This window comes from Chiloscyllium plagiosum, unplaced genomic scaffold (assembly GCF_037043375.1).
Source record: "Chiloscyllium plagiosum isolate Xiang-an unplaced genomic scaffold, Cpla_swu_hap1 HiC_scaffold_27, whole genome shotgun sequence".
Classification (NCBI taxonomy): domain Eukaryota; kingdom Metazoa; phylum Chordata; class Chondrichthyes; order Orectolobiformes; family Hemiscylliidae; genus Chiloscyllium; species Chiloscyllium plagiosum.
In genome coordinates this window covers 48589141-48646545 of record NW_028270165.1, presented here as the reverse complement: position 1 = coordinate 48646545, position 57405 = coordinate 48589141, and the positions used below count along the sequence as shown (strand labels likewise).

Sequence of the window (57405 nt, the reverse complement as noted above, 5' to 3'; positions counted from 1 at the left end):
GGCATTTGGAACTCAAAATCTGTCAAGGAACACGAGCATTCCCATTGGGCATTCTATGTATGTTTGCCGGTGTCAGCAACGCAGTGCGCATGTCTGCCGTGTCAGCAAAACACTGGGCATGCTCATCGCTGTCCGCAAAAAAGGCGCGAGACCTTCTTTTGACGAACCAATAGAGAACCCTGGAGGACCGGAAGGAGATTGGCCCTCCTGCCAATCAGAGCCACCCCATTGTCTGAATGCGGAGGTTTCGGCATGAGCTTCTGAAGCTGCTGCTCCTCTCCCTCTCTGAATGAAGATTGTGCTTCACCCAGACTGCAAATTCCTTCCTCTGTCTAAGATCTGTGAGTACGGCTGTCTATTTTCTCGCCCCCTGTTCCATGTGTTTTTAATTCTGGAGTTCAATTGTTGACTTGCAGAAACTGAGAGGAAAGGGAGTGAATTCTGGAGGGGACAGACTCTGGAAACGTTGGTCCAGGTCTGTGACGCAATGAGCAAAATAGACAGACAGGTGGCTGGAAGAAGAACATAGCAAGCCAGATAGCATCAGGAGAAGGAGAAGTGGACGTTTCGGTTTCTTCATGACGGGGGTGGGGCTGGGGGTAGAGGTGCAGATAAAGGGTGTGCTGGGGGCAGGGTGGTGAAGTGGGGATAGGTGAAGACAGGTAGATGGTACGTCCTGGTTGGTCAATGGGAGGAATGAATCTGGGAGGGAGGGAGGAATGGAATCAAGGGATGGGAAGGGAAGGGCAGGGCGATTTTGTTTTGAAATTGGAGCACTCAATGTTGAGTTCTCCGGACTGTAGGCTGTCCAGGTGGAAGATGAGATGTTGTTCCTCAATTTGCGGTTTGGTTTGTTGTGGCAATGGAAAGTCTATGATGGTCATGTCAGAAAGGGAGTGGAAAGGGGAATTAAAATGGATGATGACTGGGAGGTCTGGTTGGCCTCTGTGGACTCAGCTGCGATGTTCAGCGAACCATTCCCTAAGTTTACGCTCTGTCTCCCTGATGTAGAGAAGACCACAATTTGCAAACAGGTGGCAAATGCAGTACCACAATGTGAAGTTATAGCTTTTGATGTGACGAAAAAGCAGAATGGAGGTGTATTGTTTAAATGGTGATATAATGGGATGTGCAGATGCTGGAGATCAGAATCAAAAGTGTGTTACTGGAATAGCACAGCAGGTTAGACAGCATCCAAGAAGTAGGAGAGTCGATGTTTCGGGCACGAGCCCTTCATCAGGACTGATGTGTGGATGTACAAAGAGGCCTTAGCGTCCTTTGGAACCAGTCAATACCAGTTGTCAGATGGGTGCAGCAAGCAATCAGCAAGGCAAGTGGTATCTTAGCAAGAGAAATTGAGTTCAGAAGTGGGGATGTCTTCTTGCAGTTATGGGGACATTGAATATATTCAAGGCTGACTTCATCTAATGTCTAAAGAAGTGGATGTTTATGGGAAAAGGCAAGAAAATGGTTTTAAGACCGGTACAGAACAGTTACAGAGTCATACAGCACAGAAACAGACCCTACAGTCGGACTAGTCCATGCTGACTATATTCACACAAACTAGTCCCACCTGCCAGTGTTTGGCCCATATCCCTCCAAATCTTTCCAATATATGTACTTACCCAAATGTCTTTTAAATGTTGTTACTGTACCTGTATCCACCACTTCCTCTGGATCTTCATTCCACACACAAACCATTCTGTGTAAACAAAAAAAAGTGCCCCTCATGCCTTTTTAAAATCTTTCTCCTCTCACCTTCAAATTTGCCGTGTAATCTTGAAACCCCACCCTCGGGAAAGGATACCCAGCAGTCATCTCATCTATGCCAATCATGATTTTATAAACCTCTGTAAGATCACCTCTCAAACTATGCTCCAATGAAAACTTCCCAGCCTATTCACCTAGATGTTAGTAGATTCATGTCGAGTTAGCATCTGTTGAATGCTGGTGCAGGCTTCAAAGGCCCAATGGCTGACTCTTGCTCCCAATTCTCACAGTCTGTGTCCAGGACGGCAAGAGACCATAAGACGGCACGGTGGCACAGTGGTTAGCACTGCTGCCTCACAGCGCCAGAGACCCGGGTTCAATTCCCGCCTCAGGCGACTGACTGTGTGGAGTTTGCACGTTCTCCCTCTGTCTGCGTGGGTTTCCTCCGGGTGCTCCGGTTTCCTCCCACCATCCAAAGATGTGCAGGTCAGGTGAATTGGCCATGCTAAATTGCCCGTAGTGTTAGGTAAAGGGTAAATGTAGGGGTATGGGTGGGTTGCGCTTCGGCGGGGCGGTGTGGACTTGTTGGGCCGAAGGGCCTGTTTCCACACTGTAAGTAATCTAATCTAAAAAAAAAGACATAGGAGCACATTTAGGTCATTCAGCCCATCGGGTCTGCTCTGCCATTCAATCATGGCTGATAGGTTTCTCAGCTCCATTCTCCTACTTTGTCTCCGTAATCCTCGATCTCCTTGATACTGTAGAACCTATCTATCTCAGTCTTCAATATCCTCAATGACCTGTCCACCACAGCCTTCTGTGGCAGTGAATTCCATAGATTCACGACTGTCTGGCTGAAGAAGTTTCTTCTTATCTCCATTCTTAAAGGTCTTCCCTTTACTCTGAGGCTGTGCCCACTGGTTGGAGAGACTAGAACCAATGGAAACATCTTCCCAACGTCCACTCTGTCCAAGCTAGTCAGGATTTTGAATGTTTCAATTGGAACCCCCCTGAGTGTAGCCCTGTTAATCAGCATGAACCACACCCTTCAGGGATGAGGTTCAACAAAGTGAGAATGGACGGAGTGTGTGTGGGATAGAGATTTTCAGCTTCAAAGGAATAAGAGAGGAAAGAGAGTTCACTATAAATTAGATTTGATCAGATGGGCTGATGGGCCAAGGAGTGGAAGATGGTGTTTAATTTAATGAAGTGTGTGGTTTGCATTTTGGTCAAGTAATCCAGGCAGGACTGACACAGTTAAGGGGAGTGTTGCAGAACAAAGAGACCTCGAGTGCGGGTTCATAGTTCCTTGAAAGTGGAGTCTCAGGTAGACAGGACAATGAAGAAGGAATTTGGTATGTTTTCCTTTATTGGCTAGAGCATTGAGTATAGGAGTTGGGAGGTCATGTTGTGACTGTACAGGACATTGGTTAGGCCACATTTGGAAGACTGCGTTCATTTCTGCTTTCCCTGTTATAGGAAAGATATTGTGAAACTTTGAATAGGATCGGAAAAGATTTACAAGGCTGTTGCCAGAATTGGAGGGTTTGAGATACAAGAAGAAGCTGAATAAGCTGGGGATATTTTCCCTGGAGCATCGGAGGCTGAGGGGTGACCTTATAGACGTTCATAAGGGGCAAGGATAGGGTGAATACCCAAGGTCTTTTGCCCAGGGTAGGGGAGTCCAAAACTAGAAGGCAGAAGTTTGAGGTGAGAGGGGAATTTTAAAAGGCATCTAGATGGGTACATGAATATGAAGGGTTTAGAGGGATATGGACCACATGCAGGCAAATTGGACAAGATTAATTTAGGATATCTGTTTGGCACAGACTAGTTGAATCGAAGGGTCTGTTTCCGTGCTATATGACTTTAATCGTCGGCGGTGAAAGCAAAAGGGTCGTTGTGAAGACTGGACTTTCAAAGCAGCTTTCAAGGATGTTTTGCTCTTACTGGGAACAGAAGAATTTGACTGAAGTGTGTCGGTGTTAATGCCTTGATGTCTCATTTTGTTCCCACCTTTCTGGGGATGTTAACCATTTCATGTCTGGTTGTTCATCAAGAAGCTGAATTGCAGGTTCACCCTGAATTGACAAACTTTTGTTTTGCTTTCCAAAATCAGACTTGCTCACTGTCAGCAGGAGCCCAATGTTGTGAAAGATATTAACTTTCAGGTGGAGTTACCCAAAATTCAGAGAGGTGTCAGTCTTGATGTTTTCGCTTTTCTGCCCCTGTAAGATCCTGAATCAGCAGCTTCAGGAGGATTAGTTAGAGCAGAGGGAGAGAGAGAGAGAGAGTGGGATGGTGTTTTCCTTTTTGTGGAACAACAAAAGAAAAGAATATTCTGCAGAAAGTAGAATTGCTTGTTCTGAATTTCAACCCTGCAATGGTAATAATGACTTTTGTAATCTCTTTTTGCAGAGTATTTGAAGATCTGAAGACAGAAGTTTCAAAATCAACAGAGAAGGCCGCCTGCCCAAAACATTGACTCTCCTGCTCCTCGGATGCTGCCTGACTTGCTGTGCTTTTCCAGTGCCGCACTTTTCAACACTGACTCTCCAGCGTCTGCAGTCCTCACTTTGACGTCAATGTCTGACAGTCACTCAATCCATCGGGACCGCAACAATTTTCAACTATAATTCTGTGAGAAGGAGCAAAGCTTTTTGGTTCCTGTTTCGGTACATTTTCAGCGTCAGTGGGACTGGATGAGAAATCCTGTTGGTGCAGTGCACTGAATGTGGATCATGTAACATCGATACGGTCTGGAAAGAGGAATTCACGGCAGAGAGGGACTGTACACGCATTTGTGTGCAGCGCAAGCTTCAGCCATGGAGAAACCAGAGGAATCCTGCCCTTTGGAGAAACCATGGAAGTGTGGCAACCATGGAAAAGGCTTTCATGTCCCATCTGTCCTGGAGTCTCATTGGCGCAGCCACACTGGGGAGAGGCCGTTCTCCTGCCCTGTCAGCGGGATTGTCTTCAGCGATTCCTCCACCCTGCTGAAGCACTGGCGGGCCCTGACAGGACAGCTGAAAGGCCTCTCCCTCGTGTGGACCCGCCAGTGCTTCAGCAGGGTGGAGGAATTGCTGAAGACTTTCCCGCAGTTGGGGCAGCAGAAAGGCATCTCCCCCAAGTGCAGGAAGGCCTTCAGCAATTCCTCTTCCCTGCTGAAGCACCGGCGGGTCCACACTGGGAAGAGGCCCTTCAGCTGCCTGAGTGCTGGAAGGCCTTCAACAATTCCTCCAACTTGCTGACCCACTGATGGGTCCACACGAGGGAGGGGCCATTCTCCTGCACTGAGTGCTGGAAGGCCTTCAGCGATTCCTCCGCCCTGCTGAAGCACCAGCGGTTGCACACAGGGAGAGGCCTTTCAGTTGCCACGAATGCGGGAAGGCCTTCAGCAATTCTTCCAACCTGCTGAGGCATTGGCAGGTCCACATTGGGGAGAGTCCATTCTCCTGCCTCGAGTGCTGGAAGGCCTTCAGCAATTCCTCTGCCCTGCTGAAGCACCAGCAGGTCCACACGGGGAAGAGGCCATTCAAATGCCCTGAGTGTGGGAACGCCTTCAGCAATTCCTCTGCCCTGTTGAAGCACCAGTGGGTCCACACTGGGGAGAGGCCGTTCTCGTGCCCCAAGTGTGGGAACGCGTTCAGCAATTCTTCCACCCTGCTGAAGCACCAGCAGATTCACAATGGGGAGAGGCAATCACCCACTCTGTGCAGGAAGGGCATCACCCGCACCTCCCACCGACAGAGCCACCAGCGAGTTCATGTGCCATCGCAAGGGTAGTGAAGGAACAATGGCCGAGTGCCATTGTTGACTGGACCAATAGTAAAAGAAGTGAGGTGGCATGGGGGGGAGCGGAGGGGAGTGTGCGAGCTTTGACCTCGAGCTGTTTAAAAAGTAGCTACTTTTTCTACACCTTTTTTGCTGGGGAGATCTGAAGCTGTAACAAAGGTGGGTCACAATAAAGGTTACTGAACTTATGGCCAGGCTCAGACTCTCAATGAAAGCTTTGTGCTCCAAGAGGTTTTTGTTTTAAAGCTGCTCATTTCTTTCCAATGTCGTGTATCAGGTGGAGCAGTGAATGAGTAGCTGGTATCATTAGAAATTGTAAATTTTTCAGGAGTGCAGAGTGCATCGTTTCATCGGCATTGTAAAGTTTACTGGCAGCACCAAGGTGTGGGCTGCGTTCACTAGAAATGATATGGAGGAGCCAGTGTTGGACTGGGAAGGACAAAGTTAAAAATCACACAACACCAGGTTATAATCCAACAGGTTTATGTGGAAGCACTAACTTTTGGAGCAGTGCTCCTTCATCAGGTAGCTGTGAAGCAGGATCAAAAGGCACAGATTTTGTAGCCAAAGTTCAGTGTCATGCACCTGATAGGATATATTGAACAAACCTGGATTGCTGTTAAGTCATTCACCTTTTAGAATGGGTTGCAGGTTTCAGTTCATTAATATGTAAATCCCAGAACATCCTTTCTGTCACGTTCTCAAGATGACTTAAGATTTCATTAAAAAAAGTGATAGCTCAGAAAATGCGTGAACGGTGTAGGGTTTGAGTCTGTCAGTATCCCAATCTTGAATTAGACTGGTTCTATTTCCAAAGTAGGAACTTTATAAAATATTACATGAATTGGCTGCCTGCAGACTGTGCACATTTTGAGCAAAATTGAAAGTATCTGCAAATGTAATTCTGCCAATACAAATTCACCCCATAGAGTTATATGTGTGTGTGTGCGTGCATGAGAGAGTGTGATTGTGTGCATGAGAGTTTGTGCGTGAGAGTGTGTGTAAGAGTGTTTGCATGCTTGGTAAATTGTGAGTGTGATGGAACATAAGCCTGTGAGAGTGTTGGGGGGTTGTATGTGTGTATGTGTATGAGAGAGGTGTGAATAAAAGCGAGGGATTGCATTTTGCTAAAACAAGGAAGTGCAAGACTTGTACAGTTAATGGTAGGACCTTGGGTTGTATTGCAAAACAGTGAGAAGTTCAGCTACATAGTTCTTTGAAAGTTGCATCACTGGTAGACATGGCGGTTAAGAAGTCATTTAGCACCATTCCCTTCACTGTTTCACCATTGAGGATAGGAGATGGGACATGTTGAGGTTGTGCAGGATGTTGGTGAGGACACTTTCCAGGTACGGAGAGCATTTCTGGTGGCTCTGTAACAGGAAGAATTCTATTAAGAGGGTTCGGTAAAGATCTACCAGGATGTTCCCAGGACTGGAGGGTTTGAGCTATAAGGAGAGGCTGGGACTTTTTTCACTGGAGCACAGGAGGATGAGGGGTGACCTTATTGAGATTTATAAAATCATGAGGAGTGGAGGTAAGGTGAACAGCAAAGAGGGAGCTCAAAACTAGGGGCATTTTTTTCAAGATGAGAGGAGAGAGATTTAAAAGGAACCTGAGGGGCAATGTTTTGACAGAGGGTGGTTTGCATGTGGAATGAACTTGCTGAGGAAGTGGTAGATGTAGGGGCAGTTACAACGTTTAAATGATATTTGGATGGGTACATGAATAGAAAGGTTGAAGAGGGATGAAAGCAAATTACTGCAGATGCTGGAATCTGAAATCAAAAGAGAAAATGCTGGAAAATCTCAGCAGGTCTGGCAGCATCTGTAAGGAGAGAAAAGAACTGATGTTTCGAGTCTAACTGACCCTTTGTCAAAGGTTTAAGAGGGATATGGGTCAATTGCAGGCAAGTGGGACTAGTTTAGTTTGGGAATCCTGGTCGGCATGGATGAGTTGGATGAAGGGTCTGTTTTTGTGCTATATGTCTCTGAACCAAAGAAGTGATCTTATTGAAACCAATAGAATTCTGAAAGGGGCTTGACAGGATAGATGCAGATAAAATGCTCCATTGTGGAAGGAGTCATAGAATCCCGACAATGTGGAAGCAGGCCATTCAGCCCATCTATTCCACACTGGCCCTCCGAAGAGCATCCCACCCATACCCATCCCGTTACTCCATATTTCCCATGGCCAGTCCACCCTAACTGGCACATCCCTGGACACTATGGGCAATATAGTACAACCAATCCACCCTAACCTACACCCTTATCTATAAATTACCTTCTCGAGAATGTAATTTAAATGCAGAACTTTTCTAAGAAAAATGTCAGTCTGACAACATTGGGACTCAGACAGAATTCACACCTATTGTCTCTTAAAGGGATATTTCTGCTTATAAATAGGGCAACGTCTCCTCGAAATGTAGATTCATTTAGATATGACTGCGTCACTTTACATATTAAGATATTCCTTTTAATGTGCACGCATCCGTTTGAAATATAATCTTGTCCATTTAAATCTCTTTATTTGCAGAAATAGCCCGTTAAAATGTCCATGCCTTTTAAAATGCAGATTTCCCCCTTTAGATATGACTCCGTTCCGTTAGATGTGGGAATATCTGTTTAAATTGAGCCGTGAGCTTTCCCAATGTAGACAGGGCTCCTGGAAACGTGGCAGTGTCCCCCCTGCAGCTGCAGAGCGAGACAGGAGAGTTTGTTTTTGTGAATGAGCAGTTGTAGCGCGAGGTGGCTGTTGCTTGGTGACGGTGAGGCTCCCCCGGCCCCGCCCATCCCCCCCGTGCAGACGTCACGCGGGGGCGAAGGCGGTTGGGAGGAGAAGTCGCTCGAGCGGGGAAGCGGCGGGCGGGCGGCCGTTAGGAAAATGGCGCCGTGCGGCCCGGGGCAGACACCCGTCACTGGGCACCGCCGCCTTCCTGGCGCAGCTGCTGAGTCACGGCCACACCGGCCGACTGTACAGCAGGCAGGAGCCGGTGAGCATTCTGGAGGCGGATGGGGTTAAGGGCCTGCTTGGGAACTCGTCGGCCGCCTGGGTGGTGGAGTTCTACTGGTCGTGGGGCGGCCCCTGTGTCAACTATGGGGCCACCTGGAAGGTACTGGGCCCGGGAGGTGAAAGGTGAGGCAGGTTGGGGGGGGACGGAGGGGAAGGAATGTGGGGCCTGTCCTGTCATAGTGACATTTTACACTCACTTTCCATCTGCTTTTACTGGCGCTTGTGCTGTTTCCCCCTCACTGTTTGTTTAATCCTTGTGCTGTTTACCCCTCACTGTTACTTGTGCAATTCCTTAGACTAGTGTGTAAATACTAGTGAAGGAGATTATGCACCAGCATATGTTCCTCAGTCATTGAAGGGCAGGACCTGTGGAGAATGGTTAGTAAAGCATGTGGTGTGCTAAGCCTGGTTAACATGGGTATAGTTTGTTATTTGTCAAATTATACTTTGTATTATTTAGAGTCGTCAGAGTTGTACAGCACGGAAACAGACACCTTTGGTCCAACCCCTCCATGCCGACCAGATATCCTAAATTAATCTCGTCCCATTAGCCAGCACTTGGCTCATATCCCTCTCAACCCTTCCCATTTATATACCCATCCAGATGCCTCTTAAGTGCTGTAATTGTACCAGCCACCACCACTTCCTCTGGCAGCTCATTCCATACACACACCACCCCACCCTCTGCATGGAAAAGTTGCCCCTTATGTATACCTTTTATATATTTCCGCGCTCACCCTAAACCTATGCCCTCTCGTTCTGAACTTCACCCCGACACTGGGGAAAAGTCAAAAACGTTGAGCAGCCAGACAAGATGGAAAAGCAATAAAATGTTGTGCCGTATGGGGAAAACAATTATGGCTCTACCCTTTTTTTTTCTCCTATTGGCATTTGACACTTAAAATCTGTCAATAATACCAGCAGCGCCACTGAGCATATTGTGTGCGTTCCTGTGTTAACAAGCACGGCCATGTTCACCGGTGTCACCAAAACATTGCACATGTTCCTCACTGTCGGCAGAAAGGTGTGAGACCTTCTTTTGATTTACCAAGAGTACGACACACTCATTTCTCATCCCCTTTTCCATTTATTTTCCATTGTGATGTTCAATTGTTGACTTGCTGCAACTGAAAGGAAAGGGAGTGAATCCAGGGAGGGGACAGACTTGGGAAAAGTTGAGCCAGGTCTGTGACTTAATTGGCAAAATAGACATGCAGGAGGCTGGAAGAACGTAGCAAGCCAGGCAGCATCAGGAGGCCAAGTCAATGTTTTGGATGTCACCCTTGTTGAGGACTGGGGATGGGTGTAGGGAGAGCTGCAGAACGATGTGCTGGGGGCAGGGTGGTGAATTGGGGATAGGCGGGGACAGGGAGAGGGTACAACCTGGTAGGTCAGTGGTAGGAAGGAATCTGGTTGGTGGCGGCAGGGAGGGGCTAGGAAGGAATTCAAGGGGTGGCGAGGGAGGTAAATAAATTGGTGAACTCCATGTTGAGTCCACCAGGCTGTAGGCTGCCCAGGTGGAAGATGTGTTGTTCCTCCAATTTGCGGTTTGGTTCGTTGTGGCAATGGAGGAGGCCAAAGATGGTCATATCAGAAATGGAGTGGGAAGGGGAATTAAAATGGGTGGCGACTGGGAGGTCTGGTCAGCCTCTGCGGACTGGTCCCCAAGTTTATGCTCAGTTTCCCCAGTGTAGAGAAGACCACAATTGGCAAACACGTGGCCAATGTGAAGTTAGAGCTTTTGCTGTGTAAAAAAAAAAGCAGAAAGGAGATGCTTTGTTTAAATGTTGATATAATGTTTTGGGATATGGAGAAAGTGAGGACAGCAGTTGCTGGAGATCAGAGTCGAAACGTGTGGTGCTGGAAAAGCACAGCAGATCAAACAGCATTCCAGGAGCAGGAGAATTGACATTTTGGGCATGAACCCTTTATCAGGAATGACGTGTGGATGTACAAAGGGACCTCGGCATCCTTTAGGAGAAAGTGAGGACTGCAGATGCTGGAGATCAGAGCTGAAAATGTGTTGCTGGAAAAGCGCAGCAAGTCAGGCAGCATCCAAGGAGTAGGAGAATCGACGTTTCGGGCATGAGTTTCCTGAAGAAGGGCTCATGCCCGAAACGTCGATTCTCCTACTCCTTGGATGCTGCCTGACCTGCTGCGCTTTTCCAGCAACACATTTTCAGACCTCAGCGTCCTTCCTCACCAGACAATGCCAGTTGTCAGGTGCAGCGAGCAATGAGTAGTGCAAGTGGTACATTAGCAAGAGGAATTGAGTTCAGAAGTGGGGATTTCTTCCTGCAGTTAAGGGGTCATTGAATATATTCAAGGCTGAGTTCATGTGATTTTTGAACAACAAAGAAGTGGATGTTTATGGGGCGGGGGGAAGGTGAGAAAATGTCTGGACATTCATTCCACACACAAACCACACTCTTTTTTTAAAAAAATGCTGCCCCTCAAGTCTTTTTAAAATCTTTGTTCTATCACCTTCAAAATTTGCTGCCTATCCTCAGTGACCTGGCCTCCATAGCTGTCTATGGCAATGAATTCCATAGGTTCACCACTGTCTGGCTGAAGACGTTTCTCCTTCTCTCTTTCTAAAACGTCTTCCCTTTATCTAAGGCTGTGCCCTCCGCTCCTTGTCTCTCCTACCCATGGAAGCATCTTCCCAACGTCCACTCTGTCCCGGCTGGTCAGTATTTTGACCCTTCAGAGTAGGGATTCGGTTCAGCAAAGTGAAAACAGAGGGGGCCTGTGTGGTATGGAGACTTTCAGCTTCTAGGGTATAAGAGAGCAAAGAGAGTTTGCTATAAGTTAGAATTTCTGGGGTGGGCAACAGGCTGAGGAGTGTCAGATGGAGTTTAATTCAGAGAAATGAGGTATTGCATTTTGGTTGAGCAATCCAGGCAGGACTGACAGTTAAGGGGAGTGTTGCTAAACAAAGAGATCTTTGAGTTGCAGGTCGATAGGCTAGTGAAGAAGGCGTTTGGTATGATTTCCTTTATTGGTCAGAGCATTGAATAAAGGAGTTGTGAGGTCATATTGTGGCTGTACATTGGTGAGGGCATTTTTGGAAACTACGTTAATTTCTGCTCCCCCTGATATAGGAAAGAACTTATGAAAATTTGAAAGGGGTCGTGAGAATGTTTGTAAGGAAAACTTGTCCTTCAGCATTTAGACTAAAATGTAATGTTGAATTATAGAACACATTTGCTCCACACTAGAAAATAGACAGGCAGGGAGGGTAAGGCATATAAGAACATTTGCCTTAACATCAGTGAATTTGTATAAACAGGATATTGAGTGATCACATTCACGGCAGTTCCTTTGTGAAATGAATAAGTGTTTGATTCTGACCTCGAAATGAAACTCGGTATCTCCCGAATTATTGCCTTTCACTCCTCCCACCCTGCCCCCTGTAAAAACGCCAACCCATTCTCCCAATTCCTTAGTCTCCGCCGCATCTGCTCCCAGGAGGACCACTTCCAAAAACGTACAACCCAGATGGCCTCCTTCTTCAAGGACTGCAATCTCCCCCCCGACGTGGTCGACGATGCCCTCCACCGCATCTCTTCCACTTCCCGCCCCTCCAACCGCCACCAGGACAGAACCCCACTGGTCCTCACCTACCACCCCACCAATCTCCATGTACAGCACATCATCCGCCGTCATTTCCGCCACCTTCAAACGGACCCCACCACCAAGGATATATTTCCCTCCCCTCCCCTATCAGCATTCCATAAAGACCACTCCCTCCGTGACTCCCTCGTCAGATCCACACGCCCCACCAACCCAACCTCCACTCCTGGCACCTTCCCCTGCGACCGCAGGAGGTGCAAGACTTGCGCCCACACCTCCCCCCTCACCTCCCTCCAAGGCCCCAAAGGAAACTTCCATATCCGCCACAAATTCACCTGCACCTCCACACACATCATCTATTGCATCCTCTGCACCTGATGTGGCCTCCTCTATATTGGGGAGACAGGCCGCCTACTTGCGGAGCGTTCCAGAGAACACCTCTGGGACACCTGGACCAACCAACCCAACCACCCTGTGGCTCAACACTTCAACTCCCCCTCCCACTCCACCATGGATATGCAGGTCTTTGGACTCCTCCATCGCCAGACCACAACAACACGACGGTTGGAGCAAGAGCGCCTCATCTTCCGCCTAGGAACCCTCCAACCACAAGGGATGAACTCGGATTTCACCAGTTTCCTCATTTCCCCCCCCCACCTTGTCTCAGTCAAATCCATCGAACTCAGCACCGCCTTCCTAATCATCTTCTGCAATCTTCTTCCTGACCTCGCTGCCCCCACCCCAGTCTGACCTATCACCCTCACCTTGACCTCTTTCCACCTATCGCATTTCTGACGCCCCTCCCCCAAGTCCCTCCTCCCTACCTTTTATCTTAGCCTGCTGGACACACTTTCCTCATTCCTGAAGAAGGGCTTATGCCCGAAACGTCGATTCTCCTGTTCCCTGGATGCTGCCTGACCTGCTGCGCTTTTCCAGCAACACATTTTCAGCCCTTTCACTGTTATCTGTCTAGTTCAGAACATGCAGTGCTTTTGTAAAAAAAAAAATCATATAAAGAAAGCGTGTTTGTCACAGCACCGCCTTTGTAAAAAAACTTGTGTATAAAGATATTATACAGAGTAGCCCGCCAGGGCTCTTGGAAGAAGAGTGACTGCTACTCTTCTGGGTTAATAGAATCCAGTTAGCTTGTCTTATAGGTATCAGTGTTATGCTGTAACGGTGATGGTATTAATGAAGGGGATAATTTAAAATTAAACTAAACTGTCTGTAAGAGTTTTATTTTTATTCCAGACTTCCAAAGAGTACGATCTCCGGGATGAACCAAGATAGGCTGACAGGTCTGAGTCCACAGGGGACTCCCTGGGCTGTCTCAATTTGGCGCTGCAAGCAGGGTTCCAACAAGGGCTACATTTGAGTGAAACTGGAAAAGAGGAGTTCCATCGAAGGGTTGGACTCAAGACCAATGGGCCCAAAGGTAAAATTGTACCTTGATTACTCTCTGTCTACATCTGTGTGGTGTTTCCCCCATTTCACTCTCTCGGTACCCTGACGGAACCCTAAATGAGATCGTTTAAATAGGACTAAAAACAGAAACTGTCAGGATTTTACAATGTTGAGAATGTTTTGCAGAAATCATTAGTCTTGTTGTTCATTGTCGGGTTGTTGATTAGTGAAAGTTTTAAGTCGAGATTATCTTCTCTGTTGTATCTATTCATCTTGGCTTGTCTTGCTTTGCTGTTTGTGTTGTTTGTTAGTTATAGTTTTGTTCTGTTGGGTGTTCTTCATTTATGAAATAGAGGGTGGCTGCTGCTTTTGTCATTTATATCAAAAAAAAGCTGGCCAGTGATACAATTCTTGCATACTTGGTTAAGCAACTATGTGCCACATCCAGGATTTATGAGAAATCTGGAATGTGAGTGCCTCATTTCTCTTAAAATGTTCATGTGTATGTACGAGAGAGTGCGCATGTGAGACAGACAGAGACTCAGCACTGATTCCCTGCAGCTTGCAGAAAGTTTAATCCTATGAGATTTGGTTTGGATGCACATTTGCTTGTTGATGAATGAATGTTTGCGTTTGTACTTTGTGGGGTTGGAGCCCTTGTTGATCAGTAGTTTTGTGAAGATTTAAAGTAGGTCGGATAACTATGAGTGTGCCCCTAGATAAGATGGAAGACAAATGTCCCCTAACAGAAATAACAAGTCTGTATTATTAATTATGAGAAACAATTAAGGAGAATATCAGCTGCAGCTGCTCAACAGAATAAGGATTGGTCTCTAGGAGGCACACATGATTTAACTCTATTCACTAAAATTGAACAAGGGATTTGGGGAAAAAAGAAAGGGAAGTAAGCAGAAAGAAGTCTTATCAGAGTGGGAAAGGGTAGCTCGGGGGAAAAAATGGGAAAAATCCATGCAATCATCATGGAGACAAAACTGTATTAAAAGGGGAGATAGTCCATTAACTGAGGAAGGATGTGAACTAAATTGGACAGAACTAAAACATAAATGTGAAGCACATGATTTAGAAGCAGAATTGGGATAGGCAAGGGAGAAAATTTAAAAAACGCGAAGATTCAGAATCTACGTTGAAACGTCAAGGGCACCAAAGAAAAAGGAAACTGATGAACAAACAACAGACTGCAATTGCAGCTGCGCAGGACGAAGCTGACAAGGACTGTTCCTTATACCCCACCCTCCCCTCTTCCATAGACCCATTACAAAGGAATCCTGATCCGTTTGTAGATGGTGGGGGAGATATTGATTCGGAGGAGGAAATATTTTATGCTTCTAATCCTGTCAGCTGACCACCTCCGGTTCCCTGCCTGAACCCTCCCCCCTTACTCTGATGACGAACGTGCCAAGGCTCATGACCTCTCCCCAGCTGTCCTGCCGAATAAGAATTCGGCTTACCACAAACCCGGTGCCGACTGAACTAGGAGTCAATTAAAATTAAAACCTGGAAGAAACACTGAAGAGACTCCTTTTGATTTCCACTGCCCCGAAACTAATAAGTCCCGAAGACACTGATGATTTGCAATCAAAGTCTCAGGACCTTAATATCAGACCTTGCACCCAAAAAGAAATTTCCCGAATAGAAGAGGTCCCTAACCCACAGGCTCTGAATCCGGGACAAGCCCAATTTATGGATCTTTATCAACCATGGAAACCTCATGACTCTCAAGCATTATCAATAAGGCTGCAGATTATTGAAGGAATCCTGAGGGATCTGTTAATTACATTAATAGGACTAAGACCATTTATAATGCTGCCTCCCAAGACCTAATTCACCTCAGAATGCAGCTTTTTGCCTGAAAAATGGGCGAGTTCTGAGAAATTTTACAAGGTAATAATCATACCCAGCTTGTAGTCTGGCACCCGGCGGAAACTATCAGATTGGATTATTACCTGTCTCCATCAAGCAGTGCATCGTGTAGTTGATGTGGGTAAAGTCTTAACATGTAAACCCAGCTCAGGCGAAGAGGCTGAGGAGTTCCTTACCTGTTTTAAGGAATGCTATGGCGCTTCCTCTGGTGACACTAACTACCGACAAGAATGATCATCCCAATTTAATGCCCTATGTATGATTCTTACCTGATCAGGTACAGGAAGCTATTAAAACCCACAATAACCACCGGCAAGATGCTGAGGATGCACAATTCAGCCGAGAGGTTTGTTACTTCTGAGAACTAAAGGATCCCAAGAGTAAGGCTACCATCGGCACGGTCAAGACAGAACTTGCCCAAACTGCAGTGGCTAACCTTAAACCCAGTATTCAAAGAAGACCTTTACGTCTGCAAGGTCAGTCAAGCTAGCAAATGAAACTCTCATACTATCGTCCAGTATGGCACGACAGTAGAAATGGTACTGTGTTTTCACAACATCCCAATGGACCTTGCGGTCCTCCTATGTATCCTTCCCCAACAGTCCATGTGCCCCTATACACCCTCTCATTACTCTTCACTTCCTCCCCCACCCCCTAGAGTCCCCCAACAACTACACCTTTGTTTCAATTGCAGTGAACCAGGACATTGGTCCAAGAACTGCCCTTTCCGTAGCAGTCCCTGGTTCATCACCGCAGTAAAAACAACAGACAATCTCCTGGTCTCCCTCCCCAGTGACCTCAGCAGGTTGCCCCTTTTACTGCACAAAACCCTTTTCAAAACTGACTCCCGGATATAGAGCACTATACTTACCGCTAGCCCAGAAGATGGACCTATGCTAATTCTTAACCATAATGGCCACGATATTGAATTTATGTTTGACACAGGAGCCACAGTTTCATCACTTCCCGTCCATCTTTCTAATGCTTTTGATTTTCAAATCTCTGATGATGATGAAATCCTGCAATGTTTTGATGGTTCCTCTAATAAACATGCATACGCTGTCCCTCTGACAGTGGTGTGGAAAACTTGTGCCACGCTCCCTTTTTGCTTTGTTGTTACTAATGGATTACGTATCCCTCTACTCGCTAGAGATCTCCTCTGTCCTCTAAATATTACTATTGAATGTCATGATGATGGTATCCTGATTCAGGATCCACCTCATTTTGTTCAATGCATCAATACCAAACCAAAGCCTCCTCGATGGTGGTCATTTGATTTGGATCCTTATGCTTTTGATCCTATTTTACATAACGTCCCTCACCCCCACATTATTTTAGCTTATGACTCATCCGGGAATGATCTCAGGTTTGAACAGATACTATAATCCCTTACTGGGCACGACTCAGCACGCTTGGGTGATTGGTGAGATCAGATCACCAGCTGGTGTCAGTTCCTCTTCATAGCTGGAAAACTGGCCCTCTCATTTTCCCCTGTGTCACCACTCACTTGAACCCAGAACATAAAACCTAAGAAGTAGGTTTTGACACTAAGACTCTTTTTGATCATGCTGATCAAACTTGCCGTGAAATTCAGCCGCTCACTCAAGGATCAATCCTATTTTATGTACAACCTTAGTCGATTCATGACAGCCTGCATCATCATCATGCCCACCATCACCTGCAGGACGCAGTATACCCTGGAGTCTGGGTGGACTCTAAAACACAAGTGGGCCTTGCTAAGGTCCCACCCATCATTGTTCTGATCAAACCTAATTCTGTCCTCCTGTCTATATCTCAATACCCCCTGAAACCAGAAGGTGAAGCTGGCATTCAACCTGTCATTGCTTTATTTCTACAGCAAGGCCTTCTAGTCCCATGCCATTCTTCTGTCAATACACCTATCTTTCCGATCCCTACACCGGGATGTCCTGAATGTCGTTCACGACCTTCGTGAAGTAAATAAAATCATTGAGGCTCATAATCCTCCAGTTGCTAATCCTGCTACTATCCTCAGCCAAGTTCCAGTTGATGCCAAGCTCCAGTTGATGCCAAGCTCTTCACTATCGTTGACCTCCAATATGCATTCTTTTGTCTTCCTTTGCATCCAGATAGCCCAATACATTTTTGCCTCCTTTTAAGGGCCACCAATATATGTGGACTTGCCTACCTCAAGGGTTTATTCAGTCGCCGACACTCTTTTCAGAGACTCTTCATGCCCAGCTTGAATTATTTGAATTTTCTGGAGACGCTACCCTAGTTCAATACATCGATGACCTCCTCGCTAGCCCTGACAAAGTGTCCAATCACACTGACTCCACTACCTTTCTCAACCATCCACATCAATGTGGCTCGCTTGTACCCCCCAGCAAAGTTAAGACTAATCAGAAAGAAGTTAAGTTCCTAGGTACTCTCATTTCTGAATTCGATTGGTGCTTGACACCTGAACGTATTGATCCTATTCTTTGTATTGCCCCTCCAACCACTCCTAAACATAAGGCAGTTTCTCAACCTCATCAATTATTGCCGACAATGGATTCCTAATTGTGCCCTTCTGACCCAAACATTATCTCCCCTGTCCTCGTCTAATGAGACTTAACGGTATGAACTCACCCCATAACAACTACAAGTCTTTATGGAGCTTAAAACTGCCCTCTCTTCAGCACTCACGCTAGGCCGACGTTTGTATGTCTGCCACTTTCATCTTTATGTTGCCATCCTTGATACCTGTGCTTCAGCTGTTCTCACCCAGCAGCATGGCTCCTCTTGGCGCCCTATTGCCTATTTTTCTACTCAACTTGACCCCATTGCTCAAGGTATGCCTTCCTGCACCCAGATTCTCTCTGCCATCCATACTATGGTAGTGGCTGCCTCTAATAAAACTTTACATCAAAATGTAGAAGTCTGTACCTCGCATTCTGCAGTATCCTTGCTGATTTCTAAATATACTCAACACCTCGTTAAGGTTCGTCTCAGTCGCTGTGAGGTTTCATTACTTCTGAATCCGTTTCTCTCCTTTAAATGCTGCTCTAACATTAACCCTCTACATTCCTGCAGGAAGAACCGCTTGAACTGCCCGATCCTCCCCATGATTGTGTTCTCATAAATGAACTTGTTACTAAACCATGTCCTGATCTTACGGACAACACAGATGTGATCAACAAAACTGGTCAAGATGCAGGGAAGATACTTGCCCAACTGTTGTCTGATTCAAATGGATGGAAGTTTACTTGCTGGCTATGATCGCTGTCTGGATGGATTGTACTGATAGTCCTTGGTCTCATCCTAGGAATATACACTGTCTTCCGCTTATGCATGAAATGGACTGTACATTGGTTTTCACCTAAGCCAAAGAAGAGTCTGCTTAATTTCCCCTTGTCTAACCCTCTACCTCTATGCCTGAACTTCCATGCTGAAATCCAGTATCTTTCAGACTCTGCTTCTCTGGACGATGACCTGGCAGAGGAGGCACTTGACTTATTTGAAAATACAAATTGACTGAATGGACTAATTATTGTTATAAGCCAAGTAGTTGTCATGAAATAACAAAAGAAGGGAATAAGAAAGTCTATAGCATAAAACTTGTTTTTAAACATTTAAACTAAAATATAATGTTGAATTATAGAGCACATTTGCTGCACACTAGAAAATAGACAGGCAGGGAGGCTTGGTAAAAGGGGAGAACTCAAGGTATGCAGAAGATAACCAAATGATAACAGGATACCCTAAGGCAATTAAGTACATTTGCCTTAACAGTGAATCTGTGTAAATAGGACACGGAGTGATAACATTCATGGCTGTTCCCTTGTGAAATTAATGACAGCGTTTGATTCTGACCCCGAAACGAAACTTGGTACTGTCAAAAACCTTGTAATTGACAGTCAGGTCCTGTTAATTATAATAGATTCCTATTACCCTTTGCAAGCTAGGCAAACAGAGGGAAAAACACCTTTGCTGTTAAAAGTCCCTGACTTGAGAGTTCAAAAGGACAAGAGAGAGAAACCATTGTAGCGCTGGGGCTCCCGAAGCCATTAAAAAATTACCTGCTTTGGATTGAACGTAATTGTATTTTTGAGACTTTATGATGGTACTGAGTAGCCATTACTGGTTATTAAATATGAACTCTGTAAAAGGTAACATTGACGAAGCTTTAACTTACTTGCTGTTCTTGCAGACCACTCTACAGACCTTTCAGACTACCCCACTGTCAATTCCAACAAATCAGATCTTATGTCTTATTTGAATCACAACCCTGAAAAGAGAACATGTTTAATTCGAAGACTAATGAATCAGTTTAAATGCAACCTTTTGGTAACATCTCAGCTTCAGGTACAGTATGATTCAGTGCCTAAAAAGCAGGAGTTTACTCCTAGCTTAGAAATTATTCTCAGCCTAACATTGAAGAGATTCAGGCACAATGTGTCAGGAAGCCATTTTATGGTCAAAAGTTTGCCCTCCTGCTAAGAAGCCGTTTTGGAAAATAAGTGTATCTGACTTGTGACCTGTGCAAGGTTAGGAACTCTCCAATTAGCTCAGACTGGTACCTCTTTATGATGGGAGTTTATCTCGCTAGCAGGCACCTAACTCGGCTGGATATGTTTTTCTCACCTGATGAATGGCTTAGGGCCTGTAGGAGTGATTAGTCAAGCGTACAGGGACCTGTCAATTAACTTTTCTTCCTTACGAATTAAGAACATGCAATGTTTTTGTAAACCTTTGTGTAAAGGAAACCACTTTGTAGCAGTATATCAGAGTAACCTGCCAGGGCACTTGAAGTGGAGATGACCTGGGGGGTGCAGTGAGAGAGGGACACACTGAAATCTTTGTAGAGGGAGGAAGAGAGCTTCTTCAAGGAAGGCATCCTTGTAAGAGGATTCGCAGTAGGTTGAAGTCTTTGAGGAGAAAGTGAGGACTGCAGATGCTGGAGATCAGAGCTGAAAATGTGTTGCTGGAAAAGCGCAGCAGGTCAGGCAGCATCCAGGGAACAGGAGAATCGACGTTTCGGGCATAAGGTCGCCTCTCAGCCTCCGACGCTCCAGGGAAAACAGCACCAACCTATTCAGCTTCTCCCAATAGCTCAACGTCCTTCTAAATCTTTTCTGAACCCTTTCAAGTTTCACAACAAACTTCTGACAGGAAGGAGACCAGAACTGCACACAATATTCCAAAAGTGGTCTAACCCATGCCCTGTACAGCTGCAACATCATCTCCCAACTTCAATACTTGATACTCTGACCAATAAAGGAAAGCATTCCAAACGCCACCTTCGTTATCCTATTTGCCTGTGACTCCACTTTCAAGGAGCTATGAACCTGCACGCCAAGGTCTCTTTGTTCAGCAACAGTCCCTTGGATCTTACCATTAAGTGTATAAGTCCTCCTCTGATATGCTTTTCCAAAATGCAGTGCCGCATATGTATCTAAATTAAACTCCACCCTGTTATCCTCTGAGCTAAGCATCTTCACTGTCCACTACACCTCTAATTTTGGTGTCATCTGCAAACTTAGTAACTATACCTCGTATATTGACATCCACAGCATTTATATAAATGATGAAAAGTAGTGGACCCAGCACCCATCCTTGTGGTATACTACTGGTCACAGGCCTCCAGTCTGAAAAGCAACTCTCCACCACCACCCTCTGTCTTCCTACGTGTGAGCTGGTTCTGTATCCAAATGGCTAGTTCTCCCTGTATGCCATGATATCTAACCTTGTGAATCTGTCTCCCTTGGAGAATCTTGTCAAACGCCTTACTAAAGTCTATCTAGTACCCTGGCATGTAGGCCGTCAGGCCCAGGGGACTTGTCTGCCCTCAATCCTAATAGTTTGCTGTGTACCTTTTCCCTCTCAAAGTTGATTGTTTAAGTTCTATCCTTTCTATCACCTCTGACTTGCCCGTTCCAATAGGAATGGTACTATTGTCCTCCAGCTTGAAAACTGAGGAAAAGGATTGACTTAGCATCTCTGCCATTTCAGTGTTCCTCCTATTAACTCACTGGTTTCATTTTCCAAGGGACCATAGCGACTCTGTTCCCTTTAGCATGCCAACAGAAGCTTTTGCTATTCCTTTTGATATTTTGCGCAAGGTTTCTTTGGTAATTTATCTTTATTCATTTTTTTAGTATCCCTTCGTTTTACGTTTGCAAGTTTTCCAATGTTTCAGCCTTCGAGGTCTGGAATAACATTTCGGAAAAGACTGAAAATGTTTAAAACAACGTTAAAACTTAAAGACAAACCCACCTTTCAGGTGGCTGGCGAGGGGAGCAGGGAACACATTCGCCCCGCCCCCATTGTCTCCGATTGGTTGGATGCCTCGTCGAACCGCGCCCAATACACGCGGGGTGACGTCAGGTCTGGCCACCCAGCCCCTTGTGAGTTGGCGCATGTGCAGTGTAGGTCATGTAGCGAGACAAAGGCAGTGTTACTGAGTGTGGGAGAGGAATGGCGCCGGTGGCTTAAGGAACAAGAACAGGTACCGCTGGAAAAGCTGAGCAGCCCTGGCTGCATGTGTCAAGAGAATCCGAGGGAACGTTACGGGTCCAGTGATCCTCCTTCAGAACAGAAACAGGTTTCGGAAACATCCCGGAGAGGTCGCCAGGCCTGAGCGCCCGGGGAGAGGGGACAGTGAGTACCTCCCTCGACACTGTCCTATTCCCCCCGAGTCCAGGAACTCCCCACATACGTTCGAGACATCACCCACGCCCTCCACCTCCTCCAAGACTTCCGTTTCCCCAGCCCCCAACGCCTCATCTTCACCATGGATACCCAATCCCTCTACACCTCCATCCGCCATGACCAGGGCCTCCAAGCCCTCAGTTTCTGCCTCTCCCGACGTCCCCAACTCTCTTGTTCATCTGGCTGAACTGGTCCTCACCCTTAACAATTTCTCCTTCGAATCCTCCCACTTCCTCCAGACCAAAGGGACAGCCATGGGCACCCGTATGGGCCCCAGCTATGCCTGTCTCTTTGTTGGCTACGTAGAACAGTCCATCTTCCGTAATTAAACCGGCACCACTCCCCACCTCTTTCTCTGCTACATTCATGACTGCATTGGCGCCATCTCGTGCACCCGCGAGGAGGTTGAGCAAACTTCCCTGACACATTCCATCCTGACCTTAAATTTACCTCGACCATCTGACACCTCCCTCCCCTTACTGGATCTCTACATCTCCATTAATAACGACCGACTTGACACCGGCGTTTTATAAACCCACCGACTCCCACAGCTACCTGGATTACATCTCTTCCCACCCTACCTCCTACAAAAATGCCATCCCGTATTTCCTATTCCTTTACCTCCGCCGTATCTGCTCCCAGGAGGACCAGTTCTACCACAGAACACACCAGATGGCCTCCTCCTTAAGATACTGCAATTTCCCTTCCCACATGGTTAAAGATGCCCTCCAAAGCATCTTGTCCACATCCCGCACCTCCGCCCTCAGACCCCACCCCTCAAACCGTAACAAGGATAGAACGCCCCTGGTGCTCACCTTCCACCCTACCAACCTTCGCTTAAACCAAATCATCCGCCGACATTTCCGCCACCTCCAAACAGACCCCACCACCAGGGATATATTTCCCTCCCCATCCCTTTCCACCTTCCGCAAAGACCGTTCCCTCTGTGACTACCTGGTCAGGTCCATGCCCCCCTACAACCCACCCTCCCATCCTGGCACCTTCTGCCACCGCAGGAATTGCAAAGCCTGCGTCCACACCTCCTCCCTCACCACCTCCCTCCTAAAGGAGCCTTCCACATCCGTCAAAGTTTTGCCTGCACATCCACCAATATCATTTATTGTATCCGTTGCTCCAGATGTGGAGACTGGACGCCTTCTAGCAGAGCCATTAGGGAACACCTCTGGGACACCCGCACCAATCAACCACACCGCCCTGTGGCCCAACATTTCAACTCCCACTCACACTCTGCCGAGGACATGGAGGTCCTGGGCCTCCTTCACCACTGCTCCTTCACCACCAGATGCCTGGAGGAAGAACACCTCATCTTCAGCCTTGGAACACTTCAACCCCAGGGCATCAATGTGGACTTCAACAATTTCCTCATTTCCCCTTCCTCCACCTCACCCCACTTCCAAACTTCCAGCTTAGCACTGTCCCCATGACTTGTCCTACCTGCCTATCTTCTTTTCCACCTATCCACTCCACCACCCCCTCCCCCATACCTATCACCTTCTTCCCACCCCCACTCACCTATTGTACTCTGTTACTTTCTCCCCACCCCCACCCTACTCTCATTTATCTCTCCACCCTTCAGGATCTCTGCCTGTATTCCTGATGAAGGGCTTTTGCCCGAAATGTCGATTTTACTGCTCCTCGGATGCAGCCTGAACTGCTGTGTTTTTCCAGCACCATTCTAATCTAGACTCTGATTTCCAGCATCTGCAGTCATTATTTTTACCGAGAGGAGACAGTGAGACAGGGGAGGATTGGGAACTGCGGGAGGAGGTAGACCGAGGATTTATAAAGTCCTAGGGGAGGCCTGAGGCTGCGAATAAAAGCTCCACAGGCCCAGTGTTTACTTTGCTTGGGGAAGGACCTCTGGGGGCAACTGGTCGCCATATTTGTGAGGGTAAGACGCATGTTGTCTTGGGGCGGGGAGCGCGAGCATTCATGTTGGTGTGGGCACCATCAACTGTCATTTCTGGGAGAGAATTCTAACTTTGTGGCAGCCTTTGTGTCAACTAGGATTTTCTCATTCTGGATGTAAGTTTGCTCGCTGAGCTGGAACATCATTTTCAGATGTTTCATCACCATACTTGGTAACAACATCAGTGAGTCGAGTTAAACACTGGTTTCTATTTATGTCTTTTGGTTTTAGGATGGGTGATATCATTTCCGTTATTTTTCTCAGAGCGTGGTAGATGGGGTCCAAATCAATAGATTTCCAGTTGGAATGACATGTTCCAAGGAATTCTTGTGTGTGTTTCTGGTTGGCTTATTGGATGGTGGCTTGTCATAGGATGGATGTATGGTCCCAGTCAACATGGTGTCCTCCTTTGTCTGTATGTAAAGATACTAGTGATAGTGGAGCATGTGTTTTTGTGGCTAGTTGATGTTCATATATCCTGGTGGCTAGTTTTATTCCTGTTTGTCAGATGTAGTGTTTGTTACAGTCATAGAATCCCTATGTGTGGGAATATGCCCTTCGGCCCAACAGCTCCATACCGACCCTGTAGAGAGTATGCCAGCCAAGCCCATTCCTGTACAATTACCCCTGACTTATGTACCACTATGGGTAATTTTAGCATGTCCAATTCACTTCGCCTGCATATCTTTGGATTGTGGGAGGAAACCGGAGCATCCGGAGGAAACCAACACAGACACTGGGAGATTGTGCACATTCCACACAGACAGTCGCCCCAGGATGGGATTGAACCCGGGTCCCTGGTGCTGTGAGGCAGCAGTGCTAACCACTTGTATTTCAACAGTCTTTCAACTTTAAACACATTCATCACAGTCTTCCCAGAGGATTAGACTGTTCTCTCTCATTAGAGATGGCTGGTGGTGGTTTATCTTGAGGGTCACCACACCTCAGCTGAGGGGAAAGGCCAAGAAGGAGATCCTCACATTTCTCCAGCTTGGGTGATACATAATGTGAAGCACCTTGGTATACTTTTGTTGAAATGTTATCATTAGTATTAGCTGCTGCTGTTGCTGTCATTTATTGGCAAGACTCATGTCAAGTGAAACAATTTCAGGAAGAAATTGGCAGCTGGCAGAGCTCCCCCACCCAATGCCAAAAAAGTGAATGCTTTTATTGTGAAAGAAAATTGGCAAAGAAAAGAAAATTAAAGTGTCATGTACTTTTAGAAAGAGTGGAAGGGTTGATTTTTCAAAATAAATAAAAACAACATTTATGAAATGGAGCAACAAACTAAATTAACAACTCAGGTTTCTTTTCACATAACTGCACTACCGCAAATGTCTGTATTATGGGAAAATGTTATGTACTAAAATCTGTTCTTATTTTGTAAAGAGTCAGGTCAATAGGTTTAATTTTGTCAACAGTGATCAATAAGATCTTGATTTATACAGCATCTATGTGAGATCCACTGGGAGTTAATATTTGATCGAGTAAGCCTCCACTGACCACCACAAGAACAAAGTTTTTCCCTGTCTGAACTGTCAAAGATGTGCTTTCTTCACAAATTTTAACTTCTTGATGTGTTTGTACATCTTGCAATATTTGATTTTAAAATATGTAATTTACAGTGAAAATGAATTGTTTGTGCTTTTTAATGTTGATTTTAAGGTACGCTGATAAGAAACGATGTATGCATTTAGGCTGTGTAAAAATAGAATGCTTTTCATACTCAAAGTTGCTGTGCAAACAAAACACAATTTGGGAGGTGATGGTTGTTCCCTATCTCAAAGCCAATATAAATAATACCTGTGGTGTCAACACATGCAACCACTGCCTTTCACTCTTTTTAAAAAATCATTGGGAATTTAACACATCACACTACTGCAGCAGTATTGGAGCACGTTACATCGGGCTTCCAATCAGGATGCTGTCACAAACCTCAACCTAATTTGGGATGTTGGGGAAAGTGCAAAATAAATGAATCACTAGTATATACCCTGTGGTTAAAGAGCGCTACAACAGTATTGTACGGACATGTCAGCTGTCTTGGTGAGACCTAACTTTACTCTGCGACACCTTGATTGGTTGTCGCTGACTGCATGTAAAACGAAACATTATGGAGTAAAGACATTTTTGCGACTGAAAATGTTTTATTTGGCCTTCAGCAGTCACACCTACAGTTTTACCATATATTTTGCTGCTTATTTTGATTTAACTTGATGATGATATGTAACCTCAGTTGCTAAACAACCCTCAGTGGAGCCTCAAGCGTTATTTGAGATCCAACACAAAAGCCAATTTCTTCCAAATACAAAATGTTGCTGACTACAAAGAAAAATCACACAAAAGCATTTATCCACACCCAGATCGATTTACCGCAAGAAATAGCAGTATTGGCCATTCTGCTCCACCATTCAGTGAGATCATGTCTGATCTGATAACCCTCAATTCCATTTTCCTGCCTTTTCCCCAAAACCCTTGATTCCCCACTGATCTTCCTTTGACACCTTCAATTTTTCAGAAGTTTAACTTATCTAGAACTTTGAAGACTGAGACACTTGGACACACAGTACCAACATCAATCCTTGTTAATTGTCCTTGCTTCTGTGCCACAGAAAATTGTTTTCTGGATCCTTGTTTGAGTCTACAAACTGCTCAATAAGCTCAAACAACCCTCTTCTGTTCTTCTCATGAGCTGATAGCTCCATTTCAATGAAACTGAAAAAGCTTCCCATCACTTTTGGTTGCAGCCAATAGGGCCAGGATTAAAGATGATTCTCATTTTCCTAAATACTTGAAATAGATTCAATTAATTTTAAACAAACAAGTTCTGATACATGTTCAGGTTCGTTTGAGAAGTTCAGCAGAATTGTTTTTCTCAGATGGGACAGTGAAACTTCTTTAGATTGTTTCCACTATTGGAGGTCTACCTCCAGTTCTTTTTCTTAGCACATTATAATGATCTTCTGAACTAGTTTTATTTCATTATATCCATCCCTTCAAACAAACCAATTCTTCCCATAAGTAAATTCATCCATCTCCAGCACATTCTAGGTGATATTGTTCCTTAAATTCCATTAAAATGTCCTATCTCTTTCCTTAAATCTATGCCCCCTAATTGCTGAAGCCGTCCACCAAGGGGAAAAGTTTCTTCCTATCTAGACCCTAAGTGTCTTATCTGTACAAACAGGTCCTCACCCATCCTTCTCTGCTCTAAGGAAAATACCCTCAGCCGATCTAATCACTCTCATAGCTGAAACCCACCAAAATGCACCACCCTGGGTTAGTATTCCTTTCTGCACCCTTTCTAGTGCCATCACATCCTTCTAATAATGTGACGACCAGATCCAGTACTCCAGCTGTGGCCCAACGAATGTCTTGTACAGTTCCATCATGATCTCCTGGCTCTCATGTTCAATGCCTTAACTATTGAGGGCAAGTATTTCATCTGCCGCCTTAACCATTTCATCCACATGTCCTGTTGCCTTCAAGAATCTATGAACACATATACCTTTTTCTGATCTTCAGTACATTCTAAGTTCTTGTGATTCATCATGTACTCCCCTGCCTGTTGATCCTCCTGAAATGTACCATCTCAATCTTTTCAGGATTGAACTCCATCTGTCATTGTTCTGCCCATCTGACCAACCCATCGTTATTGCCCTGTAGTCTAAAACTTTCCTCCTTGCCATATATTAGTGTGGGTTCTGAATTTCTTTTGGGCCTGATTTATTTAGGTTGCTATGTGTTTATTTTGTGGGATATTTTAAGAAGATTGGGAGGACACTTGGAACCAGTATCTGTTTATACCCAAAGAAGAAACTCAAACCAGAATTTTTTTTTATCCAATGTTTTCCCTGGTAACATTTTCACAATGACTTCAATTCCTGCAACACCCTTAGCTTAACTTAAACTATGTTCAAATCGAGACATTACTGAATGGAGATCATAACTTCTTGTACTATTAAATCTGTCTCCAGCAATGCTGCAAATTAGGTAACCTTGCATTATTATTTTATAACTGTGCTCAAAACCTTTTCTAAAAAGTGACCGGATGAAGATTGAAGTTGACTGAACTGCTTTCTTCATTTTAAAATATTGCCAAAAAAAGTAAATGTTCAACATATGCAATATTTTTCTTTCTCGAAAATAGGTAATGAGGTGAAAGGGAATAATGGACAAAGCAATGAAAACAATGCTGACTCTAATTCAGCAAGTATGTTCTTTTCAATAAATTTAATTCAATATTTACATTAATTACAGTTATGTGAGTGACACAAATAACAATACTTTAAGGCTGTTACTTAAGTTTAGAAATTCAATCACACTCTGTGTAGATGGCTTAAAATCATTATATCAAAAGCTTAAAGCGCTTGCATAAAACACAACCTCAGTTATGTTCATTATTTCCCAAAATGGGTTATCAAGTAAAAGGGAAGTATCATTGGAGATTTGATGACAGCGGGCAAAATGGCAACTCTAATTTCGCAAGTATGCAAGGTTTAAGCTTAAAATGCATGACAGGTTTATTTATCCAAGAAATAAGCACCTTTACTCTCTCTAATATTAGCTCCAATTATCAATATTTGATATGAAATTAGAAGATCTAGCTTGAGAAATCTACAACGTATTGCCACATGCTTGCCATAAGTACGACAGGAACACAGTAAAAGTAGTGAAAATTAAGTCAGATCTTTGTGGTTACTGATCCATAAGATACAGAAGCAGAATCAGTCCATTCGACTTGTTGAGTCTGCTCCACCATTCGATCATGGCCAATGTTTCTCAACCCCATTCTCCTGCATCCTCCTTGATTTCCTTACTAATCAAGAGCCTATCTTTATCTGTTTTAAAAGCACTCAGTTACTTTCCTCATTTCAGTGGCAATGAGTTCCACAGAGTCAGCTCTTTCTGACTGAAAAAAATCTTCCTTATCTCATCCCAGCATTTCTTGCCACCGAGAACTATGGGGGCAGAATCCATGTCTATACTTCCTTGCATGGTAATTTGTAAATAACATTTGTTTTTTCAGGTTCATTAGCTGCTGCTTAAGTGTGTTGGTAGATTTGTGGGCTACCATGATGCGGAGAGGTTTGAGTTGTCTGGACATCATTTCACAGATGTCTTTGTAAGGTAATGTGGCTAGGGTTTCTGCGCATGTGTCTGCTTGTTTGAGTTTGTTGTTGAGAAATCAGCGGACAGGGTTTATTGGGTACCGTTCTTCTTGAATATGTTGTATAAGTATTTATCTTCTGCTCTTCGTAGTTCCTGGGTGGTGCAGTGTGTAGTGGCTCGTTGAAATAGTGTTCTGATGCAGATTCGTTTGGGATGATTTGCTTCTGCATTAGGTACTTGAGTCTGTGTATGTTGTTTTCCTGTAGACGTTAGTCTGAAGTTCCCTATTGACTGTTCGCTCTACTGACATCTAGGAATGGCACTTTGTTGTTGTTCTCCTCTTTTGTGAATTTTATGCCAGTAAGGATATTGTTGATGGTGTTGTAGGTTTCTTCTAATTTGTTTCATTTTCTGATGACAAAGGTGTCATCACTGTGGCGGACCCAAAATTTGGGTTGGAGCATTGGGAGGGCTGTTTGTTCGAGTCTCTGCATTATTGCTTCTGCTAGGAACCTTGATATTGGTGGTCTCATGGGTGTTCTGTTGATTTGTTTGTAGGTCTTGTTATTGAATGTGAAGTGGGTAATAAGTGGTCCACAAGCTTGACAATGTTATCTTTGCTGATGAAGTTGCTGCTGTTTGGTGTTTGTCTTTGGTGGTTCTTGTAGTGTAGTCAGTGTTTCTTTGGCCACGTTGATGTTAATGGATGTGAACGGGGCTGTTATGTCAAAGGACAGCATAATTTCATCCTCTTCTATCTTGGTGTCTTTGGTGTTCAGGAATTCTTGGGTAGAGTGAATGGAGTGGCATGAATCTTCGACTTGGTGTTTTAGTCTTCACTGGAGTTCTTTGACTAGTCTGTATATTGGTGGTGTTCCGGGTAGTGAGACTATGGGCCTGAGGCGGGCGGGGGGCTCCTAGTTTGAAGAGGAGGAGAACAACAACAAAGTGCCATTTCCTAGATGTCACAGTAGAGCGAACAGTCAATGGGGAATTTCACACTAGCGTCTACAAGAAACAATACACACGGACCAAATACCTAACTACAGAAGCAATCATCCCAACGCCCACAAACGAAGCTGCATCAGGAGATTATTTCAACGAGCCACCACACATTGCAGCACAGAGGAACTGCGAAGAGCAGAAGAGAAATATGTATACGTACTCAAGAACGGATACCCAATAAACCCAGTCCGCCGATTTCTCATTGATGCTTCCAAGCTAACCCTCAAATTTGGTTTGTCCCTGCATTCTTTCCTGGCTGTCTTTTGTGGGTTTTGAAAACTTTCCCAATCCTCTGACTGAGGATAAGAGTTGGGAAGTTGTGTTGTGGCTGTACAGGACATTGGGTAGACCACTTTTGGAATATTGTGTGCAATTCTGGTCTCGCTCCTATCAGAATGATGTTGTGAAACTTGAAAGGGTTCAGAACGCATTTAAAAGGATGTTGCCAGGGTTTGAGCTGAATGGGCTGGGCTGTTTTTCCTCGTGCATCAGAGGCTGAGGGGTGACTGAGAGTCAATAATAAAATCATGAGAGGCATGGATAGGGTAAATAGACAAGGACATTTCCCTGGGTGAGAGAGTCCAGAACTAGAGGGTAAAAGGTTTAGGGTGGAGGAGGGCAAGATTTAAAAGGGTCCTAAGGAGTAACCTTTTCATGCAGAGGGTGGTGTGTGTAAGGAATGAGCTGCCAGAGGAAGTGGTGGATGTTGATACAGCTATGACATTTAAAAGGCATCTGGATAGGTATATGAATAGGAAAGATTTAGAGGGATATGGGCCAAGTGCTGGTAAATGGGACTCGATTAGGCTAGGATATCTGGTTGGACCGAAGGGGCTGTTTCTGTGCTGTAGATCTGACTCTGGCTTGCCACTAACATTTGCCATGTCTGTATGTTTAGTTTCTCTCGGGTTGTCTGTGTCAATGCCTTAATGTCACATTCCACCCACCACATACCACCACCACCACAGGGACGATAACCAATTCATGTCTTTTTTTTTATCAAGAAGCTGTATTGCAGGTTCAACCCGAATTTACACTTGTTTTGCTTCCCAAAATCAGACTTGCTCACTCTCAGCAATATCCCAATATCCTGAAAGATATTAATTTTCACGTGGTGTTATCCAAAATTCGAAGGTGTCAGTCCTGACGTTTTTGCTTTTTCTGTCCCTGTAAGATCCTGAATCAGCAACTTCAGGAGAATTAATTTGAGGGAGTGAGAATGGAGGAAGAGAGAGAGAGTGGGATGCTTTCAATTTTGTGGAACAGCAAAAGAAAAAAATGTTCTGCAGAAAGTGGAGTAGCTTGTTCTGAATTTCTACCCTGGACTGACCGTGATGACTTTTGTAATCTCTTTTTTTCCCAGAGTATTTGAAGATCTGAAGACTGAAGTTTAAAAAACAAACAGATGAAGAGCCTATGCCTGAATCGTCGATTCTCCTGCTGTTTGGATGCTGCCTGACCTGCTGTGCTGTTCCAGCACCGCACTTTTCAACTCCTCTCCAGCGTCTACAGTCCCCACTTTCACATCAATGTCTGACAGTCACTCAATCCATCGGGACCTCAACGATTTTGAACTATGATTCTGTGAGAAGGAGCAAAACATTTTGGTTCCTGTTTCAGACCATTTTCAGCATTAGTGGGACTGGATGAGAGTCTCTACTGTTACAGCGCACTGTGTGTAAAGCCTGAAACAGTTATCCAACCAGGAAAAAGGAATTTACTGTAGGCAGGGGCTGTAGCTGCGGCCATGGTGAAACCAGAGGAATCCCACACCGTGGAGAAACCATGGAAGTGTTGCGACTGCGGGAGAGGCTTCCATGCCCCATCTGTCCTGGAGATTCATCGGCGAAGTCACACTGGGGAAAGGCCATTCTCCTGCCCCGAGTGCGGGAAAGGCTTTACTTGCTCCTCCCGCCTGCTGGACCACCGCCGAGTCCACACTGGGGAGAAGCCATTCTCCTGCCCTGAGTGTGGGAAGGGCTTCACCTACTCCTCCCACCTGCTGGCCCACCAGCGCGTCCACGCTGGGGAGAGGCCCTTCCCTTGCTCTGAATGTGGGAAGGCCTTCAGCAAATCCTCGGACCTGCTGAAGCACCAACGGGTCCACAGAGGGGAGAGGCCATTCAGCTGCCCTGAGTGCGGGAAGGCCTTCAGTGATTCCTCTACCCTGCTGAGGCACCAGTGGGTCCACACGGGGAAAAGACCGTACTCGTGCCCTGAGTGCAGGAAGGGCTTCACCCGCTCTTCTGCTCTGCTGACCCATCTGCGGGTCCACACGGGTGAGAAGCCCTTTAGCTGCCCAGAGTGCAGGATGGCCTTCAGCAGGTCTTCCCACCTGCTGAGGCACCAACGGGTCCACACTGGGGAGAGGCCCTTCTCCTGCCTCCAGTGCGGAAAGTGCTTTACCCAGCCCTCCAACCTGCTGACCCACCAGCGGATCCACACCTGCGAGAGACCGTTCTCCTGCCCCGAGTGCGGGAAGGGTTTTGCTGTTTCCTCTCACCTCGTGGCCCACCGGCGGGTCCACACAGGGGAGAGGCCATTCAGTTGTCCCGAGTGCGGGAAGGCCTTCAGCAATTCCTCTGCCCTGCTTCGGCACCAGCGCGTCCACACTGGAGAGAAGCCTTTCTCCTGCCCCGAGTGCGGGAAGGGCTTTACCCGCTCCTCCACACTGCTGACCCACCGGCGGGTCCACACGGGGGAGAGGCCATTCAGCTGCCCCGAGTGCAGGAAGGCCTTCAGTGATTCCTCTGCCCTGCTGAAGCACCAGCGAGTCCACACCGGGGAGAGGCCCTTCAGCTGCCCTGAGTGCGGGAAGAGGTTTACATTTTCCCGCAACTTGCGGAAGCACCAGCGGGGGCACCAGCGCTCACAACAATCAGATTCCACCGCTGACATTGCCATGAGTCCCGCCCAGGACTGATTCTCCTGACAGTGGGTGCAGTGGGAGAGTTGGTGCACTGTATTTGTTTTCCATTGGACTGCAACCTCACGGCTCAGGGGTGGCATTGTGACTCAGTGATTAGCACTGCCACATGGCACCAGGAACCAAGGATCAATTCCACCCTTGGGGCGACTGTCTGTGTGGAGTTTGTGGAGGGTAGGAGAATGGATGAGATAAGAAACCGCTGCCTTTCTTGAGACAAGTCTCCCGGAGAGAAGTTGCAGACTGATTGTCTGATCTGTTGATCCTCAGTGCCCCATTGCCCTCAGTTAATTGGAGGAGGTCCACACGGATGTACCGAAGCCCCTCTTTAGACAGTGGAAGGAAACCTGTGCAGACAGGGAAAACATGCAAACTCCACACAGTTACCTGAGGCTGGAATTGAACCTGGGTCCCTTATGCTGTGAGGTAGCAATGTTAAGCAGTGTGCCACCCCAATATGTTATAAAACTGGAATAAACCTACTAAGTTGGAAATGTGTCCATACCAAGAACTTACTGAAAATGTTTGGAAGCAAACGTCCACCGGAATTGTCTTTGGGATGGATCCAAAACTAACTTCGTTAATGATTGAAATTACTTTGACCTCTGGAACTGTCTGCCAGAGAGTGTGTTGGAGTCAGATTCAATTATGGATCATTAAACTGAAAAGGAAAGCAATTGCAGTGTTCAGTGAAGAATAGTACAAGGTACTGTAGTGGGCGGCACGGTGGCACAGTGGTTAGCACGGTGGGCGGCACGGTGGCACAGTGGAGATCCGGGTTCAATTCCCGCCTCAGGCGACTGACTGTGTGGAGTTTGCATGTACTCCCCGTGTCTGCATGGGTTTCCTCCGGGTGCTCCGGTTTCCTCCCACAGTCCAAAGATGTGCAGGTCAGGTGAATTGGCCATACTAAATTGCCCGTAGTGTTAGGTAAGGGGTAGATGTAGGGATATGGGTGGGTTGCGCTTCGGCGGGGCGGTGTGGACTTGTTGGGCCGAAGGGCCTGTTTCCACACTGTAAGTAATCTAATCTAATATGAGTTTCCTGATTGGGGCTGTTCACTTGCTCCTGTTACCATTTCAGGTTGCTAACTTTTCGTTAGCATCCTGCACATGTTGGGATTTTTTCTCCTTTCTATATCTCCTTGAGTGACTCAGTGACAAATCTAGTTTATGAATTGTTCCTATGATATCTCATGAGAGGGTTTATGATATTCACAGTGTGTCCAAGTGACGAAAAACAAACTGTTCATCTTAAATATTTGATTTTAAACAATGGAAATAAAATTAATGTTTGGAAAACACAACTTGCTGTGTAGTAAGATAATCAGAAATAGGAATGGGAGTAAGGAATTGACCGTTGAGATGCTCTGTCTTTCATTTATCCAAATTCTCTTTCCTGCACTTGTTTTTTCATGACTTCATCTGCTGAAGTGACTACACTCCAAAAGCTTGTGATTTCAACATAAGAGCATAAGAACTAGGAGCAAGAGTCAGCCTTCCGGCCCTTCGAGTCTGCTCCACCACTCAATAAGATCATGACTAATCTTTTCGTGGACTATGCTGCACTTATCTGTGTTTTCACCATATCCTTAATTCTTTTATTTTTCAAAAACATATCTACTGATTCTAGTGATTGCTGAAGTAATGTCAAATACTTCCCTGGGCAAGGAATTCCATAGATTAACAACCCTCTGGGTGAAGAAGTTTCTTCTCAGTTCAGTTTTAAACCTGCTTCCTCTAATCTTGAGGCCATGCGCTTTTATCCGAGTCTCACCTACCAATGCAACATCTTACTTCTATTTCTTTCATAATTTAATATATTTCTGTCAGATCCCCTCCAAACAAACCTGCTGGACTATAACCTGGTGTCATGTGACTTATGACTAAAAAATTTGTTATTACGCATCCTCATAGCTGTGGGATTTCAGGGCTCGAAGATAGGGACACTACCACTGCGCCATTAAAAAAAAACCTTTGCAGCAAATAGGCCCTCTTCTATTGAATGAATGGGCAGAGGTTCCTTCTCAACATGGGATACAAATATTATACCCTCAGAGCCCATTACACTAAATTGAGCCCTCTTCGGTTGAATGAATGGATGCGGAGGTGCCAGAGTTGAATTGGTTGATAACGTTAAAAATCACATCTTCCCCCTGAATATGTGACACTACCGCTATAGCCCCAGAGCCCGTTGCAGTAAATTGGGTCATCTGCTGTTGAATGAATGAACGGGAATGAAAAGGGCGGATACACTGACGTGGTTGTGAAATTCCCAACCAATCCCAAAGCTTGTGGTCGGTACCGACTAATCGGAGAGAGAGATTACAGAAGGTTGGACCAACACGACACGGAATGCCAGCCACCATTGGTCAGGTGGAGTAAGGTGCGCTCTGATTGGAGGGGACGCGGATGACGAGCGTCACTGAAGGAGGAGACGGTAAGAAGAAGAAAAACAAAGATGGCGGCGCAAGGCTGCGGTTTTCTCATCGACTCAGCGGGTGGTTTCTGACGGAGGGAGGGGGCAGACAGGCATCGTTTACCTCAGAAAATACCTTTAAAATACATTTCAAATTAAAGTCGGACCTTTTCAAACAAAAGTTGTGGAAAAAAAGGAGAGTCCCAGGTGGGGTTTATTGTTTATTTGTGTATAATTCCCGGGGCTCGGGAAGGGGGAGGTGACGGTAACCGGGTGAACGAGAAAACAAATTAAAAATGTCGGCGGTAGAGGAGAGAGAGCCGGCCCCCGCGGCTTCTTCGGTGGCGGCCGGAGCCCAGGAGCTCAACAACCCCCCGGAGCTGGAGGAAGGTCCGAGCTCCAAGAAGCGGGGGGTCCGGCTGGAGGCTGGATTTGCTCAAGGCTTGTATCTATTAACTTATTTAAATGGTACCTACTGTATGGGGCTATGGTTTACATTAAAACCGGAGGGTCATGTCAGAGTGTTTGTTTATATTGAGCAGTTGTAGTTGGTAAAATACACTCCCTGGAGGAGCACCTTCTATGATGCTGCATTTCTTGCCTTCTGCCCTTCCCCCATTTGTTATCTCCCATTTGATTTTACATTTTATTTGGTCAAATTTAATTTCATATTAATGAGACTTGGTATTCACTGTGTGTTATTAATTTGTTTGTTGGATTATTGTAAGAAACAATTAATGGTGTCATGTCATTTCTGATGTCAGAGTTTGACATTGAATGTGCAGATGTGAATATCAGTAAGTTGTGAAAATAAATCAAGAACTTATGGTTCTGACAAAAAAAGCAGTTCACTGATATTCATGGCATTGTCTCATTTGAGTCTGACCAACAAACCATTTCATGTAGTCACCCAATTTAATTAAAATTTTCTTTGACTTAATTGAAGAAAATAACCCTGGCAGGCTAAGATTTGTACAATTTGTTTATAAGATTTATTTATGTGTCCCTTGCTCTCGATGTGGTCTCTGCCATATTGGGAGACTAGACACCAACTTGCAGAACATTTCAGGGAACAGCCCTGGGACACCGAAACTAAACGACCCCACTGCCTTGTTTCTGAACGCTTTAACTTCCCCTCCCAATCTGTCAAAGACACGCAAGTACTCTGCTGCCTCCCCCTTCAAGCTCTAGCTACCTGACACTTGTAGGAAGAACACCTCGTCTTCTGCCTTGGGACCCACTAACTACATAGGATCAATGTAAATTTCACCAGTTTCTTTATTTCACCCCCTCCCCCCAGCCATACCACACACCTTGTCCCAGATCCAGAGTTGAAAAATGTGGCGCTGGAAAAGTGCCTAGAGGCCATGCCTCTAGGAATTCCCTGGCTGTTCTCTGGCATGGCACTCATCCACAGATTCTATCAACAAACACATTGACCTGGACCCAATATACCAGCCACTGCAGCAGACAGTTGGAACTGACAACCGGAAGTGGCAGAGACAAACCACTATAAATGCTGGAGGAAACATCACAGAAGCGCTTCACAAGAGGATCCCTAGCACTGAGGATGTCACCTAGACAGGGAATGAAACGTCTGCAACAAAAATTCCCAGCTCGGCGAACAGAACCACAACAATGAGCACCCGAGCTACAAATCTTCTCACAAACTTTGAATTGAGCATTGAAGTTGGGACATCCTGTTGCAACTGTCACACATGCCACACAACACAAGGCGTGGTCCTTCTCTGACTTACCATCCCTTTGAATATCAGGGGGAAGACACCCCCTTCAATTGTAACATTCAGGAAAGATGCCTTATTTCAACAAAAATGTGCTGTGCTCACAGATGTTTGGACAGAGAAAGGGAGTTGTAGTCTGGGGTGAAGCTCAATCTTCATTCCGAGAAAGAGAGGAGCAATGTAGCTTCAGAAGCTCATGGTCCAACTTGCGCATTCAGACAATAGGGGGGGGGCTCTTTTGGAATGAAGCAATGTCTCCCCCTTTCCATTCCTTATCCTGGGAGGGAAAGAGAAGGGGGGAAGCACTGTTCACTTGCAGCAATGGGAGGCAGAGAGTATGAATCCAAGCAGGGATCAGACTCTGCAAAAGTCAGTTTCAGTCGGCTTCTTCTGGAATATCGTGTGCAATTCTGGTCTCCCTTCTATAGGCAGGGTGTTGTGAAACTTGAAAGGATTCAGGGAAGAGTCACAAGGCTGTTGCCAGGGTAGGAGGGTTTGAACCACAAGGAGAGGCTGAATAAGCTGGGGCTGTTTTCCCGAGAGCATCGCAGGCTGAGTGTGTGTTTTTTAAAGAGGCTTATGAAAATTGAGTGTGGATGGGGTGAATAGACAAGGTCTTTTCCCTGGGATAGGGGGAGTGCAGAACTAGAGGGCATAGGTTTAGGGCGAGAGGGGAAAAATTTGAAAGGACCTTGCAGTCAACCTTTTTTTGCAGAGGGTGATGCGTGTAGGGAATGAGCTGCCAGAGGAAGTGGTGGAGGCATCTGGATGGGTATATGAAAAGGAAGGGTTTAGATGGATATGGACCAAGTGATGGCAAATGGAACTAGACTAATTTTGGATATCCGGTCGGCATGGACAAGTTAGATTGAAGGATCTGTTTCTGTGCTTTATGTCTCTGACTGTATGACTGGTGAAAAGCATTGACATTCGTCGAAACATTTATGCAACAGAAAATTATAAGAGGGTAAAGATAAACCTCACGTCATTGATCAATGAATCCTGGTGTGGTATGGCTGTATTTCCAGTAATAGTCAGTATGGCATGGAAGGAGTCCAAAACGACGGCTTCTTTTACAGAAACTCACACGTAAATCCGAGTCTTCTGGGAATCTAAGACAACCGTGCGTTAATATAAGACAGATAAGTCTGGGGTATATGGTACATATTTGATGGAATGTTTATGGCTCTCAAAGCCTGATTTTCAGTGTTTCTGGGCTCATAATATTGCACTGAAGCATATTGTATATCTTCAGTAAGAACGTCAATACCGCATGATAGATGTCCATTCAGCAACTTGAGTGAAATCTTCATGGAGTATGCAATCCACCACATTACCTTGCTGTATACATTTACATAAAGATCAGCACAAAGATCTTGGGTATTAAGAGAGGAAAGAATGTCCCACAGAGACTAGAATTGTGTGTTCTGATTTTCTATTGTGGACTGACAGCAATGACCTTTGCAATCTATTTCCACAGGAATATTACAAGAGAAGAATTTGGAGGCAGAAATCTCAGACCAAACATCACATCGAAGTCTGACAGCCTTGAAAACAAAGGGGAGAAGGTCTGTCTGCTGAGGTTTTAAACGTCAGTGTGACTGGAAACTCAGAGTCTCACATACCCACACACCAGAGTAGTGACTGGAACATGCTTTACAGACTGAATGAGACTCCTCCAATTACCAGTCCACCAGTAACACCACACCTATGCTGTAAGTGTGAGCGAGTTTCAACTGATTGTTGAACCTGGAGAAATAAGAGGACACCTGCACCATGGAGAAATCATGAAAATGCAGGGAGTGTAGGAACAGTTTTCCTTCCCCACCTGCCCGATATTCATCAGCATTTATACACAGGGCAGAGGCCATTCACCTACATTCAGCACAGGAAAGGCTTCATTCAGTCGCATCACCTCCTGGTCCACATTGGGGAGAAACTGCTCATCTGCCCTGTGTGCTGAAGCAGATGAAGGACATTTTTTTTTATCCTGGATGGAGCATACTGCAGGTATACCTGAAATAGATACATTTGTCTCTGTCCCATTGAGTCTCCAGCACAGGGCCAGGCTGGGCTGCTCAATTGGTGTCTCAGTGTTTATTCTCCATCTGAGCCTCCATCTACCCCTCTTCATTGCTCCCCCATCTCCCCTCCATCAGCATAAAGATATCCCCCACTTTTCGAAAGTTCACTTTACACTACTTCACTTTTACAAAAGACCTACATTAATACCTGTTCTCACAAACCGAAAGAAATCCGAAGAGGATTGTCGCTTTTACAAAGAAAGGCATAATATAAATTAATTCATGGTAACTGCTTCTTCGCTTTAGGCCATTTCGGCTTATGAAAGGAACACTCTACTTTCAAATAGTGGGGGAAAGCTGTATCAATACAATACAGCACAGTCACAGGCCCTTCTCACTTGGTTTAGGCACACACCCCCCCTCAAGCCTGTACTAATTCTTAATCCTTACTTAGACCTGCAATTTATTGCCCATGTGTGGTTTCTGTTCCTCTGTTCACCTCCCCTTCATGTGTCTATCAAGATACACCTTAAACATTGTTAAGGTGCCTGCTTCCACTACCTCCACTGGCAGTGCGTTCCAGAACCCCACCACCCCTCTGTATAAATTCCCCACCCCCACCACTTGTCCCCCAAACAGTCCCCCTCTCACCTTGAACCTGTGCCCTCTTTTAGTTGACCTTTCCACTTTGGAGGGAAAAAACGCCTCTGACAATCATAGAATCCCTCCAGCGTGGAAACAGACAATTCAGCCCAACAAGTCAACACCGGCCCTCCAAAGATTAACATATAGAGACCCGTTCCCTTACCCCTGTGATCTACATTTACTCTTGACTAATGCACCGAACTTACACATCCCAGAAAATTGGGGCAATTTACATACAGACAATCCAACTTATCCTGCCTCTCCCTGGACGCCATGGGTAATTTAGCATCGCTAATCCACCCTAACCTATACACGTTTGGATTGTAGGAGGAAGCCGGGGCACCTGGAGCAAACCCACACAGACACGGGAGGTGGGGTGCAGGGACAATGTGCCAACTCCACACAGATAGTTGCCTGAGACTAAAATCGAACGCAGGTCCCTGGCACTGGAGGTGTCAGTGCGAACCACTGAGCTACCCTGCCACCCCTGTCCAGCCAATCTGTGTATCTCAGCATTTTGTCAAGGTCTCCTCTCAGCCTCTGTTTTTCCAAAGAAAACAATCTAGGTTTATGCCTCTTCTGCTCATAACGAGAGCCCTCCAGACTAGACAATGTCCTGGTGAACCTTGTCTGTACCCTCTGCCAGACCACCCACATCCTTCCAGTAGCACAGTGACCAGAACTGCACACTATATTCTGAATGTGGCCATAATAAACAGCTGTAACGTAACTCTTACACTCAAGGAAGTGTGCTGTGTGCTTTTTTGACCACCGTGCCCACCTGCATTACCACTTCCACGAATCTATATGCCAAGATCTCTCTGTATGCCAGTGCTCCTATGTGTTCTGCCATTTATCATACAATTCTTATATTTCCTTCATCTCTATCGAGCTTCACCTTAACTGTCTTTCTCTCCTTCTCATCCCTCCACTCATCAGCATATCATAAGACCATAGCAGCAGAAATTAGGCCATTCAGCCTATTGAGTCTGCTTCGCCATTCAATTATGGCTGATAAGTTTCTCAACCCCATTCTCTCCCTTAACCCTTGATCCTCACGAACCTATCTATCTCCGTCTTAAATATATTCAGTAACCTGGCCTCCACAGCCTTGTGGCAGTGAATTCCATAGACTCACCACACTCTGGCTGAAGGAGCCTCTCTTCCCTCTGTTCTCAAGGGTCTTCCCTTGACGCGAAGGCTGAGCCCTCAGGTTCTAGTCTCTCCTACCAATGGAAACACCTTCTCAACATCCACACCGTTCATTATTTTGTAGGTTTCAATTAGATTCCCTCTCATCCTTCTGAACTCCATGAAGTATAAACCTAGAGTCCTCTAATGTTCTTCATATGTTAAATTTTTCATTCCTGGACCATTCTTGTGAACCACCTCTGAACATGTTCCAGGGCCAGTACATCCTTCCTGAGATATGGGGCCCAAATCTACATACAGTACTCTAATTGTGGGCTGACCGGAGCCTTACAGAGCCTCAGAAGTACATCCCTGCATTTATATTCAAGTCTGATCAAAATAAATGCCATCATTGCATTTGCCTCTCCAACTACTGACTCAACCTGTAAGTTTACCTTGAGAGAATCCTGGAGTCGAACTCCATAGTCCCTTTGCACATCAGACTTCTGAATTTTCTCCCCATAATCCTTCTGTTCCAGAGTAGCAGCAGAGATTTCCAGACACCTCCATTGTTTTCAGGGATACCAAGGGATCTTGGGAATTGCCAGTATCTCAGGAGGAGGCAGAGGGGAATGTGGTGTGGTCCTGTAAACTGCAGAACTTTCCAACTACCCGAGTTAGCAGGAACTCTTTCTGGACCAAGAAACAAAAGGGCCACTGAGAAACTGCTACATCAGAGGCAGAAATTAGGCCATTCAGCCCATTGAATGTTGGAGCAGACTCAATCATTCTTAAGTATCAAGGGTTACAGGGAGAATTGGGTTGAGAAACGTATCAGCCACGATTGAATAGTAGAGCAGACTCAATAGGCTGAATGGCCTAATTTCTGGGAGTTAACCATCCCTGGGAAGAAAGACGCAAAACAACAAGCTGTTTACTGGGACAGATGAGCTAAGTGTTTAATAAGCTCATAATAAAAGGACAATTAAGTTTGTCTGTGGAAGGAAGGCCCTGACGTAAAGGAGTTTTTTTAAAGGAAACGCTGTATCAAACAAACCACTAAACCTCGAGGATAAGAAGGTAAGCTACAGACCGGAGATCTCCAGAAGTGTGGGGAGGTGGTGTTAGAATCTAAAGAAGCATCACATCACAGATTTGAAAGCGAGGAATCTCCACCAGAATTCAACTCCAGAATGATGTAGCAGCAGTACTTGGAAGAAGAATGTTGCACTGAATCCCTGGACACTTCCAAGAGACAGATACTGTTGGGGGAAACTCAGTTAAATTCTGCCATCAATTGGGTGATAGCCAAGTTGTGAGTGAGGTTGAACTTGGTTACATAGAAGAATACAGCGCAGTACAGGCCCTTTAGCCCTCGATGTTGCGCCGATCCAAGCCCACCTAACCTACACTAACCCACTATCCTCCATATGCCTATCCAATGCCTGCTTAAATGCCCATAAAGAGGGAGAGTCCACCACTGCTACTGGCAGGGCATTTCATGAACTCACTATTCACTGAGTAAATAATCTACCCCTAACATCTGTCCTACACCGATCACCCCTTAATTTAAAGCTATGCCCCCTTGTAATAGCTGACTCCATACGTGGAAAAAGGTTCTCATGGTCAACCCTATCTAAACCTCTAATCATCTTGTACACCTCTATCAAGTCACCCCTAAACCTTCTTTTCTCCAATGAAAACTTGAGGAATTTTATTTTTGATTGCGACATACAATAAAGTGTTAATCATTGTTTCAGCAGTTAATTGTGTGCAGTTTCTGAGTTAAGAGCCAAATTAAGACGATTCACCCACAACCACAGTGAGAGGCTGGGATTCATGTTGACTCCATTGCATTCAACACTACATTACGTCAATACTTTTATAAAGCAAAGGCTGACAGCCACACCTATCTCAAACAGAAACACCCAGAGGAGCGTGTCACCCAATAATCTGTAAAATTAGCATGAAAAGTGGTGTAACCTGCTCTAGTGATAAGAATAAATCCCCAACACTAAAATCAACAATCAGCAATTTATTTATCCAACTCTCACGGTGAACAAATGAACAAAAGTATTAACATACTGGATACAGGCCAGGAGCAGATGGGTGGCACTAGTTTAGTTGGGGATCATGGACTGGTTGGTCTGAAGGGTCTGTTTCCAGGCTGCATGACTCCATAGCACGGAATGAATGGGGATCCATCCCAAAGATGATAAAGGTTTCAAGCACCACCTTAGGCAAATGTGTGGGCATCCCTCCAGATAACTGAGGGCAGTGGGACACTGAGGGTCAGTAGATCAGTCAGCCAGCCAGTTCTCTCCAGGAGACTTGTCTCTCAAGAAAGAAAGTGGTTTCCTGCCCCATCAACCAGATTATCCAGTTTGGATTAGGTCCTATATTTCCAACAAAATAGGTAGAAAGGGCAGTGTCTATAACAAATATGTTATTCAACTTGGAAGCGTGCTGAAGACATATACAAGGATGTTACCAGGATTCAAGGGTCTGTGTAAAAGGGAGAGGTTGGACAAGCCAAGATATTTTTATTTGGAGCATTAAGAGTCTGAGAGAGGCCCTTAGAGAAGTGAAGAGATCGTGAGAGGATGAATGCACGGGGTTGGGGAAGTGAGGGCTAGAGGGCGTCAGTTTAAGGTTAGAGGAAAAGGAATAAAAGGGAATGTGAGGGGCAACATTTCTTTTCACGCAGATGGTGGTACACATCTGGAATGAGATGCCAGCGGAAGTGGTTGAGGTGGGTACATTAACAACATTGAAAAGGCATTTGGGCAAATACGTGGATAGGAAAGGTATGGAAGGAAATGGGCCAACTGCAGGGAAATGGGCTTAGTGTTGATGGACAGTTTGGTCGGTGTGGACCATGTTGGGCCGAAGGGCCTGTCTCCTGCTGTAGGACTCTATGATTTGCATCTCTTTGTTGGTCAGACAGTTTTGAGTTTCCAAATGGAACATCTCACAATCAGGCCGAATAAAATCCAATCTCATTCGTCAACTCTGATGCGGAGGTGCTGGTGTTGAATTGGGGTGGACAAGGTCAGAAGTCACACGACACCAGATGAAGTGATGAAGGAGCAGCACTCATGAAAGAGCAATGCTCCTAAAGCTTGTGATTTCAAATAAACTTGTTGCACTGTAACATGGTGTTGTGTCACTTCTGACTTCTTCAACTCAAACTTGATGGGATACTTTGTCCAACTCGGCATATTTTATCAAGATTGCTTGGAGGAATTCTTTTTTTTAAAAGATTAGATTCCCTACAGTATGGAAACAGGTCCTTTCGCCCAACAAGTCCACACTGGCCCTCCGCAGAGTAACCCAGCAATTCCCCTATCTCTATTCCTCTACATTTACCCCAACTAATGCACCACACCGACACATCCCTGAACACTATGGGACAATTTAGATGGGCCAATTCATCCTAACCTGCACACCTTTAGACCACGGGAAGGAAACCAGAGCACTCAGAGGTAACCCATGCAGACGTGGGGCGTGCAACGTGAAAGCTACACACAGACTGTCTCCCCAAGGGTGGAATTGAACCCAGGTCAGCATCGTGAGGCAGTGGTACTAACCACAGAGTCACCATGCCACCCCTGAGCCACGTAGGTGGGCTTGGTGGGGGTGAGTCCAGCACAAAACACAAAAGCTCGCTGCACCCACTGTCAGAATGGGCAGGAGGTTCAGCCCTGGGGGTGACCCACTGCAGCGTCACTGGTGGAATCTGATTGTTGGATGCACTGGTGCCCCCGCAAGTTGCAGGACAATGTGAACCTCCGCCCGCAGTCGGGGCAGGCAAACGGCCTCCCCCCGGTGTGGACCCATTGATGGGCCAGCAGTTTGGAGGAGTGGGTGAACCCCTTCCCGCACTCGGGGCAGCTGAATGGCCTTTCCCTGGTGTGGACCCGCTGGTGGGACAACAGGTCAGAGGAATTGCTGAAGGCCTTCCCGCACTCTGGGCAGCCAAAGGGCCTCTCCCCCGTGTGGACCCGCTGATGGACCAGCAGGGAGGAGGAATTGCTGAAGGCCTTCCCACACTCTGGGCAGCTGAAGGGCCTCTCCCCCGTGTGGACCCGCCGGTGCCTCAGCAGGTTGGAGGAATCGCTGAAGGCCTTCCCGCATTCAGGGCAGCTGAATGGCCTCTCCCCCGTGTGGACCCGCCGGTGCGTCAGCAGATTGGAGGAATTGCTGAAGGCTTTCCCGCACTCATGGCAACTAAAGAGCCTCTCCCCTGCGTGGAATCGCTGGTGGGTCTGGAGGTTGTCCACCCAAGTGAATCCTTTCCCGCACATGGAGCAGTAAAACTTCCTCTCACTAGTGTTTATATGCTGGTGGGCCAGCAGGACACAGGAGCAAGTAAAGCCCTTTGCCCGCTTGGGGCAGGAGAACGGCCTCTTCCCAGTGTGATTGCACTGATGAGCCGCCAGGACAGGTGGGACATGGAAGCCCTTCCCGCAGTCGCCACAACTCCATGGTTTCTCAACAGGGCGTGTTTCCTCGGGTTTCTCCATGGCCGAAGCTTCAGCTGCACACACACGTGTACAACCCTGCCATGAATTCTTCTTTCCAGGCAGTAGAGTTGTTTCAGGCTCCACACTCAGTGCGCTGCAATAGTAGGGTCTTTCAACCAGTGCCCCCGTACTCAAACAGGGACCAAAAAGAAAGCTTTGCTCCTTCTCACAGAATCATAGTTAAAAATTGTTGCGGTCCTGATGGATTGAGTAACTATCAGACATTGATGTGAAAGTGAGGATTGGAGACGCTGGAGAGTCACAGTCAAAAACTGCATCGCTGGAAAAGGGCAGCACGGCAAGCAGCATCAGAGAAGCAGGAGAATCAACATTTTGGACATAAGCCCTTTATCTGTTAACTTGAAACTTCTGTCTTCAGATAGTCTGTAAGAAAAGATTACAAAAGTCATCACTGCCAGTCCGGTTTTTTTTATAGATATTTTTATTAGAAATTTAACATTTTAACAAGTTTACAAAAATAAACAAAACTCTCAGATATAAACATTGATATACAATTAACTCAAATATACAATAGTCAAAATTTAACAAAAAAAAACGAAAAAGAAGATGAAAAAACAAACAAAACTCAACTATCTACTAATCTAACCTACAACTAACCAGAGTGTATATTTAAGTCTCTTACACGCTCGGAATGTGTTAACATCAGATGTAATAAAACCCGTATTCGTGCGGGATTCCTCCCCCGAGGGGCCCCGGACCAGCCAGGTTTGTAATCTCAATTAAATAAAAGCCCTTGTTAGGATAGCCGAAATATCTGTATTTGTGTAATTCAAAAAGGGCTGCCATATTTTATAAAATAATTCAGTCTTTCGGTGCACCATATTTGTAAGGAAGTCAAGGGGAATACATTCCATAATTAATCTGTGCCAATTTGAAAGTCCAGGGTGGCCCTCAGCCGCCCAGTTCACCAAAATATTTTTCCTTGCACGAAAGAAAGAATAGAAAATAGTCTCTTCCCGTAGGTGTCCAGGGAGGGAAGGTTCAAAAAGCCCAAGAGGAGAGATACAGGGTCCACTTTAATTTCCGTTCCTAAAATTTCTGTCAGGGTACTTGCTACTTTAGTCCAATATCTACGGATCTTATGACAGGTCCATAGGCAATGTATAAGAGTGCCCACCTCTATTTTGCATTGAGGACACATTGGAGATGCTCCTGCCTTAAATTTTGCCAATCGAAACGGTGCTATATGGGCCCTATGAAGTATCTTCAGCTGGATAGCCTGGGTTCTGTTACAGATAGTAATTCTTCTAGCATTTTCCCAAATATCATTCCATGTTTCTATAGAGATTTCTAGTCCCAAATCCTGATCCCATGTTTTAAGCAGATTATCCATATCTCCCGATACTTCATCATGTAGTAAATGATAAATAGTACTGACGGAAGATACCCCCACTGGTCGTAGGACACTACATTCTCTATCTGATTTATAAAGACTATCTAATAACGTGGTCTTCTTCTGTATATAATCTCGAATTTGGAAGTATCAAAAGAGGTCTCCATTAGGTAATCCGAATTTCTGACGCAGCTGTTCAAAAGACATCAGGACCCCATCTTTAAATAGATCCCCTAAACATGAGATACCCCTGGTCACTTCTAAAACATAAAACATAAAAGCTTTGGCCTCAAGTCTCATCTGTTCACATATAACCAAAAATGCCTCCCAATACTGTTTTTCATCTCTGTACTAAACCAGTCACTTCGGAGCCCGGGTTTTTTTTAACCACCCCTCTGAAAAAAAACCAAGGACACAGCATCCTTGAGAAGAAGGACCAGCTTTTCGTAAAAGGACCAGCTTTTAGTAAAAAGGACCAGCTTTGTGACTGAGGGATATAGGCCAAACACTGGCAGATGGGATTAGATTAGTTTGAGAACATAGCATGGAGTAGTTGGACTGAAGGGACTGTTTCTGTGCTGTTTGACTCGGTAATTGTTCTGCAATGGTCTGAAAACCATTTCCTTGCCTTCCCCATAAACATCCACTTCGTTGTTGTTCCAAAATCAGATGAACTCAGCCTTGAATATATTCAATGATCCCATAACTGCAGGAAGACATCCCCACTTCTGAACTCAATTCCTCTTGCTAAGATAACACCTGCTTTGCTCATTGCTTGCTGCACCTACCTCACAACAGGCATTAACTGGTATGGAAGGACGCTGAGGCCCCTTTATACACATTCCTGATGAAGGGCTCGTGCCTGTAACGCTGACTCTCCTGCTCCTCGGATGCTGCCTCATCTGCTGTGCTTTTCGAGCACCACACTTTTTGACTCTGATCTCCAACATTTGCGGTCCTCACTTTCTCCACATCCCAATATATCACCATTTAAACAATGCATCTCCTTTCTGCTCCCCCCCCCCCCCCCATTTTATTCCTTTTGCATTTTATTTGACTACTCATCTTTTCCTCAGGGTAGGAGATTCCCAAACTGGAGGGTATAGGTTGAAGGTGAGAGGGGAAAGATTTAAAAGGGACCTAAGGAGTAGAAAAAAAGTGTGAAAGTTAATTCCCCACAAGTGCCCTCTCCAAACCTGCACATCTTTGGATTGTGGGAAGAAACCGGAGCACCAAAGGAATCCCACGCAGACATGGGGAGAAGGTGCAAACTCCACTCAGACAGTTGCCCGAGACTGGGATCAAACCCGGGTCCCCAGCGCTATAAGGCAGCAGTGCCAGCCACTGAGCTTGTTCAGAAAAAGCAGCAATTGATTTATATTAGGGTGAGAGGGGAAAGGACTAAAAGGGACCTAAAGGGCAACTATTTTACGCAGCAGGTGGTGCGTGGATTGAATGAGCTCCCAAAGGAAGTGGTGGAGGCTGGTACAATTACAATAATCAAAAGGCATCTGGATGTGTTTATGAACAGGAAGGTTTGGAGGGATATGGGCCAAGAGCTGGCAAATGGGCCTAGATTAATTTAGGATATCCGACTGGCACAGAACAAACAGTTTGTTTCCACGCTCCACTACTGTTTCTACATAGTCAGAATTGATATGACACGGACTGCACCCCCCCCCCCAACTAATTTAAACCCAAAAAAGATTTACCCCATGTGGTAATGTGAAAATTCAAGAGGTAAGGAACTGTTTCTAAAAGTCACTATTTAAAGTTTTATTTAATGATCTAGGACACTAACTTGCAAGTGTTTAAATCTGCTGGGATTTTTCGTACCGCCAAATCTATTCAAATCTGTCTAAACCAGTTCAAATCTCGGACGAAAGCCCCCAAATTTTACAACACTGGGTGCAACCTCCCCCACCTAATTTAAACCAGCAACATAGAGAAGGTTTAACCCATGTGGTAATCTGTGAAAATTCAAGAACCAAGAAACTATTCCCAAAGGTCAGTATTTAAAGTAAAAATCAACAACTTTATTTATTAACGTCTAATGGAGAATAATTAATTAACAACTATTTACAACTCCTGTCTCTAACCTATCTTGTACCTTCCCCTGTATGATATCAGTCCAATAAAAACTCTGATTAAGATTTACCGAAAGATTCAAACTTTAAACCCAGCCAGCTGTTAAATCTTCTCTTTGTACCTTCCTCTGAAGATTTGCTCTCCAGGTCAGTGTCGATGTTTTTTCTCTGTGCAGACTCCTTCTCTGGACAGGTACCTCTCAGAGTTCTCACTAGCAGCCTACATTTGTTGGTCTTTTTGCAGTTCTCCTGTAACTGTTTTACTTTTTTTTTGATTTTGTACTCCAAAGCATCAAATCGTTTCATTGGTGTTAATATTAGATTGGATTAAATTCCCTACAGTGCGGAACCAGGCCCTTCGGCCCAACCAGTCCACACTGACACTCCAAAGAGTAACCCACCCAGACCCATTTCCCTCTGACGAATGCACCTAACACTACGGGCAATATAGCAGTCACTTCACTTGACCTGCACATCTTTGGACTGTGGGAGGAAACTGGAGCACCCAGAGCAAACCCACGCAGACACGGGGAGAATGTGCAAACTCCACACAGTCAGTCACCCAAGGCTGGAATCGACCCTGGTGGTGTGAGGCAGCAGTGCTAACCAATATTCTCAAAATACTAAATTCAAACTTGATTGGAATTCAGTATTTTGGGGCAAGATTTTAAATCGATTGGCCAAAATTGAGTATGTTTTTGTCTCCAGGCAACCCAGCTACTGAGCTGTTCGACCAAATGTTAAATTGTTACCTTGTTCAGAACGTTTGGTGCTACGTCAGGTGGTTCTGCTCGCTTTTCAACTCTCTTGAAGGTGGAATACACCTCTACACCTTCTAACAGAACCAATTTTTCAAGACTTGGAATCGGCCATTCACCCCTAACAGGCGAAACTGAGTACTGCAGATGCTGGATATTAGAGTCAAGAATGTGGTGCTGGAAAAGCACAGCAGGTCAGGCAACATCCGAGGAGCAGGAAAATTGACATTTCGGGAAAATTGACATTTCGAGCAAAAGCCTCATTCACCCTGAACAGCCTGTCCTCAACTGCACATAGTTCAAAGCAAGTTTGAGAAAGATGGCTGCAGCTTTGTCTTCATATAAAATTGAACATGCATTCAAACTTTAATGCTGTTTCTGAATATATTATGTTAGCTATTCTCAATTTGAAAGATCAGCCATTTCTCGTGCACCCCCATCTCCCAGGCAGTTTCATCACCAACCATTCTCTCTCTCTCTCTCTCTCTCTTCTAAGAGCTTGATACAGCGATCAAAGAGAGCTTGAGGCATGAGAAAGTTCAGTGGGAGTTGGAAGAGATACAGAATGGACAGGGTGACAGAGTGTGGGGGCCATTGTGAGACTGGGGGGAACAGAGGGTGGTGGGGGCTGAAAGGAAAGACTCAGGGGTCAAAGGGTGGAGGAAGAGAATGAGGGGGAGAGAGAGAGAAAATGGGGGGCAGAGAGTTGCGGGGTGAGAGAGAATGGATGGGGGCGGTGGGTGGGGAGAGAGACAGCACAATTCCCACCTTCCCCAGGACTGGGGCAGTGTCCCATGAACTGGAGCCTACTCCTCCCACAGCAGGTCATTTCTCAATCCACATATGGCTAAAGGAGAAGAATTATATAATCCCTGCAGGCCATTTCACCTATCAAATTCACACCGACCTTCCACACAGCATCCCACCCAGACTCATCAACTTACTCTACAGCCCTGCAGTTCCCCATGGCTAACCCACTCTAACCTGCACATCCCTGGACACTTTAGCACAGCCGATCTATCCGAAACTGCAGATCCTTGGACTGTGGAAGGAAACCGAAGCACCCAGAGGTAACCCGCGCAGACAGAAGGGGGAGAACATACCAAAGTTCACACAGACAGTCATGAGAAGGTGGAATCAAATCGCTTCTAACAATTCTCCCACACCTGCAAAACCCTGAGCACCATGGGTAATTTAGCAGGGCCAATCCACCCTAACCTGGGCAAAGCTAAAAATCACATGACGCCCGTCCAACAGGTTTATTTGGAAGCACTAGCTTTCGGAGCACTGCTCCTTCATCAGGTGGTTGTGGAGTATAAGATCATAAGACACTGAGTTTACAGCAAAACATTACAGAGTCATGCCACTGAAATGATACATTGAAGAAACCTGGATTGTAAAGTCTTTCATCTTTAGAATGAGTTGCTGGTGTCATTAATATGTAAACCCCAGAACTTCTTATAAGACACCTACTCGAGATAACTTAAGGTTTTATAAGAAAAGATGACAACTTAGCTCAGACAATGCATTAAAGGTGTGAGGCCAGAGTCTGTCTGTATTTTTTCAGTCAGACTGGTTCTATTTCCAAAGTGGAATTTATAAAATATTCCATGTATTATCTGCCTGCAGATTGTGCATTTTTTGAGCAAAATAGATGGTATCTGCAAATACAAATTCACCCCATAGACCTCGGTGTGTGTGTGCACGCGCGCGCACACACGAGAGAGAGTAAAAGTCTAGTTCCATACTGTATATCTCTATGTCTATTGCATAACAGATGCTTTATTTCTGTTGATGTAAATATTGTTATAAATCATAGCTGGGTACTAATACTTAGATGTAAGGGAGAGAGAATTCTTCAATCCTGGCAGACCCTTATTTCTAGTTTACTTGCCAATGAACAGACACAAGCACCTGTTTAGTTCTAACTTTTCGCCTTTTTTGTTATATTTTCTGGTATGATACTCTGTGTCTGGATGGTTGACAGGCTGGGAGATTGTGGGTTGGACTTTGATTGACTTTTATTGTTCCGGACGGTGTCAAAGGAGGTTAAAGCTTCAGCAGAAATGAAGCAGAGCTGAGAACGGACAACAACTGTGTGGGAACAGGGAGATCAATAGAGGACAAAGAAACCAGGACCTGAAATCCGAGCTGACACCAGACTACCCTGTGATCAGTGCTTTGATTAGCAGCGTCAGCCCTCTACGTTTACCTCGCTTCCCATTCGACTTGAATGCCACATCTCCCCTCAATATTTATGATCCAATCCTTGTCATCCTGAAGCTATGTCTCTGTAAGGAGTCCCAGATCATAATTAATCTCTTCAATGTGTGCAGTCAATTCATTCACTTTTGTTACATTGCAGCGCTATTACGACAGAGTAACCCCCTCTGCTAAATTAAACCAGAAACACAGAAATGATTCACCCCACGCAGTAATATGTAAAAGTTTGAGAGGCAAAGTTCTATCCCAGAGGTAAATATTTAAAGTAAGAATTAACAACTTTACTCTTTATGTCCAACACAGAGTATTAAAACTCACAAAAATGCTGGGTTTTATAGTCCAAAACATCGGATCATTTTATTGGTATCAATATTATCAAAATACTTAATTCAAACTTGATTGGACTTTGGGGCAAAATTTAAACTGATTGGCCAAATTTGAATTTGTTTGTGCCTCATGGCAACCCAGTTGCTCTATTTGTGTTGACCAAATATTACATTCTCATCTTGTTTAGAACACTTTGTTCTGCTCAGCTTTTTAACTCCCTTCAAGGTACAGTACCTCTACCCCTTCAAGGTACAGTACCTCTACCCCTTCAAGGCACAGTACCTCTACCCCTTCATAACAAGCACAAATTCAGATACTGAGCTTTTAGTTTTATTGTTTGTAATCTTTTGAATCCAGTATTAATTGCTGGTTCGTTTATTCTCCTTGTTCCTTTCTATTTTTCTCTGACGTCCATTTTCCACATCACTACATTGCTTACCAACCTTGATTTGGATTGGCCATGCTAAATTGCCCATAGTGCCCAGGGATGTACAGGTTAGGTGGGTTAGCCAATGGGAAATGCAGGGTTATTGTTTCATAGTAATAGAAGTAGGAGTAGGCCGTTTGGCCTGTTGAGCCTGTTTCACCATTTATTAAGATCGTGGCTGATCTATCCATCATCTCAGCTCTTCTTACTTGTGATATCTAAAACTCTTGATTCCCTAAGGGGTGGGGGCGCGAGGGGTGTATGAGCAGGATGCTCTTCGGAGGGGTCAGAATGGACTTGATGGGCTGAATAGCCAGCTTCCACACTGTAGGGCTTCTATGATTTACCGCAGTTGTGTTTGCCTCAGATCACAGCTCCCAGAATCTCCCACCTTCTGCAAATCGAAAGACAAATCCCACCCTGCCCTCTCGTATGTATGTTATCTAAATGCTTAATTGTTTCTAGTAAATACGGCCACACCTCCCTCTGCTGCCAGTAACGTTTACAATGCTGATGAAACAATGCCATTCCTGCAGTACTGAAAATCGTAAGGCTTCTAACAATACCAGTTACTTATTCACCGCTCCTCCTGATGGACAACATTGGAAATACAATGTTGGAGGCTGGCAGAAATGAGCAGTTTAACTCAAAATTCCACCTAACCCTTCACTGGGCACCCCAATAAGCACACTGTCCTTACTGCTGGTAAGCCTTAAAGCACTTCACCCCCACAGTGCAATGATTCCCAATTTCCACCAAAATCCTAGACGTACTCAGTTGCTGTCTCACCAATCAAATATTTCATTGTCACTTCTGCTTCCAGTAAAGGCAAAACACCTTTGAAAGCTGCTCTGAAAGTCCAATCTTCACAACAACACTTCTGCTTTCACACAAGATGATTAAAGTCATACAGCACAGAAACAGAGCCTTCGGTCCAACTCATCCATGCCGACCAGATATCCTAAACTCATCTAATTCCATTCGCCAGCATTTGGCCTGTATCCCTCTAAATCCTTCTTATTCACATACCCATCCAGATGCCTCTTAAATGTTGTAATTGTAGCAGCCTCCACCATTTCCTCTGGCAGCTCATTCCAAACATGCACTACCCTCTGTGTGAAAAAGTTGCCCCTCAGGTCCGTTTTAAATCTTTCCCTTTTCACGCGAATCCTATGCCCTCTAGGTTTGAAGTTGCCTACCATGGGGAAAGGATTTTGTCTATCCAACCTATCTATACCCCTTATAAACTTCTGTAAGGTCACCCATCAGCCTCTAATGCTACAGGGAAATTATCCCTGGCGTATTCAGCATCTTCCTATCGCTCAAACCCTCCAACTCTGTCTACATCTTTGTAAATCTTTTCTGAACCATTTTAAGTTTCACAACGTTCTTCCAGACGAGGGCAACTGGAATTGCACACAGTTTTCCAAAAGTGGCCTAACATGACCTCCCAACCCCTGTACTCAATGCTCTGACCAATAAGGAAAGCGTACCAAATGCCTTCTTCACAGTCCTGTCTCCCTGCAATTCCACTTTCAAGGAATTATGAACCTGCAAGGACACTGTTTAGCAACACTCACCATTAACTTTGTAAGTCGTGCCCTGATTTGCCTTTCAAAATGTAACACCTCACATTTATCTAAATTAAATTCATGTTGCCATTCCTCGGCCCATCAGCCCATCCGATCAATTCTAATTTATATTGAACTTTATTTCCTCTCTCATGCCCTAAAAGCTGAAAATCTCCATCCCACACACACTCCCCCCGTTCTGACTTTGCTGAACCTAATTCCTGCTGTAACTCATCCTGAAGGGTGTGGTTCATGCTGATTAACAGACCCACACTCGGAGGAAGTGGAGATCTAATTGAAACAGACAGAATTCTGAATGGCCTGGACAAAGTGCACATGGGGAAGATGTTCCTATTGGTAGGAGAGTCTAGGACCCGAGGGCACAGCATCAGAGTAAAAGGAATATCTTTTAGATCAAAGATAAGGCGAAACATTTTCAGCCGGTGAGTGGTGAATATGTGGAATTCATTGCTACAGAAGGCTGTGGAGGCCAGGTCACTGAGTAGATTTAAGATGGAGATAGATAGGTTCTTGAGTATCAAGGGGATCGAGGGTTACAGGGAGAAAGTGGGAGAATGGGATTGAGAAACTTATCAGCCAGAACTTAATAGTGCAGCACCCCTGAGGGGCTCAGAGGCCTAATTTCTGATCCTGTGTTTTATGGTCTCTTGCTGTTCTGGACTAGGAGTGTTGAAACTTTATTGCTGGAACAGCACAGCAGGTCAGGCAGCATCCAGGAAACAGGAGATTCGACGTTTCGGGCACAGGCCCTTCTTCAGGAACTAGACTAGGAGTGTGCAAATTGGGAGCAGGAATAGGCCATTTAGCCTGTCGAGCTTGCACCAGCATTGAACAGATCATAAGTAGATCTGAGGATACCGACGTAAAAGGCTAAAACAAGGACTGCAGATGCTGGAAACCAGAGTCTAGATTAGAGTGGTGCTGGAAAAGCACAGCAGATCAGGTAGCTCCTCGGATGCTGCCTGACCTGCCATGAATATACCTACATTCAGGTTAATAAGCTGGAAATTTTTCCACTGGAGCAGAGGAGGATTATAACATCGTGAGGGGTATAGATCAGGTGAACGGCCAAAATCCTCTCTCTAGGCTGGGGGTCAAGATTACGGAGCAAATTTTGAAAGAGAGAGAGGAGAAAGATTTTAAAAGGACATGAGGGTCGCCATTTTCTTCCCCCCAGAGAGTGGTTTGTGTGTGGAATGAATTTCCAGACAAAGGTGTGGATGCAGATACAGTTAGAACATTTAAAAGACATTTGGATTAGTATATGAATGCTGAAGTTTAATTTAAATAAATGTGAAGTGCTGGATTTTGGAAAAGCAAATCAAAGTAGGACTTAGCATAAAGTGTATAAGGTCCTGGGGAGTGTTGCTGAATAAAGAGACCTTGGAGTGCAGGTTCATAGTTTCTTGAAGGTCGAGTACCAGGTAGATAGGATAGTGAAGGCAGCATTTGGCATGCTTTCCTTTATCGGTTACAGCACTGAGTAAAGGAGTTGGGAGGTAGATGATGTTGCAGCTCTACAGGACATCGGTGAGACCACATTTGGAATATTGTGTGCTTGGAATTTTGCATGCAACTCTGGTCTCCTGCCCATCAGAAGGACAGTGTGAAACTTGAAAGGGTTCAGAAAAGATTTACCAGCATGTTGCCAGATTTGAAACAATTAGCTCTTGGGAGAGGCTGAATACGCTGTGGCTGTTTCCCTGGGGCGTCAGAGGCTGAGGGATGACCTTAGAGGTTTATAAAGTCATGAGAGGCATGGATAGGGTAAATAGACAAAGTTTTCTCCCTGGGGTGGGGGAGTGCAGAACTAAAGGTTTTGGGTGAACGGGGAAAGACAAAAAAGCTCAAAGGGGAGCCTTTTCACACAGTAGTGCATATATGAAATGACCAGCCAGAGGAAATGGAGGAGAGTGGTATAATTACAGAATTTAAAAGGCATTTGGATTGGTCTATAATAGAAGGGGTTCGAGGGATATGGCCCAGGGCTGGCAAATAGACTAGATTAGGATAACTGATAGGCATGGACAAATTGGACCGAAGGGTCTGTTTCTGTGCTGTACATCTCTATGACTCCAATATAAAAGGTTCAGAGGGATATAGGTTAAACACAGGCAGGTGGGTCCAGTTTAGCTTGAGAACATAGTCAGCATAGTAAGTGATCTGCACTGGTCTTGCCTCCCCCATAATCATCACTTCTTTGTTGTTCAAAAATCAGATGAACTCAGCCTTGGATATATTCAATTACGCCCAAACTGCAGGAAGGCGTCCCCACTTCTGAACTCAATTCCTCTTGCTAATATAACACTTGCCTTGCTCACTACTTGTTGCACCTGTCTGACAACTTGCATTGACTGGATTAGATGGACACAGAGGCCCTTTTTTCATCCACACATCATTTCTGATTAAAGGTTCGAGCCTGAACTGTCAATTCTCCTGTATTTGCCATTAAAAAAAAGACCTGGACTAACTTTCCCAGAGTCTGTCCCCTCCCTGGATTCACTCCGTTTCCTTCAGTTCCTGCAAGTCAACAGCTCAACTCAGGAATGGAAAAGGGGTTGAGAAAAGTGTGTTGTACTCACAGATGTTGGAGAGAGGAAGGGAGTTGCAGTTGGGGTGAAGCTCAATCTTCATTCAGAGAGAGAGGAGCAGCAACAACCACCTCAGAAGCACATGGTCCTACTTCCACATCCAGACGATGGGTTTGCTGTGATTGGCAGGAGGACCAGTCTACATCCGGTCCTCCAGAGCTTCTCATTGGTCCATCAAAACAAGGTCACGGAGTGTTTCCGCTTGTTGCGTGAGCATGCGTAATAGTTTGCTGACACCGTGGAACATGCGTAGTGCGTGGCTGACACCGATTAGCATGCGCAGTATGGAGATGTTGGGATTACTGCAGATTTTCAAAGTTAAAAATCACACAATGCTAGGTTATAGCCCGACAGGTTTATTTGGAATCACTAGTTTTCGAAGCGCTGCTCCTTCATCGTTGGTTGTGGAGCAGAATCATAACACACAGACTTTATAGCAACAGGATTGCAGTGTCATGGGATGGAATATTAAACAACTTTAGCTTACCTCTACCATTTTTTAGAATGACCATGTTAGTTTCGATTCCTTCACATGTA

General features: G+C 45.3%; 1 protein-coding gene, 2 long non-coding RNA genes and 1 pseudogene across 3 annotated transcripts; 3 read left to right on the top strand and 1 right to left on the bottom strand.

The window, feature by feature from the left end:
* Window positions 1-8429: 8429 nt before the first annotated feature.
* On the top strand, window positions 8430-40595 carry LOC148143947 (uncharacterized). Its single transcript, XR_015751349.1, has 3 exons — window positions 8430-8640; window positions 13345-13528; window positions 38664-40595. It is a non-coding gene; the product is annotated as an uncharacterized LOC148143947 (long non-coding RNA).
* On the top strand, window positions 21786-31490 carry LOC148143949 (uncharacterized). Its single transcript, XR_015751348.1, has 3 exons — window positions 21786-23962; window positions 28131-28193; window positions 31461-31490. It is a non-coding gene; the product is annotated as an uncharacterized LOC148143949 (long non-coding RNA).
* On the top strand, window positions 31497-34324 carry LOC148143948 (uncharacterized). The gene has a single exon (XM_087974521.1). It carries the CDS (start codon window positions 31845-31847, stop codon window positions 33018-33020), a length of 1176 nt encoding a protein of 391 aa, XP_087830647.1. The 5' UTR covers window positions 31497-31844; the 3' UTR covers window positions 33021-34324.
* A 3985-nt stretch (window positions 40596-44580) lies between the features above and the next one.
* LOC148143946 (uncharacterized) lies at window positions 44581-56960 on the bottom strand (annotated as a pseudogene).
* Window positions 56961-57405: the final 445 nt, after the last annotated feature.

What these genes read in the sequence shown, in the direction of transcription:
- LOC148143948 (XM_087974521.1), top strand. Translation starts at nt 31,845, where the DNA reads ATGGTGAAACCAGAGGAATCCCACACCGTGGAGAAACCATGGAAGTGT.